This window comes from Setaria viridis, chromosome 7 (genome assembly GCF_005286985.2).
Source record: "Setaria viridis chromosome 7, Setaria_viridis_v4.0, whole genome shotgun sequence".
Taxonomy (NCBI): domain Eukaryota; kingdom Viridiplantae; phylum Streptophyta; class Magnoliopsida; order Poales; family Poaceae; genus Setaria; species Setaria viridis.
Genome location: NC_048269.2, coordinates 17,708,219 through 17,778,500, shown reverse-complemented (window position 1 = coordinate 17,778,500; position 70,282 = coordinate 17,708,219). Strand labels below are relative to the sequence as shown.

The window sequence follows — 70,282 nt, the reverse complement described above, 5'->3', positions numbered from 1 at the left end:
ATCCTGTAATAATGATGTTCCTGAATTCTAAACCAATTCTTTGGTAAAGCAGAGCGGCCACAAAATGAGGCTGTCCAACAGTCTACCGATTCAGAGCCCCAGAACAAAAGCATGCAGCAGGTTCGTTGACATTCTATTCGTGGGGACTAGTCAGTGCTCACTGGGCACTCTATAGTTAATTCCATCTTAGGGGAACCTTAAGCATGAGATGGAATCCAGAGTCTTCCTTCGATAAAGGCATGGAAATCCCTTTCGTCAAATTAGAGATAAGTGGGCGCTGATACGCGAGAATCCACCATTTCCAGTTAATTATGTGATCCACACAGACCATTATTTGCGTTGTTATCATGGAGATCGACTTCAGTAAGTGAGAAGTCAGCACAAGATCGAATGCCTATAAAAGCAGAGGCTAACCAAGTAACCATAATGCTCATCTTTACACCATCTGTTTTGTTTTGCTCTTTGCAGCAGCTGAAGCAGCGGCGCGAGATGAGGCGGCAGCGAGCTGAGGAGTACTACTCGCCCGTCCATTGGCGGCGCTGAGAGCGGCGCTGCCTGCACAGCTGCACTGCAGCGATGCAGGGGGAGAAGAAAGCAGGCAAGTCTATCGGCAAAGGGAAGGCTACGCCTTTCTTCCAGGTCTCCCTCTCCCCATCTAGAACACCTTGGCTCCTGTGGGGCTGGAGGTTGACAACGAAGGGTGGGGGAAGAAGCTTCCCTTCAGAATAGGATGCGTGCACTCCTGTTCTGGTTTTATTACTGCCAATAATTCAGACATCTGCACTGATCAGTGTCTGCATGTGTGATGGGCCCCGATTCAGATGCTATCCTTGTTACCATGTTTGTATGTGTTGCGTGACGCAAATTGCGTCTGTGGTTCGTCCGAGTGTGTCCCATAGAATCTGGATGTACGTGTTGCTCTGCTTGACGTCGTCATCTTCTTGATGTTGTTGACTTGTTGGAGCGCGAGAACGCACTTGTGCGACTTGACGTCTGCTGTTGTCTGCATGCAGTTTGTACGCACATGTGCGCTGATAACAGTTCCTTTTAGAGCCACTCCAAAAGTTTCTTAAAAATTCTCCTTCAAAATTATGTATTTCCTAATACTGACCTCCCTAATTTTTTAAAATAGATCACATCATCATGAATGGTCCAATCAATTGGGCCGGCCTCTCCTGTACCTCACGTGAACTCCCCCCTCATCACGATTTCCTCCCGTCGCCCTCCAAGCGCTGCCGCCGGTCCTTCATCCCGTCGCCCACTCTTCCTGGAGTTTGCCGCCCGGCAAAGCTGCTGCAGTTGAAAATAGGCAAGACGGATTCGTTACGAGCCGAGGAAGCTTATCCATAAAACTAGGAAAAATCAGTGGCAATGGATCTGCGTGTGGGAAAGGAGTACCTGGGGCTGATTGGGGGAGGTATGGAGACGTGGAAATTTATTTGCAGGAGGACAGAGCTGTTTTTTTACGGGTAGAATAGGGGAGCTCTGTTTTGGTATTTTTCTCCGCAAAAAAGGTTTTAGCGTAATTAAAGGGACCTTTTGGAGTTGCTCAATGGGAGTTAAATCTCTTGCAGGCTTTCCATACACTACATGATCCTATATCATCGCCGGTCCCTAACCCCCTTCACCACTGGCCTGGGTGCTCGTCGGATAAAGATCAACGGTGATAAATTCCCATCACCGCCGAACCACGTACTGGCGGTGATGACGTACTCCATCATCACCATTGATTTGTGTCCAGGACCGGTGGTGATGGGGACCATCATCACCGCCGATTTAGTTTACGAGCCGGGGCCGGTACTGAAGTCATCACCGCTGGTTTTTGTCCAGAGCCGGCAGTGTTATTCCACTTCCACGCCGGTTCAACCCGGCTGTGACGACCATTTTCAGAGCATTAAATATTTATTGTTGCATACATCATCTCTCAACCCTTGGGTCAAACAAAACATATACAGACTCCATGGTGCAAACGGAACGGTAGACAACTATAATGTGGTCAATTTTGATGGTAAATATCTATAGGTTGATCTTGAATCTTTTGATGGTACTACCTTTGTATCAAAATATTTGTCCCTATTAACTTTCAGGCACGACATTTGACCATTTGTCTTATTCAAAAAATCATAAAATTATCATTTATTTTATTTGTGATTTACTTTACACTAAAGGTATTTTAATAATGATTTAGTTTTTTCATATGTTTGCAATAATTTTTTGAATAAAACAAATGGTCAAATCTTACGAGAAAAAGTCAACAACGACAAATATTTTGATACGGAAGGAGTATATTGTTAACGGCTGTTAGCACGCCAATTGTGAACCGCAAGCGTACGGATCAGTTGCAGCTCTTTCCTCATAGTATTCCCCCAAGGTTTATGAATCCATAGAACTTATAGCACAAGATTTATTTCAACTAGCATTGTTAGTATTAACTTGGTGTTTATGAGAGATTCATATCCAATCTACTAAGCATTTATAGATAGATAACAGATAGAGTAGAGGTAAATAATCTAGAGCAATCTAGACTATGCATATGTTATAATTCTGAGCATGGATAGCAAAGCAACATAGATATGATTCTAGCAAAAAGCATCTTTAAATCTACACCTCCAGTCGAAACCCCCACCTTACACAAGAAAGATCCTGTCACGATTATCTCTATCAGTGCAAGCAGGTTAAGGGCACGATCGAGAGAACATGTCATACTCATCGGTAGATTAGGCATGCAAATCTGGTCACCATGACCACAAGAACACCCTAAGCAATCTATCATCGATTCATAGATTGAAAAGCAAGAAAACCCGATAAAGCATAAAATCATCAAAGGAGATATCTAGATCGCTAAGAACATGAACACATCTATTACCTCACCATTAATGATTGTACATCACAAGATCACCACCGGGATCCTACCTTGATCTTTATGACTCCTAGCTCTAGAACTCCAGCGGGATCTTCCTCGCAGGGTAATCACGCTGGCAGAGGTTTAGCTACGCTAACCTCCGACAACTGCACGGCCCTCGGCTCTCTGGAGAGGTATCCCTCAAGCTCCTTCTACTTCTCTGCTGCTTCATGTCGAGTACGTCATCTTGGATATGAGGCCCGATGGATTTTTGGGGTATTTATAGTCTAGAGAGCGCGTAACAAAGTTTGGAAGGCGAGGGGGTGAAGTAAACCCCTAGACCGATCGGCCTGAGCCTTCCTTTTACCCTCTCGCGTCCTGCTTCGTCCCCAAGTATTCATAGATGCTCAGGCTTGCATGTGAGCCTGGCACGTTGGTAGCTTCAGGATGAGATTGATCTTCAATAACTTTCCAAATCTCCGCTTGATCTTCTTTGATTCCTCTTTGATCTCGAAGTCATCCTTTCCATATCTTCATAAACTTAGCCCTTAAGTCATCTTGGAGGATTGCTTGCCAAATATGGGCGTCACGGGGCGCCAGAGGACCCTAGGCTGAACGGCCTAGGCCCTTCCTGGGCCCGTTGGCTTTTGTCTTCGACTAGTTCATTACTCGTTTAGTGCTTTATCCAAAAATATGCTTTTAGGTCTTATTGACGACTGCAAAAATAGAATATCCTCCAAAATATGTTGCACATGTGAAAATGACTAGTTTATTAGGTGTGATCAATAGTTTAGGTATTAAATTCATATGAATATTGAAGATAAACAGAGATAAAAGTGTGTCATTAATGAGCGTCAAATGTTGGTTTTTTGATGCTATGTATCCAATTTTCCCAAGAAATTATTGTTTCGAATTGGCTCAATCAGAAGAGAGAAGTTCTCCCCATGTTTTTAGAGTTTTAGAAATCATGCCTGGTCAAATAGAGCTACAATTTACATTATTCCCTCGAGAAGAAGATAAAATTTTGTTGCATGGCACTATGGAATAAAAGCCAGGAATCTACAGCAGTGCATAAGTGCTTACGGTCGTGGGATTTAAATTTAATTTGAAGTTTGACATTAAGCAGGAATTGACTAGTTGCCTTCCCACCCAGATGAATCCAATCCCCTATGGAATCTGATATGAAAATCTCCCTCAAAGGTTTAAATCTTTGCGTAGAAAGCTGCTAATAATGCTCTAGAAAAACAAAGATTATGAAGGCAGCAAAAAACCTAAAGATTACTGGTTTTTGTGCTGTGTGCGGAATGGAGGATGACTCAGCGTTCCACGCCCTTATTTTTTGACCACATGCAAGAGCTCTCAAAGCTATGCATCAAAGAGGATGTGTGATCTCCTCCGAAGCATAGAATTCTTGCGTGGCGATGTAACCTCGAAGGCGTAGGTGAAACTCTGCTAGGGTATGGTGAGTGTCGCTTCTACAATGTATCCACATAGGCAAGGATAGTTTGAGTGATGTTAAATTTTAGTTATGGTCTATCTAATCAAATTTTAAATTAAAGGTTGCCTCTATATTTGTAACATCCCTAAATTCAACAAATTAAATCTCTCGCTAAAAATCTTTTTCAAAATCTTTCCACCGCTTTCCCTCCATAATCCCGTCTTCCCGGCGATTCTGCCATCCTAGCACCAAAGCCGACCATCGTCCATTCTTTTCCTTTTCCTCTCCGCACATCACGCCGTGTGCCGGTCGGAAGACCACCACGCTTGTGCCCGCAACTGCTTCCGCAATCCCTGCCATCTCTCTCTTTTTAACTCTTCACACAATTTAATTCTATTTTTTCCTTTTTAATCCTATCCTTTTTCCTTTTTACCTCATCTCCTTTTTCTTCGTTTTCCTTTTCCTCCCATTCTCCTTCTCTCTCTCTTCCTTCTTCTTCCCCTCCCCCTTTTCCCTGGCTGCGCACGCCTCCCTCCCAGCACCACCAGCCCGACCCCCACCGCGCACGCCTGCCGCCCGTGCCAGGCCCGCCGCTGGCCGCTTGCCGCAGCGACCCCTCGTGCCTGCGCCCGGCCCTGCCACCGCGTCGCGCGCCAGCACCCCCACGCGCCCGTGCCCAACCCCTCCATTGGCCCCGTGCCCACCCCCCGCGCTGCGCCACGTGCTCCCGCGCCGCACCCCGTACCCCCGTGCACGCCCGTGCGTGCCGCCCCAGCCCTGCCTCGCGCCGCTCGCCACCCTGGCACCACCGCGCACATGCCACCTCCTCATCGCTCCGCACCGCGCCCAGGCCCCTACCGCTGCGGCCCTTGAGCTTGCCTATAAAGGGGAACTCCGCTCCCTCCCCGAGCTCGCCACCCCCCGCCTCTCCTCGCCACCAGGACGCTGCCACCGCCCAGTTCACCGCCGCCTCCCGCCAGCCACCATCGAGGCGCCCCTCCGTGCCTCCTTTGCCCAAGGTGAGCGGAGGAATGGATCCCCCTCACTTCCCTCTCCCTTTTCCCCCTCTACCCGGCCACCACCGCGCCTTGGAACGCCGGCGCCGCTAGCTGGCCGGCCACCCAGGCCCAGCTCCACTCCCTTGCCCCCTCTCTATTTTAGAGAAGGGAGTTTTTCCCTAAAGCCCCTCCCCCTTTTTCTTTTTAACTGAGACCCCCTTCCTCTCTCAAAATTCTTTTCAAAAAGGCCCCTAGTCCTCTGTTTTAGCCCCTAAACCACCTTTACCTTGTCATTTTATGCGCCAAATTTCCTCCGACGAACCCCAAATTTGACCATGACATTCTTAAACATATTCCCACCAAGTTATCTAACATTTCCCTGAAAACACTCTTCCTTCCTCTATATATGGTTCACTCTCTCTCCGAGCTCAATGGGTAAAATTATATTTTCTTTTATTTATTGTGTGCTCGCTCGTGTGTGCCTTAGATCGCGAAGTGACCGAGGAGGAGCCCAAAGAGAAGCTTGGAGGCCAGTACCACGAGCCGGAGCCTGAGGACCCATACCGCGAGTAGGAACTCCCGGAAGGCTTTGAGGACGGCAAGTCCAACCTCACCCTTTGATGCATATTTATCCCGGTTTTGCAGACACAACCCATTGGCTATTTTTATAAATTGCATATTGTTTAACTACTTAAAACCCAGTTGGATAGCCACCCTTGATTGCTATGATTATTCCTTGATGACCTAGAATTATCTCTAAATATGATATTCTCTGTTTAGAAGATAATTGCTGCTAGAATGCTTAGGACTTGGTTATTTTCTTTGAAACAACCCAATCATGAATACAATGTTTTGCCAAAGATAAATGCGTGAGTGTTTTGGTGAAAATAAATGGGGTTTTGATGAAAGAGGAGGTTTAGATGAGACAGATGGGTGTTTCTTGTGTGAAATGCTAAGTTGGGCTCGTACCTTAGTGGTTGAGCAAGTTGGAAGGTATCCGTTTTGTCTTGGTTAAGGATCGAGTTGATGTGTCATCTTGCCTAACCTAATTTATCGTGCAACCATTCGACCTTTGTATGCGGCAAAGGCTTAGCATAATTCCTACTAGCTAGTCTGTTAGCCATCAGGAGAGCTGGTGAGCGACAGAAGACCATGAAGTAGGAGTAAGCATGTGTGGCTCAGGTCCTGTTAAGACCTCGTTGGTAGGTCGTTAACCCCTTGGTTGCTTCCGTGTTGGCTAGTCAGGTCCTAGCTAAGGTGGGTAATAGCTTTGATAGGATCCGTACTGACATAGGTCTTAGCTAAGGTGGGTAATGGCTACTTTTGGACATTTTTGTATGATGCACATGAAGATAATTAGATTATGATTTAGGTTTTTACTTTAGGTTATTTTTAATAATGACATACATGGTAACTTAGATACAAATTTAGAATGCCATTTTAAGTTATACTTTATAATGATATGCATGAGTAAATTGGATGAAGATTATGATGTTACTTTAAATTATTTTTTATAATGAAAGAGCTCATTAATTTAGATATAGGTTTAGGGTTTGTTTTAGAATATTTGTATAATGATAGTGGTGGGTAATGTTTTAGAAAATATAATGGACCAACGAATATGATTATTAGAGTCTTCAGGATTGATGTTTGATGTTTCTGATTTTTGTGTGAATTTCTAGGATTTGTATTTTTTTCTAACGTGTATTGTGAGAACTAATGCGGAGTCTCCAATGAATAAAAAGTGAGGCCACATTGCTACAAAACTCTTACATTAAGCTACTTCTCATTCGTTAAATATTTCAACACAATATTTATATAGATATATACTTATTATTATCTTCATCCGATTGTGATAGATTTTGGTTAGTAATTACTCTATAACGTTTTTATCCACATCTATAATCTTTAACTTTCAATGTTGCATCGTAGGTATACGCTTGAATTTGTTTAATAGACCCTAATTTTGAGCTATAATTGTAACATAGAAATCTATATTCTCATCACTTCCTCTATATTTTTATAAATGGTGACACACATCATGCCTATATACCTTTATTATTATATCGTATATCAATGGTGTAATACATAGACGATTTACAATCATATATTGGTTTATAGTTTTAATTAAACTGATTTAGATTCAAATGTGGGTTACCTCATGTTATTTTTAGTAATGTCATACGTGGGTAATATAGATGCAAATTTAAGAGATTATTTAAGTTATTTTTCAAGTATTAGTGGTGGAAATTTAGTTGCAAATTTAGGGTGTTATTTTAAATATTGTTTATAATGGCATAAGTGGGTAATTTTGATTAAGATTATGGGGTTAGTTTAGTTTATTTTATATAATGGCGTGGGTGGGTAATTTAGATATAGATTTACAGGGTTACTTTATGATTTTATAATGGTGTAGGTGGGTAATTTTCTGGTGAGCTAGGCCATTGGATTGGTTGTACTAGCTCTTATTTATTAATTTAGACGTTGCTTCACGCTCCTTTTAGAGTGGAGGGCTGGAGGTCAGACGCAAATTAGTTAACACTGCAACTGTCCCACGCTTAACAAAACAAATTAGTTTCGACTTACGAGGAAAGCAGGCAGCGCTAGCTTTCCGTAGATAACAATAGGTACATCATCACCGTGGCATATGATTCTGCTGTTATCTAACAGAAAGGTAACAGAGGATTCATCAGCCTGGGTACCAATGTGCACGCGACAACGCACCAAACAGTAGTCTGGTTAGCTGACTCTACTACTAGCTGTATTCTATCTCTGAAAGATATTGGTACATGCATATCCTGTGCAAACGAAAAACTGAATCGTCGTTCAGAAAGCGAAAAAATGAAGGCAAAAGGTGCAAAGCTAAGTGATTCTTAATTTCCGGTCGGATAACTAAACCATAGTGCAATGCATGATGAGCTGCCTTTTGATGCAAGTTGTGCATGTGGAGCTAGCCAGCAACGTGACGTTTACAGTAATAGTATAACCCAGACGATACTCTGATGCAAGAGCTGCAGCATGTACAGCCAGCAGAGGATGCATCCGTTAGTTTACATCGAGATAAGAGTTTATATGGGTCGGTTAGGTGAGGTGTCCATATTCATGCTTTAGTTAACTTGTCACGAAATCATGATAGATGGTTGGGAAAATTAATCCGAATCAAGCTATGATCAGAACCGAATAGTCCCTCGACTCCGACGACAATTACTAATAACTCATTAGCACCCAACTCAGTAGAAACTTTTGCCTCAAATCATACGAAAAAGATACTCTCTCCATCCCGCAAAGAGTGTTCTTTTAGTTTTGTCCTAAGTCCAACCATCTTAAGTTTGACTAAGTTTATATAAAAAATATATCACTGCTTTTGATGTCTAAAAAGTTTCATTAGATTCGTTATGAAATATATTTTCATATCATACCTATCTAGTGTTATAAATATTGATACTCTTAATTGTAAACTTGTATATTGTATCCTCTTGCGACACAATTATATATTGCTCGAAGCTGACAGGTAAATAGAAGTTCAGAAGGTCCAAGTTATAAATAAAAGGAAGCATACAAAATTCAGAGATTACACCATTCAGTCTAACCTGTTGCGCAATGATCGAGATCTACATGCTCTATTCCAAAAGTATTATTACTAAATATGATGATTGGTCCTTGATGAAATCATCGGGAAGGATCATCTCAGATTAATGAAAGACAATGTGCTGACCGCACACGAATGTATATATATAGCCTATGAGATGAACGGCAAAGCTCTTGCCGGTTCCTTTTCAAAAATATATATCCTATGAGAAAGAGAATTGTTGTATGAAAGGTCTCTTACTTTAATTTGCAATGAAACTCAACATGACGGAATCTTGTGATTGGGTCGAGCGGGCATATGCATATCTTCAAGGTATCTTTTGAAACTTGGTTTCGAAGCAAACTTAGGTGATGATATGTGGGATTACGGGAATGGTGGGCATCCGAGTTGCATTCTGCACGCCTGCAGCATGGATAGAGAGAATGATAGGGTGCTATATTACAGCTAGGATTGAGAAAATCTAGGGTAATGGTGGCATTAACACAAATATAAACGAGGTCTCCCATCAAAAGGCACTGCTGTTACCGACGTCGACGGCTGCCTGACCAAGAAACCCCAATGGTCTCTCTCCATTACTAGTGCTGGAGCTTTCTCTCTTCAACCACCCCTCCAAAGTGCCACGCTCCTAAATACTATACTTGGAAAATTAACATACTCATGGTGGACACCGCACCTCCCATTAGGATCACCAAACAGTCTGCCTGCCTCTCTATCTAGTACAGCTAAAGCATATATAACCAAGAAAATGACCAAGACCTTGTAAAGTGTTCCCTTTTGCCGAGGATAATCGAAACATGAGCTGCCTTTTGGTGAAAGTTGAAGCACGCGACGTGAGCTTACAGTTCTCATGACCAGCTGCTGTACCAGCACAGCAGCAGGTGCCCCTTGCCCTAATTTACATCAAGATGGAGTGCATGGCTAAATGCACGGAACGGGTATACATGTGGCGGCTACTGATCGGACATGTATGCAATGGTCGATGAACATGAACCATGAACGGTTGTTTCATGGCAGCCAACGTACACATCGTTGGAGAAATTAAAGGTCAAATCGATCTTGCTTTATATTGCAACTCTCTCTGTTGCCACCTTTTAGTTAGCCGACTCAGGGTCTACATTTAGCGGTGCAAATTGATCCATCGGGTGCGCAATTGCAAGTTGATGATCGAGCTGTACTTTTTTAAAAAATAAAATGGTTGCTTAGAATGTAGCATTCCTATACATTATTGATAAATTTGCTCCGTGCAGGTGCTAAGAGCAAGGTAGATGTACGATTGAAGACTATGGTTCTGGAATCTTAGCTAGCCCGGTGCAGTGGTTACACGCACACTTTGCTGAATTAAATAGGAATAATGGTTTCCAACTCAACAGCGCTATTTCATGCCCATTTGAATATACCCATGTTTTAAACTAATAATTATTTGAGAAAGCAGAGTAGTACAATGATTCAAACTTTGAGCCCACGATCCAAGAGACTTCATCCAAATGCAACAAGAGAAGCATGGTGGCGAAACCATGGAACATCAAAAGGAAGATGCAATGCGCATGTGGATTGTGCATCAGCCCCCTACTGGGGCCTGGGGGTAGATTAAGATACTCATGGAATTATGGTGGACGACACAGCACCTCCCAGCAGGAGTACCAAGCAGTCTGGCTGCCTCTATCTAGTCCTGCTAAAGCATATGCAACCAAGGAAATGACGCAAGACCTTGTAACGTGATCCTTTTTGCCAAGGATAAACGAAACATATATAATGCAAATGATGAGCTGCATTTTGGTGAAAGTTGAAGCACCCAACGTGATTTACAATTCTCTTATGACCTGAAGCAGCAGCAGCAGGTATCACCCCTTCCTGTAATTTTTACATCGCGATGGAGTTGATGGCTAATTTCTATATGGAACAGCTATAAACATGGCGGCTACCAACTGGATGTGCATGCTGTATAATCGATGAACATGAGCCGTGAATGGTTGTCGTTTCGTGGCGGCCAACACATCGCTGAAGAAATTAAAGATCATATCAATCTTGATCTATATTGCAACTCTCTCCCTCTCTCTCATGCCTTTCAGTTAGCCGACTCAGAGTTTATATTGAGTGGTGCACATCTATCCATTGGGGGCGCCACTAGTCTTTTTTACGCTTAATTTGCATGTTGATGATCCAACTAATATTTTTTTAAAAAAAATGGTCGCTTAGACTGTAATATTCCTAAAGAATAATAAATTTAATTTGCCGCCAACAAGTGCTAAGAAGTACTAGGCGCATGATATCAAAGACTATGGATCTGGAATCCTAGCTAGGTGCAGTGGTTACACACACACACTTAGTTGGGATTATTAAATAGTGGGAATAATGGTTTCCAACTCGACAGCTGTATTTCATGCCCATTAGAAATGATATACTCAATACCCATGTTTCAAAATTATAATCTGTGAAATCAGAGCAGCACAACGATTGAAACCTTGAGCCCACGATCCAAGAAACTTCATCCAAATGCAACTAGAGAAGGTAAACATCAAGGAAGATGCAATGCGCATGTGGATTGTGCATCAGCAACGTACTATAGGGGTAGATTTTACAAGAGCAAAGGTGAGAAAAGTTGTACTAGTCTCCATCCATAGTAAGGGAAAGTTATTACTAAAAACAGTTTAATTATTCTTGAGAGGTACAAAGAGGTACTACTAATAATTATAACTAGTATCTCCACGTAGCATCAGCAACCTTTTGTGTGGGGCGAAGATGATGGATGGCATCATATCTCGCCCTACCTCCCGAAGGCTATATTACTATGTATATCATAGCCCTATCTAGAGATGCAATTGGAGGCCAGGCATGCATGTAACCCAGCTATTTTCATTTCCATAGCCAACCTTGAGAAGCTACCAAAATCCTCGGCCAAATCTTTGGCGTGGCACTACATATAGTAGCGCACCCACACGGTCACGGATACACCTCACTAGTCCTGTCCATCTCCTCCCCGATGAGACTGGCCCTTGCTTTTAATCTGCTCCACTAGGTTAGAGCTAGCAACCGGCATTTCTTGAATCTTGAGCACGAGTTAGTGTTAGTCTTTTGTTTCTCGAGTTGATTCTCTAAAACAGAAACAACACGGTTTATATCATGATCATGATCATGTGGTTAAGGATTTAGGGATTCTTTCTCTGTTTCGAGTTTTTGAGAATTAATCTTACCGGTCTCTCTTTGCAGAGAGAGATGCCGACGGTAGCCATCACGCTGGACCTGTCATGTGGCCGCTGCAGAAGCAAGATCGAGAAGATCCTCTGCAGCATTCAAGGTGCGTAGAAACTGCAGTAGCTAACATCCATATCATCCTACCAAACTGATCAGTATCTCACGCATATATGCAACTGTGTTGCGTACGCAGAGCGTGGCAAGTTCGTCTTCGATAAGGTGGTGTACGAGAAGGACAAGGTTCTCATCACCGGGTCCTTCGACGCCATCGAGCTCTGCTGCAAGCTCCGCTGCAAGGCCGGCTGTTTCGTGATAAAGATCGACATCGTGGAGGAGAAAAAGCCTCCTCCTCCTCCTCCCGAGTGTCCAAAGGTTCCCAAGTGCTGCGAAAAGGATCCCAAGAAGTGCTGCAAAAAGGATCCCAAGTGCTGCAAAGAAGAAGAACCCAAGTGCAAACCGGATCCCAAGTGCTGCAAAGAAGAAGAACCCAAGTGCAAGCCCGTTGTTGATTCGCCCAAGCCCGTCGTTGATCCCAAGAAGCCCGATCCTATCACATGCAACAAGATGATCCCTTTCTTCCCATATCCGTACCCATGCCCTTACCCGTACCCGCAGCCGGCGTGCCCGCCGCCCAGCTGCCCTACGCCGCCGCGCCCCTGTGAGTGCCACATCTGCAAGCCGCCGCCGCCGCCGCCGCCATGTCCCAAGCCTCCACCGGTGTGTCCGCCACCTCCACCGTGTCCGCTCCCACCGGTATGTCATCCCCAACCTCCATGTCCGCGGCCGCCGTGCCCGTGCCCGCCATGGACGCCGTGCCAGTGCCACTACCACTACCGGGACTACTGCTGCGAGGGGAGCGCACACGACGGCGGCTCCTGCGCTCTCATGTAACCGCTGCCAACTGCTATACTCCGCTGCTGGCTGGCGAGAGAGCGGCTTTTGCTTGCTGCAAGCTGACGAAAAAGCTTGCCTACGTACCCACGTGTGAAGCAAGTGTCCCTTCAATTCATAAGGCCGGCGGTGAATGTGTCCAATTTGTTGCTACAGTGTACTTGTTATGTGTACTCATGTGAGGCAGTACTGAGATGATTGTATATCTACCTGAACAGGAATAAGTCAAGCTTTTGTCATTAGGTTCTGCTGAGTCCTTATGTAAGTACCTGAACATGAATCCAAGTGTGTTATTGGTTTTCAGCTGTTGCGTTCCATCGATAGGATAGACACTTCGAATGTCGTTCGCCCACTCCCTGCTCCGTGAAGCAAAACTACTGCTCCCTTCGGTTAAAATTATAGATTATTTTAATTTTTTTAATTTATAGATTTAGCTATGTATCTGAATTTACGCTATGTCCAGATACATGATTTATTCGAAAATGATCAACAATTTGAAATGGAAGGAGTACAAAAGATGGCAGCATCTCGCCGCACTTGAGCACTTGGCCGAAAAACAGGAGGCTATGGTACGTACATGCCAGAGTCCGCTGAGGCTCACCGAAACGGTTTTTTGATAGCTTATGACGTGTACAATGGAACCATATCACTGTCTATAAGAGATGCATGCTTTGTTTTTATTGATTTCAGGCCCTTTGTGAGTTACGAAATGGATCTCGTTACTCGGCTGAATCCTGTTGTACAAGAGCCCAAGCCCATTGCTTGTGTCCAACTAGCAGTTTATGGGGTGCGGTTAGGTGTCACCGAAGGTGACAATTCTATACCTGTCGCCTTTTATCTAGCGGTAATTATTTTCGTCTGTGGTGGTGCATGCACCACGCACGCACGAATTAGTGGGCCGTTTTCACGTTTCTTTTTTCTTGATTGTTTGCCAGTGTATATATGCAAGAAGAGACAAAACTGATAATGCCATCCCACATGCAAAATCGTTTGGAACTTAAAAAAGTTATAAATCTTACACCAAGCATCAAAATTAAATTTTGATTGCATCATTGGGTTTGTTACAATAAAAACTTCACAACAAGATCCCACTTGACTCCATTTGGATGAATTTTTTATTCATATTTTTTAATCAAGGCTGCATATTTTCTGCGAGACACGAACGTGTGGAACAAATTTTACAAACTTATGGAATAAAACAATCATACGTATTGAACAAATTATACGGCCTCACAGAACAAAATGTACACTCTCAAAATAAATTATACAAATTCACGGAACAAATATATGTATACTTGAAATAAAATATAGCAACACATAAACTAGTTATTATTACTGATGAATAATTGAGTTTATATGGAGACCAAATATTACAACATCATGAACAAATTATTTTTACTATCGAACAATTCAGCATATAAAGAAAACAAATATTATAACATTAAGAACAAATAAGTCTATAAATGTGAACAAAATGCATACACACGTGAATAAATAATTTTATATGGCGAACAGATACATCAACATTACAAATAAATTATTTTGATACAAGAATAAAAATAAAATGAAATATAAAGGAAAATATAAATATAAATTAATAATAAATAAGAAATAAAAGGGTGAAAAATTAAACACAAAATAAATATAATTTTGTATGCCTTTATTGTTTGCATTATACTATTATTTGAACATATATTTTATTTGCATCATAAAACCTTCCTATTTGCAATAGTCACGTTTGTTCAATATTTTATTCGTTGTTTATAATCATCTCTTCACCATGTTATTATTTTTATTCGCATTAGACAACCATTTGTTCTAGGTATTAAGTATTTGTTCGCTGCAATCAAAATTAATATTGAGTATTATAAAAATATTTTTTAAAATATTTCATCCAAACATATTGAGGATCTTGATGTAAGAAATCCATTGGTTGAATCGGAATTTAATTTAGATGCATGGTTTAAGACAGGGGCGGATCCCGAGGGGCTAGGGGGGCTGCAGCCCCCCGAGAGCCTGATTTTACCTGTAAAATACTGTAGATAAAGCCTCAAATCACCATTAATTTCTAGCTATAACCCTTAATCTCTACTATTTAGCCCCCCGAGGTGTTCATCCTAGTTCCGCCGATCTATAATTTTTTTAGATTGAAACTTTCTTTACACGTGGGTATGTCAACAATTTCGTACTCTGTTGTGTACATGCACGGGTTATCTTCTTTTTCGACCAGAGCTAGTGCAACGCATAGAATAAATCTAAACTGGGGCTCCAAAAAGGTCAATCGCCAACTGCGACGCTACATGGGCCGTCCGGTGCATGTGGTGGACCCCACAGGTCACAACTGCTGTACACGCTGCACCACCCTCCTCTCAATCCCCGGCTTCCATTCTTTTCTTGTCCTTTCTCCTTCCCTCCAGTTTCTTCGCTAGATTCACAGCAAGGGCGCCGACGGCCCCCGGCGAGCGCAGCCACGAGGGGAGCGGAGGCGGCCCCCGGCGAGCGCCGCCCGCGTGGGAGCGGCGGCTTGCTCTGGCAAGCTCAACCGGATCGGCGCGACCGCGGCATAGGCCGAGCGGCGGCTTGCTTTGGCCAGCTCGGCCGGATCGGCGTGGCCGCGGCCTCATCCACACCTTTTTTTTTCTTTTTCTTTTTTCTCCTTTTACTGTAACATTTGTTGTTGATTTTTTTTCTATATCTTTTGTTCTGCAAAATTTTTGCTTGAATTTTTTTTCTGCTTTTGTTCATAATCCTTTCTTCCAAAATTTGTTTCAGAACTTTTCTCCTTTTCCAATTTTTTTTAAAAAATTTTATTCTCAGTTTTTCTCAATTTTTTTTGCATTATTAAATGTTTGTAAATATCTTTTTTTGAATTTTCTGTTCAAAATTTTTGTCACAAATGTTTGTTTCCAAATTTTTTGTTGTAAAATTTCCCCAGGTAGGATCAGGGTGGTGGGGCGTCGTGTTGTTTTCATGCGGGTGCGCCTGCATGACAGCGTGAGGAAAACTAGAAAAGGAAGGGTGGACCCGGTACGAAAGCAGAAAAATAACTGTATGACAGCGTGAGGAAAACTAGAAAAGAAAGGATGGACCTAGTACAGAAGCAGAAAAATAAAAAGTTGATACATGTCGGGATTGACCGGACGGAGGCTTTCCTCCGGTCGCTAGTAAATTTGACTCCCTTAAATAAGTGCACATCCTTCATAGGTTGCCGCATATAATTTCACCAAATATTTTTTAAGGCGTGATTGTGGGAGCGAGAGAAAGAAAAAAAGTTATTTCACAAAGCAAACCCTCCCATACTATAACAAGCATTTTTAGGGCCAGCAAAAATGGATTTCTAGGGCTGTTTTTTGCAACCAGCCCTAAGTGATCAGCTCTAGAAATAAGATTGATATTGTAGGGCCAGGCGCTAATGACACCCGGCTGTGCAAATGGATTTTTTTTAAAAAAATTCAATAAGCATCAGTCTTTCTATCACTGTTACCAACCACAATAAATGCCGCCCACATATAGCCACCACCACCCGCAGCACTTGCACGATACCACCAGCTGTGTCTGCCCACAAAGCTGCCGCCGCTGCCTACCTCCCCTTCTCTCTCGCGCGCTTCGCACGCTACGCCGTCACATGTCCTGTGTGACTACTAGGTGCTAGGTCACACAGGGCTACAATCTTCTTTTCTCTTCACCATATTGCACTAGCTACGGACACCAAGACTAAATAAAAAAGTGCATCACAGTAGCAGTGAACAATCGTTTATTCTCCACATCCACTCCACGGTCTCGCGTGGTAGGTGAAGGCGAGGGTGCTAAACTTGACTCCGGTGCTAGAGAATTGCTAGCTTAGCACATACCAATCCAACGTATTGCACCTCAGTTGTTGCTTTCTCTCTTTTCCTAGCACCGCTAAAAACTATCGCTGGAGCTGCCCTCAGCATAGAGGGAGAGAGAAGAGAGAGAGGAATTTAGGAGAAGGATGAGAAGAGATAAAGGGGGAAAGAGAGAAGAGAGATGGGAGATTCACACGAAAATTTCATTTGCATGCCTATCAAACATGGCCGCACATGTGGAAAAAGTTTAGACTGATTTCTAGGACCGGTTTGCTTAAGCGACCATGTATATAAATGCCTATTTTTAGAGATGGTCTTGTAAGCGGCCAGGCCTAGAATGAGGGCCATTTCTAGGGCCAATCACAATTTTATGACCGGTTGTGAAAAAGAGAGCTATCTCCAGAAATAACCTTTTTGTAGTAGTGGATCATAAGCTAGAACTACGGGACCACTTACCATCATTCACCAAGTTTGTTATATCACGCAGCTCAGAACATTACTTTTTTCTATTCATAAAATTAGGGATTGTGTGCTTGCTGAGAAAACTAAAAGACAACTTATTGTAGGGATTGTCTATTGAGTGGTCACAATATTACATAGCTATCTATAAGACAACACTAATGTACCTCGGGGAAAATACATTGGTTATGGCATGCAATTCATTGCAGAATTTTTTGTGATGGAGAGAGAGAGTGGTGGTTGTTTTACAAAGAAACCACCTCATAAGTCATGATAAGCTATGAGACAACTCTATCACCAATGCCAGAGTTGTTGTCATGCAACTCTCAATCTACTCTTTTTTCTATGCAATTACTACTAGATAGCCAACTTAAAGACAAAAATTGTCTCAAGATTTTATAATAATATATTAATTAGACTGCCTACTAGACTGCTACTTCCCCTTAGATTAGACTAGGGGAGAGAGCACTCTTTTCCTTACCAGCTTGGATAAGTACAGAGCAGTACACAAACAGCCCGGGCAACTTGATACAAGGTACGAAACGATAGGTGAACAGCATGCATGTTTAGTTTTTTTTTTATCTCCAGCCCTCTTGTCTTCAAACATATATATTGTTGCAGGCTCAGATATGGTTGGATTGGCACTTCACATCTTATATTCTAACACTTGAAATAATATGATTCGATCGGTCGGTTTGGTGATTAGTTTAGTCATACAGTAGATTTGTGAATGATATTGACACTTTGGTAGAGGGTATATGGTGGAATAATTGTGTCCTACTGAATTGATATTTTGATATGTAATTTGTGGGGGACACTCGAAGGAAGAGCCTAGCAAATTCAATGCAGTTTATACATATGGTTTGTGAGACCTGAGCTGAGATGAATGAGGGGACATAAAGGGGCTGCCTTGTCCTTTTGTTTGCTATATATCTTGAGTCTTGTTAGTTCTGCCAACAGCTTAATTTGTAACTAGCTAGATGAAGGTGTTTCTCTTGTTGTTATCTTATAGAGTATCCTATAGAAAAGAGAAACAATGGAGGTACGTAGTCCGTGTTTGCAGTGGACCGGCCATCGTTGCTACAATAGTCATTTACTCCTCACGGAAAGGAGGGTTCTTTTTCCAAGGGGGTGTTTGGATACGAGATGCTAAACTTTAGCAGGGTCACATCAAATGTTCGGATGCTAATTAGAAAGACTAAATATGAGCTAATTATAAAACTAATTGCATGGATGGAGTCTAATTCGCAAGATGAATCTATTAAGGTTAATTAATCAATCATTAGCAAATGGTTACTGTAGCACCACATTGTGAAATCATGGACTAATTAGGCATAATAGATTCGTCTCGTGAATTAGACTCCATCTGTGCAATTAGTTTTATAATTAGACTATGTTTAATACTCCTAATTAGTATCCAAACATCCGATGTGATAGGTGCGCACGATGTTCCCAAACACCCCCTAAATCACTCTTAATTATATGCAAATCTATGGCTATATATAGGATCACACACACCGTGCTTGGAACTGACAGGGCAGGCACCTTTACTGTACTCTGTACATCTAGATAGAGTTGGTGCTTCTTCATTCCCTGAATAGATTGGTCAGGCATGATCTATCATGGGTGAACCTGAACCGTGTGTTTGTGTGCATTCATGTTGAACATCACACCTAGCTCCAACCAGGGAGGCAGCTTCATTTCGGAGGAAGCTTCATTTCGAGGGAAGCAGGTGGTGGTTTGTCGATGCCAGTGAACAGTTCTTGTCATGTGAAATTAAACCGGATAATGTGTACTTCCCATAAGTCCAATTCACAATAATGGAGACTTCCTACCGCTAGTACACCTCTCGTTTCAGAGAAAAACCCATGAGTTGGAATCGAGACGGCACAAACTCTGGTGTAGACTGCAGTAGTGTTGTACCACACATGTATGATGTATGACCACCTACCGAATGTGCATGCTGTGTCCTGTAGCTGTGGGTGGGTGTTGTGTCATACTGTCATCTGTGTCTCAATCTATAGCACGCGCGAAAGAAAAATTATTGGACCAGCTGTGGTCCACCTGCAAACATATATCCTCGTGGGAAATCAAATTTTACAAAGTTTGTATCTTGCGAGTATATATTCACTGGACCCACGATGTATGTGTGCGAATGTAGATTGCTTGTTTGGCAACCTTAATTAGCTTAACCAGACAGTGTGGGGCATAACAAGAAGTAGTACACACCATCATGAGTAATCATACCATTTTTATATAGATCGAGTAGGATGGAGATGAATTTTGTATGAATTTGTAGCCCTCAACGAGATCTATGACTTTATAGTTGTGACTTTTTCATTTGAAATTGTTAAGATATCAAAATAATTGGTATAAGCAGGTTCCTATAGCATATCGGGCATATAAAATACTTCCGAATTGGCTTTGACCTGACTCTTTTAATTAACCATGCTTCCCCTATAAAAGTTCCATAGTCTTTATGGTGCTTTAAGAAAATCTAAAAGAACTAATCATAATATGTTGGAATGGAGAAAAAAACAATGATCAAGCATGAAATACGGATACTGAGTTCTACGTAATATTTACAAGAAAAGTAAAAATTTAAAGGATTCCATCCTGCTGGGATAATGAGCAACCATCAGGCTATTTTTATCTTTTCCTCACCCTTATGTATATTTACCATGTCATCAATCTATACAAAGTAAATGGAACAAAGAAAGTAATTCGAAATCTGTACTGCTTATTACATTTGACTTGGTGGTTTGTGGCTTCACATTGCATATTGGTTTTTGAGAAAAGATGAATCTTAAGGATTAGCACTTAGCTCTAGATCTAGCAGAATTTGCCTCTTTTCAGACATAACTGAAAACAACTTATTTTGGTGTTGCCAGCAAATGTTGCATATATAGCCATAAAAAAAGATCACATGATCTATTGCACTTGAATCTTGCCATTCACGACCTACTTGCCCAAGGGCAAGGAATTAAGTTCAGTCTATTAGATTTCACCTTAGTTACGTTGAATCCTATGCTTTGTTCAAGGACTAAGGTAATTTTGCAGATGATCAAGATCAAAATTACCCTGTAAAAGGGAGAAAGGTCATGTTTTCGTAGTACTAAACCATGTTGAACTATATACTAATTAATTGGATATATATCAAGAGCTGCAGTTTTCATATGAAAATAATCTCCTCCTACTTCATACAAAAAATACGATTTTCCGAAATTTTGTCACGCAAGCAGCCTAGAATATTAATGAATAAAACGGTTAATATAAATTTATGGTGATCTCTTTTTGTGCCCATGGATATTAAGTGCTAAATTACTATGCTTCCTGCTCTTCACCGGAGTTGCCTGCAACTGCAAGTTTGACCACATCAGTCATAATATGGATTCAGATAAAACCCCTGCAAGTTACGCCTCCCAGTTAGATGGCTCGTACCTCTTCTTTATGGAAGCAGCTGTTTTGCATCTTTTCGTCATAATTAATACCGTTTTAAAGCATGGGATATTTTCCAGTTTTGGACTTTGAGATTGTGAAACCCTGCCTGGTTCTTTGGACTGACAGATGAATCTGAATGAGTTTCAGCTTTACCACGAATGCACTTGGAACTGATTTTTTTTAATTTTTCCTGGTGTTGTTTCACTGTCAGACACTAGCTCGGTTATATGTTAACTTCTTATTAGAAAATATTAACAGACTTCTTTGTTGATTTTTATATCCACTTGAGAAGATTTGTTTGCCACTAGGTGGTAACCCTAGTCAACTTTGTATCCTCCAAGATACTAATTTGAGAACAGTTCAAATACCATTACGATCACTCTTTTTACGCTAATTTTAACTTTCAATTAGGTTTTCATGAAATAATTTTGTTGTTTTACCATCATACGGAGTATATGTTAACAGCTATAGACAATAGACTTTGTTCGTAACCTACTAACCTTAACACTTCTATCATCAGCCTTATCTGATGAGCATGAGGTAACCTTAACACTTCTATCATTAGCCTTAATGGAGGAAGCAGTCTCAACGTACTCTATGTTGCGCCACTCAACAGCCTGGGCATCGATCGGACACGCATCCGGACTGACCGGTGCTTCCTTCCACGGGGTCATCTCGTCCCTCCCAGGAGGATCGATATACCCATCATGTTCGGAGGCTGCTCCAACTTCCGAACCGACCCTCACGTTCGAGGTAGTAGAGTTTGGTGGTTTATACCACACCATCCCGAGGAGACCTTGCTAGACGAAGTTCATGGCCATGCCCAACTCAAGCTAAAGATGTCGGGGCTAAAAGATGTCATCACGGTGGGCTCTAGCTTCCAGCATGCGGCTAGTGCGATCGGGACATCTGCTAGCTCACCTCGAGGATCCTCGCAAAGAAAGATCTCACCGAGATTGAGCAGATGGTGACCCAGTGTCGGACCATGTGGGAAACGCCCCAAAAGGGAACCCTAGATGCTGCAATCGGCCAGTGGCGCAAAATTAAAGCATGATCCATGAGCGGGATTGAGGCCGCTTGGGATGCGATGGGTCGGCACACGAATACGCTCAAGGCTGCAAGGGGACATGCCCGAGCAAGAAGCAAAATCACAATAGGTTCACCAACGGTCCCGACGCTTATGAGCATCAAGGAAATATCGAATCACCCAACTTGTAGGACTTCTATAAAAGAAGACATCGCACCTTTAGCACCGATCGGACGACCTCAGGGCTGCAACAAAAAATATGGACGAGACGGTGCCATAGCTCCTAGGCGGGTAGAGACCTTAGCAAATCACATAAGTGTTCGGGGGCTAAGCTCAAGAAATGTATACACGCGAAGCAAGCGAACACAAAGGGCCAGATGAACACAACGGGACACCATTTCAAAACAAAACTCCAATCTCATACTGAAAGTTTACAAGATGAGGATTTCGGGGTAGGGGGTTTGGTCGACTACGGGGCACCGGAGAAGCACCATCGTGAAGGCGGTACCGATGATGATCCAAGGCGCGAGGAGAGAACCACGGGGCACCGGAGAAGCACCACCGCGATTTTTTTTCTACAGTGGCAACTTTTATTACGTTCCATAACTTTGTCACTAAATTTGATCGGATGTGAACTTTATGACGTTTTCAACCAGAAATGTCATAGATCTATGACGAGAACAAATGTGTCATAAAATTTTCATCATAGATTAACACATTTTTTGTAGTGCTTGTTTATAATAAGATTTGGACTTCTTCTATCTAAGCCGATTATGAATCTGTACAAACTGACCTGTAACTCTGCCCTAGGATATATAAGGAGAGGTAAGGACCCCTCCAAGCGTATACAACCCAACGCAATAGGATTTTCCAAATAGGGTGTAGGGTATTACGCTATTCAGCGGCCCCAACTTGTCTAAATCGTATTTTGCATTCACCGTTGAGTTCTTGATCTTGGTGAAACCTCTCCGAACAGTCTACTACCTCGGGATACTCCTATATAGGTTGTCGGTCTAAATACCAACGGATGCGCCACCCTCGACCTAGTGTGCTCTGTAACGCCGACTAGAGCACGAGAGAGGCCAACCCTTCGCTACGAATTTCACCGATTTGGAAAAAGCCTCAGTAAAGGAGGAGCTTGTGAAAACCCTCAAATAAGAGGTACTATTGATGTGTATTTCATAGGACATCTATATAGACACGTCCTAGTATTAAAATCCACCAATAAATCAAATGGTAGCCAAATGTGAAGAAACAATCCACTACAATTTCTCTAAAAATCGTAGAAAATACAATAGAAGGAGTGGGTGCAAATGCTAAAGGGATTTAACAAAATGAGGTTAGGGATTGACGAGGTCATGTACCATGGGTACAAAAATATGACTGGGCCTACTGAAATTAAAGTTTTTGGGCGTGACCGCATGAGACAACCGAGTCAGCCCAGATCATGAAGCTCCGACCGACTCGTGAAGAGCGAGGTCGGATCAATGAGTCGTTCTGGGATGAGGCCCACCATTAGTGGGTCTCTGTCATCACCCGGCCTGGCCCGGGCAACGCTATTCGACTCGGAGGGCGACCTGGCCCGAGGCCGTACCACCGATGGGATAGGCACGCTTGGGCCATCATGAGACGGTGCGGAGAAGTCAAAGAGCGGTGTTATGCCTTACCTGACACCGCGCCGCGCCTTGTGCTGACCCCAAGGGCTCTGCGCCACCGTACATGGCCCTTGTTTACTTAACTCCCAACTTTGATACTATGCAAAAAGAAGATTCCCCATCATATCAAACTTGCGGTACATGCATGGAGTACTAAATGTAGACGAAATCAAAAACTAATTGCACAGTTTTGTTGTACTTTGCGAGACGAATTTTTTGAGCCTAATTAGTCAATATTTGGACAATAATTCACAAATACAAACGAAACGCTACAGTGTCGCATTTATGGCAAAATGCCAATTTGGCACCTCCCAACTTAGTAAGTAAACAAGGGCATGATTGCACCGTTCCTCCAAACCTGCAACGTGGGGGTGAACACTGACAGAGGTTGAGAAGCAAAGGATGGAAAGGACAAGACGGACCCCGACTTAGGGGGATTTGGATGATTTGGATACAAGTGGTTAAACTTTAGCAGGTTCACATCGGATGTTCGGATGCTAATTAGGAGGATTAAACATGAGCTAATTATAAAATTAATTGCACAGATGGAGTCTAATTCGCGAGACGAATCTATTAAACCTAATTAGTCATGATTTTGACAATGTGATGTGCAATTAGTTTTATAATTAGACTATATTTAATACTTCTAATTAGTATTCAAACATCCAATGTGACATGTGCTAAAGTTTAGTAGGGGGTATCCAAACACCCCTTAGACGCTGACTTAAGGACCCTTCTCTTTTTTAACCCTGCCTCTCTTGGCATAAGGTGGCAGGAGCATTCATTTTCACGGGCTCAGGACACACTCTTGCACACACTCACCTTCTGAAAGTTACCCTCGTAAATTGCCATCTCCACAAACACGCGAGCGCGCGCACACTAAAATGCCCCTAGAATCTAATACATGATGCATACCCCTTAGCGGCAAAATGGTTCAACATTTTTTCGTACACGACAGACTCAATGCATTCACAACATTATTTCTTCTTTGACACAAGCTTTGTGATGCTGCCAGGTGCATCCTCTGAGATTTTGCGGTGAAATTAGAAAACCCTTGTTCTCCAACCATGACTTGACGTTGCTCACCTATATGCATGCCTTGCAAGCTCCTTGATGCTGATGCATCTCGCGTCGTCCTCGGCTCAAGACACCTTAACTGCTTCATGCTCCTACCATCTGGCTGTCTCTTTACTTGAACTCGACCTGGTCAATGCCATCTTCACCGTCTTCCTATTCTCAGGCCATCGCCCCATCCATGTGAGCTATCAGATTGCACGTTGTCTCACTTATTAGACTCGCTCAGTCCATTGGTCCAAACCTCTCCTCGCTCCTTCACGCATTTTTTTGGTTTTGGATATATAGTAACACTGAATAGTTATATCCGCTAGAAACTCTTGAAAGAGACCTCTCCACATTTGAAAGAAATTTCACAAGAATTTTACATGTATAATTTTATATGAGTCAGTTAAATTCCTAAAAAGATCTATTCTCAAGTTCTAAATGATGAGGTCTGAAAATTGAAGGTGTTTGGTTTTAATTAGTCCCGCAATAAATCAATAAGGCAAGTTGTGGTTGGATTTTAGTGCCAGTGATTTCGATGTTCCGTTATTGCATTCCCCCTGGTCCCTTCAATGTTGATGTTCAGGACAATTTATATTGATTCACAAATAATATGTAACGAGTACTTAGGCCAGTCTTCCATGGTCTGTACCTACTAGGTTTTATGGTGATGAAACTTCTCTCACAGATGATGAAACTTCCTCTCCTCTCTCCTCCTTATGACCTTACCACGTTAGCAAAATTATTGGCGTGGCATGCTATTTAATGGCCATGGAACTCTTGATGGAACCTCTACTAAGACTGACCTTATATCCATCCTTTTATGGTATCAGGCAGGATTAAAAGAGTTCCGTTGATTTGGACTTTGCTTTCAGTAAAATGTTGTGCGTCTGATTAGATGCTGAGATTTGGGTTCAGATTAATACCTTCAGGAATCTATAAAAGTTCTTGTGTTCTAAACGAGATTGTACTATACTCTAAAAGAGTGTTTGTTTAAATTTTAATCACCGTTTCCTAATGGAATAAGGTGCAAGAAATAAATACTGCAACTGGTGATTATTGGACTTCAATCATCAATGTGAGTGATCTTGACGTCGCGCGTGTTGTTGCATTCCTAGCTAGTCCCTACTGTACTATATATGAAAATGTTGTTTAGCGACACTCTATTAGGACATCCTGACACACCATTTCTATAAAATTAAGAAATAGTGATGATGAATGTGTACTTCAACACATCAACGATGATTTGGATAAGATAGTAGTTATCTCTACTTATCTCAGTTTCCCAATGTACTGAGGTACAAGTAATCAACAGTGCATCAATGATTGTGGTTATCGAGCTTCATTGTCAGTGACCTTGACGTTGTCTCGTTGTTTCATTCTCCCTTGATAGCCCCTACTGTACTATATGAAAATGTTGTCTAGGACTTTGACACGTCCATACTCCGCATTTATATATTGATTGGAAAAATAATGATGAATGTACACTTCAACACATCGACGACTATTTGGATAGTGATTTCAGTAAAAAGTTTGGGGTCGATCAATATATTCTAGCCAGATGGTGAGGTCCGCAAAATTATTTCGGAAGCGGTGCTCCTCTCCAAACCACACCTGAGATAGGTTCCATGTGGTTGCCATGAATTTTTCTTTTTATTCATTTGTTTATTACAAGGTTTATAGTGTCATCTAGACATTCTCGGAGCGTGATTAGAGCAATATTTTTGTTTTCCTGTGCCACACTACAAAATTCAGTAATTCCTACGTGGATCAGTTGGTTTTAAATGTTTCCTGGAGGGAGTAATATTGAGCAGCTATTACGATACCTTACTATGAGCTCTTGAAAGAGTTCGTTCCATATTCGAAATAAATTTTGGAACCAAGATAAATGAAGGTAGAAGGAGAAAAGGCAAAAACATGATGGGAGAGTACGTAGCTAGACAAGTCGTTGAGGACCAAACTGTCCTCTACAGCTCCTACTACTAGGACTTTTCCCATGCATCTCGTCATGTGGATTTTTCCTAGCCGAGTCTGAATTGCGAACACCATTGAGAAGTGATCCAACGGACGGAAGGCAATGCTAGCATTGGCTTTGGCAGCTTTCAGCATATCCAGGCTTATATAAGAACACACAAGGCTCATCTCTGCACCATTCCCTTGTTCGTCCTCCCACCCCTGCGGACTCCTCTCCCTTGCTTTCAGCAACGCTAGCTCATAGTTGAAAGGTGAGCTCAAATCCTTCTCTTTGCCTTTAACAGCTGCTGAATTCATCGCATAATCCTTGTTCGGATCAACACAGATGTATAGTTGCTCTACTTTCATAAAGACGTGTTTTTGTACTCGAGTTTGTCACACACAAAAACATTTGGTTATTACATCGTTACCAAACTTCTCAGAGTTTTCAAAAAGTAGGATGACTGACAAGAAGATATTTTATGGCACGCATGTTTCCTTTCGTCATGATCTCCCATCACTAGTTTCTTCATTCGACAGGATATGATGGCAGTAGCTAGCTCTGCCGATACTGATTTTTAATTATCTGGAAATATTATTTGGTTCACATTTTTGTTTGCAGATGGGTATATTGGTTATCACGGTGGACCTGGAATGCTGCCGGTGCAGAGCCAAGATCAGCAAGGTCCTGAACTGCCTCAAAGGTACATATATGATTCGAATGTTTTATACAACCAAAAAAACCGGAAGCTCCATACTGTCAATTTTGATCGACAACATATGTACCCTTGGTTTTCTGGCAAAGCTTGAATGGCACAAGATACTTTTTAGCCTAAAATTGACAAAGGATGATGATAAACCATTACCCATCAAGCCATGTTTATGGTATATAACTCTATATTCTTCTTTTAAGCACACAAATGTAGCCAAAATATAAAAAATTCTTGTGAAGTATTACCATGCATGACTGTTTATCTACCAAATATTTCAGCTTCTTCAGTATCCAAAGCATATTCAACACTAGTAGAAAGAAAAAATTACGAAAAGTTTTGACAAACACCGTGCAGGCGCATGCAAGTTAAAATTCACGGAGAATAACCTTGCAGTTAATTAAACAATTATAGAGTTTTGTTAACGATGATCAATTATCTATTTTTGTTAACGATGCAGAGGAGTTTTGCATCGAGAAGATAGAGTTCGAAGACAAGAACAAGAAGGTAGTGGTGCGCGGGAAATTCGACGCCGAGAAGCTCTGCAAGAAGGTCTGGTGCAAGGCCGGCAAGTTCGTCAAGGAGATCGTCATCGCCGAGGTCTGGCCGATGCCACCGCCGCCCAAGCCCTGCAAACCTTGCAAGGAGGAGCCAAAGTCTGACCCTGGCAAGGCCGCCAAGCCTGTGAAATGTGACTGTGACCATTGCTGCAAGGTGAAGGCTGAGAAATGTGAGCCTGAGTCTTGCAAGCCTAAGACTAAGCCTGAGAAAACCAAGCCTCCGACGGCGCCCAAGACAGAGTACAAGCTGGTGCCCTACCCGTACCCGTATCCGCTGTCGTATTACCCGGCGATGTGCCCGAGCTGGCCGCGGCAGTGCCCGCCTCAGCAGCAGTGCCAGGGCTGCCAGAAGCCGCCGCCACCGCCACCGCCGTGCAGCTGTTCCAACCACGGCAGCTGCGGCTGCCACGGGACACCGCCGGCTTGGCCAACGCAGCCGCCGGTCTGGCCGCCGCCGTGGGGCAGCTCCTGCAATATCGTCACCGAGGACAACTCGTGCTCCGTCATGTGATCCATTGCTGGCTGCTTATCATCTGTCGCTGATGTGCTGTATGCTATACAGTTGGTACTTTTCCCCCTGTGTTTTTACTCGGCAAATGAACCTCGGTGACCTGAATAATCCGACACTATAGTTCGGTGCTATTCATGTTCGATCTGTATGTAGGTGAAGTTATTGTGCTGGTTTGCCGCGCGCGCGATCGATTTGTTATGCGCAAGTGTCATCTTTAATTTTGATTTTGAAATGTGACGTTGATGTTTTTTATACCGTAATTGTGTAAGTCCCAGTGGGCAATGCAACAAGAATTTGCCGAGCTGTGGTGTAAAATTTCATAGATGTCCCTGCCAGTCATGGTGTATTAATGAATCATAGGTCAAGGTCAATGAGAAACTTGTGGATGTGTAATGACTCAGATCGGACTATAAAAATATCTTCAATTCCAGCAATAATCCTGCATGTAGATACAGGGTTGACCCTCCAGAAATGGAGAGGGAATTTAGAGACATCCTAAAATGGGAATGGAAAGTTTATTAAAGGGCCTACTAGAGTGTGTGTTTTTAACTTGGGTGGGAGTCTGTGTTTAAAGGGTATGCTGGAGTTGCTCTTAAAGCTAATTGTTAATTAGTAATGAGGAGTTAAGCATGGCCGCTAATTGTCTAGACCATTAACATGAGGCATGAAACAAGAAAGTAAGGGTGTGTTTGGTTGCATGCACCACACCACATGACGCATGCATGGATGATCCTGGATGGGGTGGTTCAACCAATTTGCTTGTATCATATGGTTCACTCTAATTAGTAGAATAATGTATTAAGTGGGATGGCCTCATCCTGGATGAGTTGGTCTAATTCACCCAACCAAACAAAAGGATCATTATTATTTTAAATCATTTCATACATGAATCAAATGATACAACCAACCAAACACACCCTAAATATTGTAAGATGCGAACTACAATCTGGTCTATAAATCTTTAAAAGAACGAATGGAATGACTGGTACCTGACCGGCTGACCCATTATAAGTACATTAAATTACTAATCATTCATTGTTTTCAATAATATACACCAGCAATACTATGGCCCGTTTGGTAGAGCTTCGGCTTCTTATAAAATGGCTTCGGCTTCTTCGGTGGAGTGGCTTTTTTAGTGAAGTTGAAGCCGTTTTGCAAAACGTTTGGTAAAACGGCTTTTCAATGGCAATATATGTAATTTTATGATCACTTAATGCTTGAGAGAGATGAGAAGCTGGTGAAGCCACTTTTTTCGGCTTCTCCTCTCTAGTGTAAGCCGTTTTGCGGCTTCTCCCTGGCTTTGGTGGTGAAGCCGTTTTGAAATTGACCCTTTGATAGAGCTTCACCAAAAATCGATGGAGAAGCACTTTGAGAAGTCCTACTAAACGGGGCCTATAGTCGCCCCTGCAAGCACAGCGGTGCTGAGCTGAGCAGCACCGCGTGTGGCCCTGCAGGGATGCCGCAGCAGGTCTCCCTCTGTCTCCATCCGAAACGCCACCTCATGGCTCCTGTGGGCTGAGGTTGACGACGACTCGATGAGGGGTGGGAGAAGTTTCCCTACAAAACAGGATGCACTTCTGTTTCCCAGCCGTACGGGCTCACCTTCCCTTTAGGTGTACGGGCTCGCGCCATCTTTGGTTTCGCCGCCCGCCATGGCATCTGGTTTGGCATTGAAGGCACCCGAGCCGTGCAAGACGTGTCTCCCTCACCAAATCCTGATGCGAGACAGCCCGCCTCTTCCCAATAATCGCAGGCGCATCTGTTATCATATAACAAGCACCAGCCTTTGATCTCCTACCGCGGTAGCTGCTACCTGCAGATCAGGATTGCAGTCACCTGCGTTCCTTCAGGCAAAGGTGAGCCCCAAGAGATGTCTACGCTTTTGTTCCTGATCGAGTTGCTTCTTCTTCATTAGCGCGATAGGCAAAGAAAGAAAAGGGCTGATTGCAACTGCAAATGTCTTGGTGCCTAGCCCTTTTCACCTCGATTGACTTCTGATACTACGTGGCACTGTAATTGTTGGGTTCATGCATGTTCATGAACACGCGTGTTTTTGTTGACATGTTGCAGAGATGCCGACGCTCATCATCACCGTGGACCTGGACTGCTGCCGCTGTAGCAGCAAGATCCAGAAGGTTCTCTGCTGCATCCAAGGTACTATCTTTCACAGCCACATGTATAGAGAGAGATCAACGCTCTGCTCGATCAGTTCTCTGATGAGGGAGTCATGGTTATGATCACTCAAGACTCATCACATATGCAAACTTGTGATGTCCACTGCACAGAGCGCGGGGAGTTCGTCATCGAGAAGATCGTGTACGAGAAGGACAAGGTCCTCGTGTCGGGGCCATTCGACGCCGACAAGCTCTCCTGCAAGCTCTGCTGCAAGGCTGGAAAGATCATCAAGAACATCGAGGTCGCCAAGCCGCCGCCGCCGCCGCCACCAAAAACTGAACCACCAAAGCCCAAGCCGCCGCCATGCAAGGTGATATGCCCGTATCCGTGCCCATATCCATGCCCGCAACCAGGGTGGCCGTGCAGCTGCCCCACGCCGCACTGTGGATGCCAACCCAAGCCGCCGCCGCCAGAAGAGAAACCCAAAACTCCCAAACCCAAGCCCGAGCAAAAGCCCAAGCCCGAGCCAGAGCCAGCCCCATGCAAGGTGATATACCCATATCCGTATCCGTACCCATACCCATGGCCCTGCAACTGCCCCACCCCGCACTGTGAGTGCCAATCCAAGCCGCCACCGACCACCCCCGCACCAGCACCGCCTCCACCTGAGCCGCCACAACCGCCGGCGTGCCGGTGCCCGACGTGGCCGTCGTGCTACTGCAGTGGCTACCCGCCGTACATGCCGCCGCCCATGCCGTACCCGTACCCGATGGTCGTCTGTGATGACAGCCCGCCCTACGGCGCCTGCTCCATCATGTAACTCCGGGCAGCGGCGTGATGCAAATTGATCGTGCATGTATAGGTACGTTTCCATGCGAGCTAGTGTGATCGACAGTGATACGATTCACACCTAAATAAAGTCACTTCAGTTTGTACAAATGTGAAGGTAGCAGAAGATGCCAATTAAGGATCAAAGAGTACTCCAGGACTGTAATAGGGATTAAAGATGCCAGTTTCTGTTCCCTTCGGTTGTAAGTTCTCAAAACGCTGGTTGCTGGGACCGGACTTATTTCATTAATCTAAAAAAGATTGTAACAGGGATTGTTTGCAACGAAGGATTTTCGTGAGAATTTAATTTTGCATGTATTTCTTAAATTCCTCAAGGAATCTTGAAAAAAATCTTGTATTTCAAACAGTGTTCGCTATACAAGTGTTGATTGGATTTCAATATCATGATCTGGATGTTCTTGCACTGTTCCATCTTCCTCCCTACTCCGATCCCTACTGTACTATGTATTATACTTTTGGAAATAGAAACTTTGAAAAATTTCTAGATTCCAAGAGGAATCTGGTAATTCCCGTGTTAACGGTTTTTACCAAATATAAAAGGAGTTTAGCCTCTATTTACGTAAGCAGTGAAGGTGACACAGGATGCCAATTAAGGATTACAGAGTACTACTCGAGGATTGTAATAGAGATTATTGTTGGACTGAAGGATTTTCATGAGGATTTTGCATGCCTTGAAGGAATCTGGAAAATTTCTTCTGTTTGAAACAGGGTTTGCTATACAGGTGGTGATTGGCTTTCAAATCAGGCCCGAGCCCCCTGGGAGTGCATCCCGTGCGACGGAACAGCGCCCCCAATTTTCAGGGGGCCATACATCACGCGGAGCATCATTACTTCTTCCGTCCACGGTCCATCCGTCCAGCGCCTGCCGCCAGAATTCAAGGGCCGCTCAAAGCTGTCATCATTACTCCTTTAGCCCACTAAGCAAGCAAATTGTCTTTCGTTTTCCACGTCAGATCCATCAGAAAACACAGAGAGAATCTGACAGCCTAGTCGCTTCAGCTTATCAGTCCCCGAACATTATTTTTCTCTCACAATAAATCAACCGTTTCAACTTTTCAGCCGGCTTATAAGTCCAGCCGGACAGGTCGTCAAGACACCTCACATTCCATCAAGAATCAATTGGCATCTAATCTATTATCTATGCAGTGAGGCGAGGTGCCCGTTGCTGTCCGGCGTGGCTGCACCGCTGCATCATTCTACAAACCGCTGCATCTCAAGTCTCCAGGCATCATCAAGTCTCCAAGCATATCTTATTGTGATATAAATCATATGTCTTAGTTATAGTCTTATTTTAAGGGAGGTAGATCTTATTTTAAAGTTTGTTACAGGGTCTTGATTTTTGCCAGCTCGACCTGCTTTCAATGTCATAATCTCGACGCTCTTGCAGTACTGTCCGATCCTCCCTACTTCTCCTACTATGTGTTATATTTTTTGGAAAAAAAAAACCTTTTGACATATTTCTAGATTCCTCTTCCTAGGTATCAAACACGTTTACCAAATATATGCTCTTTTAACCTTTGAAATAGCATGAAGTTCCTGCTATTCATTATATAAGAATATATAGGGGTGCTTATTCAGCTTTTCTATGAATCGCTTTTCTAAGAAGTTTGATGGCACGAGAATCAGCTGCCTGAAGAATCGCTGGTAGGAGAATCAGGGTGTTTGGTGTTTAGCTGCCTCAAGAATCAGCACGTTCTCTCTCCACATCGGTGGTGGCTCAGGTGCTGATTCTGTAAGGAATCGGTGCTCGTTGCCTAAAAGGGGAGGGGATGAATTAGGCAACTTAAAATCTTAATCTATAGCTTTCACTACTGTTGCATAAAACATAAACTAGATCATGCTATCAAGATGAGCAATTATGGGTGATCTAGTGTAAAATTCTCATCCCAAAATAAGTTTTGCAATCTAGAGCCAATCCTAGCAAGATACTACACTAAGAAAGTAAAGACACACAAGTTGTAAGTATGAAATGCGAAAACGTTAGAGGTGAGGATGAGGGGAAGCAAACTCTTGACACGATGATTTACCTCGTGATATCGGTAGGCACTAAGCCACCACTGGTCCATGTTGTTGAAGCACTCAAGAGTATTGCTTCCCGATCACCAACTTTCTTCCGGGATACCCCTTGACTTGCCATAAAGGCTTGGCCAGTAAGGCTCACGTCAAGTTCCCCGGTCACCTTGATGCCATCTTCACTAAAGAGCTTCTCCACTAAGGAAGGGGATCTTCACGTCCTCCGCACATAGGAAGGGGATCTCCACGTCCTCCGCACATGGTCCTCGACGACGCTCCATACCAAGCCGGAGGGACGAAGACTTGCTGACGAGCCACCAAGGCTCCAAGGCACCAGTACACCTTGTACAGCTATGGTTCACTCCTAGAACCGATCACAAGGCAAGCACACCTTGCACTCTCTCTTCTCTAGGCCTATCCTAACACTAATCACTTTTCTAAGCTTGTGCTAAGCCTTTGATTAATCACTTATGCACTTTTGGTGGTTTGGATGTGTTCTTGATGTGTCTTGCACTCCAATGGACTCCTGCACACTCCAGCAACTACAAATGGGCGAGTGGAGGGGGTATAAATAGCACAAGGACTCAAGGAGTCATTGCTCTAATGGCTAGTTAAAGTATACCATCGGATGTTCCGATGGTCTATTTTTGGGTAGTAAGGGAATATCTGGTGCAACTAGCCGTTGGCTCCCTGCGCCCAACTTCTTCAAGAATTCATCCCATCCAATGCCCCCATCGAATCATCTGGTGCTGATGGTTTTCTGGCCAAAATCTCTCTGCAACTTTGCAAAGTAAATATGCTTCATCCAGAGCCTCCATCTTCTAGACATTGGAACATCCGGTGCTATATAGTTTTCTCAGCCTCCTCTGTGAATTGCTCCGACGCTTGTAAAAGGACCCCCGTTGGATCATCCGGTGAAGTTTTTCATTATTTTCCTATTGTACCAATTAGTCCAATGCTTGCTCCGACGGTTGCTCCGATGGACCATCGGATCATCCGATGGTACTGAATTTTCTGAGTTGAATATCGTCACTTGCACAACCGTCACTTGGATTCTAACTCTGAATTTTCTCTGTTATTTGGATGCTTGAATACCATAGAATAATTATAGATACTATGGCTTAGTCAGTTGAATACCATAGCTTAGATGCTTGAATACCATGATTTGGATATAAGAATACCATAGCTTCGATACTTAAATACCATGATTTGGATCTTGCCATGATTTGGTTTACATACTTGGGACCTAGAAAACCTATAAGATACATACTTGATAAGCCATTAGTCCCAATTACTATTGTCACTCAATCACCAAAATCACAAACTATGGTTGAGGGATATGGATACCCTATGGGTCACCACCGACCAGGATACTGGCCGGTCCTGACAAGTGGGCCTGCCCGACCAAGGCGTGCGGGCCAAGGATATGAAGATACTTAGAGTACACACCAAGGAAGCCGGGCGATTCAAATCAATCCGGATATTGCGGGATACGTATTGTAATCCGACTTAGATTACCTTTCATGTAACAACCGAGTAGATTTGATTCAAACCGACTTGTAACCCTAGGTCGTCAGCTTATATGAGGTGGCCAAGGGCGCCTCCCGAGGGCAATCCAATCCCATCAAAGGCTAAACCACGCACCAGTATGAAGCAATATAATCTAGTAAAATACATGACGTAGGGTATTACTTTTCGATGGTCCAAACTTGTCTAAACCCTCGTGTTCTCGTTATCACCTTCGAGTTCTTGGTCTCGCAATCCTCTTTGCCTACAAATAAACCACTTGGATAACCTATTGGTGGACTGCCGGGCTACTAAATCCGATAGTTGGCACGCTAGGTAGGGGTGATTGTAAGATCCTCCCCAACGAGCTCGATGGCATCTCGCTCCGACGTCATCTTTCCCAAGAGCATGAAGGATTTCTTTGCAAGCGTCCACCCACCCGCGCCCTCCGATCTAATCGCGGGTCAGCAAAACGGGCACCAATGACGACTCCTGTAGAGCAAGGCCGCAATCGCGGGGTCAGCAAAACGGGCACCAATGACGACTCCTGTAGAGCAAGGCCGCAGCGCCGCAACCCGCAAATGGTGCATTGGGCATCGATCGCAAAGTCACGTCGATCTGTTCGCTCGGTATCTGCGCTGATTAAGCACCTCCCGGCGTCGGTGGATGTGCCTGCACCGCCGGCAGCCCCGGCCACAATACGTGCCCTAGGAAACATGGGCGCTGTGGTTTAATTCGTCGTTGGAGCAAGCGTGAAGTCAATGTGGATCTGCTGCATGTGTCGGATTAGCATGTAGCGCCCCATGTATACAGGACAATCCGCTTCATCGCTCGGATCGTGCGATGGCGTCGCACCGAGGGCCGGAAACGTCGCATACATAATACGTGTACAACAGGAAGCAAACAAGGAGGCCACATGCTACGGGGCTATGCAGGCAGCAAGCCAATAACATACGAGCAGTCTTGGAGGCTCACGAAGCTGTGCCTGCAGGATGACATGGGCTTTAAACACACATCGTTGACGCACCAAGGCTCCGTCAAGGATTAATACGAGAAGCATACTTTTCCCTTTTTCTATTTCAGTTTCCTTAATCAGATCAAGCTGTAAGCATGCGTGGATCTCAAGATCGGCACCAGCTACGTGCGTTGTTACAACTCGGCATCAAGCTTAACCACTCGGATGTAGCGCCCCGTCGCCTCAACCGCCGTAGCATGGACTGCTGTCCCAACGCACCGCTATGCCAACCCGATGTTCACGGCTTCGACTACTCAGACCTGACGTTTGCAGTCAGGGACAAATCCCACACGATCAAGAACCAATCCGGAACCAGTTCTGAGTGATTATCTTCGTTCTCCTCCGATTCAACTATGAATCAAGCTAAATTTTATTTACAATGAAATATTTTATGTTTCCGTATACCTACATACGCCTCGGCTCCTTCATGCCTTCGTGACTTTCGCCGACCACCCCGACTCCTCTGTGTCTCTGTGACTTTCGCCGACCACCTTGGTCGCACCCCGACTGCTTATATAGCTTGGTCCGCCCACTACACGGGCGGTTGGGGGCTACACCCCACGAGTGCCCAGCTTATGCTGGTGCTTTTTCGCACAGTTCTGACTGCTTTGCGGCTTGTCCGTCCCTCTTAACGGTTGCTAAAGTACTCGGATAGTACATGCCTTAATCCATGAAATCTTGACTCATCCTGCACGTCTCCTATATGTGAGCATCGGGTCAGCCCCAACGCTATAGCCTGAGATAAGCCGTCCTCTCCGTGAGCAGTGGTCAGCAGGGCTAGGTGCTTAAACGTAACAGGCTAACTACCCAGGAAATTACACGACCTACAAGAACAGGACGTGCAATAATTCAGGACGTGCAAGAATTTACTTCTATAGCAAATTAAACTTCCGAGTACACTATGCTACATAATGTTTGTATTGTCCTTTTACAACTCAAAAACTACTCAGCGCCCCTCCCGTCGCCCGGCCGACCTCTCTGGCTCGGGGCGGGATGTGACTCGGCGTGCCTCTCGTCGCCCGGCCGACCTCTCTAGCTCGGGGCGGGAGGTGACTCGACGTGCTTCCACGACTTGTCCGGCTCCCAGGCTTGGAGGCTGGGCGTCGTAGACAACTCGACGTGCCTTCCGTCACCCGGCCGACCATTTTGGCTTGGGGCGGGAGGCGACTTGGCGTGGTTCTGTGGCTCGGCCGGCTCCCAAGCTCCGGGGCTAGGCGCTGTAGACGACTCAGCGTGCCTCCTGTCGCCTGGCCGACCTCCCTAGCTCGGGGCAGGAGGTGACTCAACGTGTTTCCACGACTCGTCCGGCTCCCAAGCTCGGGGGCTGGGCACCGCAGACGACTCGGCGTGACTTCCATCGCCTGGCCGAGCATTTTGGCTTGGGGCGGGAGGTGACTTGGCGTGGTTCTGTGGCTCGGCTAGCTCCCAGGCTTGGGGGCTAGGCGCCGCAGACGACTCAGCGTGCCTCCCGTCACCCGGCTGACTTGTTTGACTCGGGGCAGGAGGCGACTCAACGTGCTTCCACGACTCGTCCGGCTCCAAGGCTTGGGGGCTGGGCGCCGTAGACGACTCGACGTGCCTTACGTCGCCCAGCCGACCATTTTAGCTCGGGGCGGGAGGCGACTTGGCATGGTTCTATGGCTCGGCCAGCTCCCAGGCTCGGGGGTTGGGCATCGCAGACGACTCAGCGTGCCTTCCGTCGCCCGGTTGACCTTTCTAGCTTGGGGCGGGAGGTACTCGACGTGCTTCCACGACTCGTCCGGCTCCCAGGCTTAGGGGCTGGGCACCGCAAACGACTCGGCGTGCCTCCCGTCGCCTTGCTAACTGGCTCAAGGCGGGATGCGTCACAGCGTGCCTCCGTGGCTCTGCCAGTCCTGGCGCTCACACTCAGGGGCTGGATGCCTACTTCAGGTCGGCGTGCCTCTGTGGCTCCGCTAGTCCTCGTGCTCACGCTCGGGGGCTGGACGCCTACTTCAGGTTGGCGTGCCTCCGTAGCTCCGCCAGTCCTCGCTTTCACGCTTGGGGGCTATGTGCCTACTTCAGGTCGGCGGGCCTCCGTGGCTCCGCCAGTCCTCGCGCTCACGCTCGGGGGCTAGGCACCTAGTTCTGGTTGGCGCGCCTCCGTGGTTTTGCCTATCCTTGTGCTTGGGCACTAGGACCTGCTTCTGGGATCAGTTTTTTTCTTCTTTTTTGACCTACTAATCGCTTCAATGCTTAGGGGCTACTCCTATGGAGCGTGTCTTGCGACGCCCTCCATGTCATTCGCTTTGACCTGCTGGATGCCCGACATCCATCAACTCGGCACTCGACTTCGCTCTATGTGTATGGCTCTGTGTTCGCTCGTATTTTCTTCTTTTTGAGTACTACGCAACCTCTCCATCACTATGACGCCATCACAGCTTCAGCTGACCATATTCCAAGCTTCACTGTGATGACCTTAAATTCCTGTTCGCCTACACATCGCTCGGGGGCTTGGGGATATGGGTACCCCATGGGTCTCCACCGACCAGGATACCGGCCGGTCCTGACAAGTAGGCCCGCCCGACCAGGGCGTACGGGCCAAGGACATGAAGATACTTGGAGTACATGCCATGGAAGAGGGGCGATTCAAATCAGTCTGGATATTGCGGGATACTTATTGTAATCCAACTCAGATCACCTTCTGTGTAACAACCGAGTAGGTTAGATTCACACCAACTTGTGACTCTTGGTCGTTAGCCTATATGAGGCGGCCAAGGGCATCTCCCGAGGGCAATCCAATCCCATCAAAGGCTAAACCACGCACCAGAACAAAGCAATACAATCCAGCAAAATACAGGACGTAGGGTATTACTCTCTAAAGGCTCGAACCTATCTAAACCCTCGTGTTCTCGTGATCACCTTCGAGTTCTTGGTCTCGCAATCTTCTCTGCCTACAAATCAACCACTTGGGTAACCCCCTGGTGGACTGCCAGGCTACACTATACCACAGCCCCAATGTAGCGACTTCATTGTGGTCGGTATAGGTCGTTGTAATGATGAATATCGGTCGGTATAGAGTTATACCGACCACAGCTATTAGTCGTTATAAGTGGCGTCAGTATAAGTCTATACTGACCAATAGTCGGTATGGACTCTTCGCATTTATACCGACCAATAGTTCGACGCTCTTAGGAGTTTATAGCAACCAATAGTTCAATGGGGTCATTTGGGTATATCAAAGAAAAATCCAAAACAAAGATTAATCCTGGAAGCATATTTTGCATTGATTTTATACCACCAATTCATTCAGTCATCACAAGATACATCAATAGCGAGAACATATTACATTGATTCATTGAAAAGCATATAGCATTGATATTAAGTCATCAATACACATGAGCAAGTAGTCCAACGTAATCCTCACAACCAAGAATACACATCAAAATGTAATAAAAAATAGTTACAAGTCCTCTAATGTATTGTCAACTAGTACAATGAACAAAACTAGTCACTGGTAATAGTAGCATCACAGCTCCAGCTGCACACTAAAGTTTGATGAAAAGTAAATAAAGTGTACAAGGTAATGCTATCTCAGATTCACCGTTAATATTACAACTACTAAAATGCACTTATCTGAAGATAAATATACAAGGCCTGTCAGGTGCCTAACAGATCAAACAGTCATGCTAATATATACCAAATTCTTTGCCTTGCAATTTTACTAGGATGTAAAAGCTGCTATGATAATAAGAAATTTTCTTTGCTAACAATGATCAGCTGAAAGGATTTACCATTGGTGCAGCCAATGCTAGGCTTGCGCCAATATCTCTCTGTAGTCTACAAGTTTCGCAGAACAGAACAGTTTCGCACTTTAACTACAAGAAACATACAAGGACTCAAACAATGCTTTAACTACAAGAAACATACAAGGACTCAAACAATGAAAAGGACAGCAGATCAGAACTTGAGCATTGGCATGCTAACTCAAGATTTCAGGATGCAAGTATCAGAATGGACCTTGCTACCAACCATCTTAAGAACAAATGTTAACAAAATAATTTATCAGATTGAGAGGATCCGCTCATCCCAGTCTTTATCTTTTTTCTTTCTTTCATGAACATCATTCGACCAGGCTAGATAACAAATATGCTCTACAGGTGCCAGAAATGCCAGAAATCCATGATAGGTACCTATTCAAACTATCAGCGCTTCCTTTCAGCATCATTTTGGCAGTTGAACACTGTAACACCAAGTTTTAATATTAGCAAGAAAAAAAAGTCACAACACACATCATAGTCTTACAAAGGAAACATTATAAATATGCTCAGCGGGAGCACACCATCATTACCGAGAAGAAGAATAAAAGAACATGACTCAAAGAAGAATTATTCCAACATCATAGTCCCAACCCTGATCTATCCATTTTACGTGGTACTCAAAGAAGAATTATTCCAACCTCATTATGGAATTAGAACACAATAGCAACTAGCAGAATCTATTCTCTGCTAGGAATCAACAGCTATCACCTCAGTTTTTGAAGCATGAAATTCTTGCTTGAAGAAAAAAAGAAAAGTACAACATGTATATAGAAACATCTACACTTAACTATCATTGCTCCAAATAAAAAAGTAGCTGGCTGAGTGTTGATATACCACCAGCAATGTGGTACTTTTGAGGCTCAGCAATAACAGCAATTCAAGACACCATAAGATTCATAAAATTTGCCAACCTTGATGAGGCCCTCCTGGAAGAGAATCTCAATAACTTCCTTCAAGATGGGCAACAGACCAGAATGATGCACGCCAATGCCACGTTTCAGCAAGGGGAGCATGTTTGAAACCTGAGAAAGCTCCAATGGCTCAGTTTTAAAATGAATTATCAATTCACAGCATTGCCTACCATTCTAAAGTACTGGTTCATGTATTACTAATAGAAAAAAAATTAAATGGGTTATTTGCAAGGCTCCAAGAAATGCTGAACACCTAGGATGCATTTCTATCCAAGAATAGAGTGGCCTTCAGTATTTCTATCCAAAGTGATCAAGTAAATGGTTCTTTCATTCTAATAGGAAGGTAAGCAATAGAAAAACATACAGGTTGTATGAAGAGCCTAATAGTAGTGGTTAACTGCTGATAAACATCGTCTAATCTATATCATGCAAAACTGAAACCGTATATGCCATCTCTCCTACAACAGCAAGGACATGCGATTGGAGGGGCTTACCTTGGCGGGGCGCCTCAATCTGCACGGAGGAGGAAGGAGTGAGTGGAGGCAGAGGCGTGGCCGTTTGGGGCCGCTGTCGCCTCCCAGGAGCTCCCACCACCGGCTTCGGGCCCTGCACGGCTAGCCTGTGTCGCGGCCGCGGGGGGCAGCGCACCCCACATGGCCAGGCTACCGCACGGCTAGGCGGAGGACGGGTGCCACCGGCTTGAGAGGGAGGCGGAGTAGGGGCGCCATCAACTTGAGGGGCGCCGCCGGCTCGAGGGGGAGGTGGAGGAGGGGCGTCGTCGGCTCGTGGGGGAGGCAGAGTAGGGGTGCCGCTGGCTCGAGGGGAGGTGGAGGAGGGGCGCCGCCGACTCGATTTCATGGCTGCCGGCTCGAGGGAAGACGGAGGAGGGGCACCGCCAGCAATGAGGCGGAGGAAGACATAGGAAGATTGGGGATGCTAGGATTTTTGCCTTGCTGTGTTGACAATAAGGCTGACAGGTGGGCCGGCCCGCTAAATTTCATGTGAGATGGGCTGTTCTGAGCGCAAGTGAGGCCCAATCTAGTTGTGCCAACGGATCGTTTGACCAAACTATTCAGTAATCCCGACCAATGATTCAACGGAATACATAATTTTGTATACCGACCGATCTCTAGTTGCTACAACATGTAATACCGACTAATGATCCAACGTAGAGTTATAACGACTAACTATTCAACGGTGTTTTTGTACTTATACTGTCGGATATCTGACGGTAATTTTGGGTTGTGGTATAGTGGCTACTAATCCGACAATGGCCTCATGGGGCCATATTCACTACAGATTTGACGACTATAGTGCGAGGAAATGGGGAAACAAGGGCTAGCCCATCCATGGCTCACTAGGGTTCCGTTTTGGCGGTCGATGGTGGAAGAGGTGGCCAGGATAGGGAGCTCGACAACGGGGTGGTGCTCGGCGGCTGGCGGCACTGACGGGCGGGGATTCTTAAATCCCCGGCCAGAGGAGCTATGGCCGGCGCCAATAGGAGGTGGAGGGGGTAGAGGAAAGTGTGTGTGAGGTTCGGCCGACGGCGATGTGGAAAAGATGGCCGGAGCTAGGAGGGATAGGCCGATGGGTGGAGCTCTGTTTAGCGTCGACCTCCGGGGGCGCTGCCACTGGTCGATGCAGAGATGCCGGCGAGTTTCAAGTCCCGGCAGCCAGGAGAGCGGCAAGGTGTGGAGGGGCCGGCGGCGGGCCGCGGACTAGCCGGGAGGGGCCAGGGGCGGGTGGCGGAGGGGCCAGCGGTGGCGCGCTTACTGGCTGGGAGGGCCCGGCGGTGGCGCGCTGATGGGCCGGTGGCGGGGCGCGGATTGGCTGGGAGGGGTCGGTGGCGGGGCATGGAGGGGCCAGCGGTGGGGCACGTATCGGCTGGGCGGCAGGTCGCGGAGGGGCGCTGAGCTGAGACGTGCTGAGGGATGAGCTGGAGGGTGCGAAGGGGAGAGGGGGTGCTAGAATCGGCAGGATTTTCCCACAAGCGGCACCCCGCCCGATTCTCAGGCCACGTTATTCGTTTGCTTGGGAGAAAATCAATTGCTGTGGAATCGAACGAGAATCGCAGCGTTTGGGAGGTTTTGTTCGATTTTTTTCCATTAGAATCCGGCTAGAATTGGAATCAAACACCCCATAAGGAGATGGTGCATGGACTTGTTTATGAATTATGAGAGAGATCCGGCCAAAAAATCTTGCACTTGCATGGTTAATTAAGGGAATCAGTTGAAACACCCCCCCCGACAAAAACAGAATGGCTAAGTAACACAAACAATGGAGTGCACCATAAGTCATATTTGCCAAGCTCGTCACTGTGACGACACAGCATTTCCAACTTCTTATGACATAGCTCAATTGCCTCAATGTCGCCACGTCATGTACGCCGCAGCTATACCACCCACACTGCTAGCTTGTCATCACTGCCAAACTATATACATCATAACCCAATAAATCATAAGCACCAATCAGACTGCCATCGTGAAGCACATGAGGTAGTCCAAGGCCCCATCACTTCGTCAATCATCCCGATCGAGTCTAAGGCTCATCAACCACGAATTCCCCCTGCTGATCAACAGACATGCACAACACAGGCAGTGCACGGCCTCCGAAAGCAACTCCTCTAGGTAGAGAGAAACAAATGCCCGAAGGTGCCGCGCGCCATCAACAACCATTGCCCCACCTATGTGTGCCCTCTAGCCCCTGCAATCATCGTTGTGGTCGTTGGCACCTAGCAATCACCTATGTGGGTAGTCTTCACAATTTTGAGTGTTCTCTAGATTGTGATGGTGTGAGCCCTGTGGATGGAGTAGACACGAAGAAGTAGCTAGGAGAGTGCCAACCAAAGTTAGGGCTCTGTGAGTTCCAATCACCTTTGTAGTAGAGTTATGATACTTCTCTGTGCTTCTACTATACCTACCACTTTTGACTTTTGAGATATAAAGGCTGACGTTTGCCTTTGAGATGAGGAGGGGAGGGAGCTGCTATATATCCTCGTCAACTAGACTTGGGTTCTAGGATCTGGGATGGAAGATAGATCCAGGTTACGCATGCATGATTATTCCATGGCTTCTGGTGGGGTGACACCATGTTATTGGATACTTGTACAGTCCTCTACTCCTTGATGCTAGCTGCTGCTACTTAGGAAGCTCCACAGCTAGAGATAGGTTTTCCCTTTGCATGTACAATATTTTCCTTAGCTTGCAACAGAAGAGAGGATGGTGATATAGCCTGCCCACACTTCTCATCAGGTACGGTGGGTTTTCAGATTAGGATTGAGCTCGACGAATGGGCTGATCCACATGCAGGCCTGCTACGAGGTGGTACTGTGACGAATGGCTGTGAAGGCCATCCACCTCGTACTGTGACGAATGGCTGTGAAGGCCATCCACCTCGTAGCAGCTAGGAGGCCATTGAGCACAACAACCGAGCAGCAAACTGCTCAAGTCTAGAAGACTGGAACACAGCAACGCACTCACGTCGTGGTACCAGCCAATCTCTATCCGTCCTCGGGGCGGCCTTCTTGCAGCATCATTGCTGAGTACAGGACGACGAGAGATGGAGAGGCCGGGGAGCGGGGATGGATGAAACCGATAGGGTCCGTCGTCGTCTTCAGCCATCGGATCGATCATCACCTACCTACGAACGAAATCCCAACCCTCAAGACGTACGTGAACGAACTCCCCACACACCAGATGCCATCACGCCTGGGGTTTTTCTTTGCCATTGCGTCTGGGGTTTGGAACGGCGGCATTGAAGACCCGAGCCGTGCAGACGTGATCCCCACACCAGATGCTGCGCGACTGCCGCCTCGCCTCGGTCGCAGGCGCATCTCTCTGCTATACCTAGCACGTACAGGCACAGAGCGGCTGATCGGTCACAGATGCGAGCGTCACTTGCTTTTAGTCGTCTCCTTCCCTAGCTAGCTACCCTGCATTTCTTCAGAAGGTGAGCTCGTCCAATCTCTGCGAAAGCGCGGCAAAGAAAAACGCAGAGGGCACCTATACCACCTTTTGTTTTCTTTCTACTAATGAAAAGTTTATAATTGTTAGGGTTCATGTTGCAGAGAGACGATGGCGACGTTGATCATCACGGTGGACCCGGAGTGCTGCCGCTGCAGCAGCAAGATCCAGAAGGTCCTCTGCTATATCCAAGGTTATTCATGATCACTGCGTGGATGACAGAACAAGTCTCATCGTTGATGTATGACTCATTATAGCGAGGTTATACATATATGCAACTCCACTGCGCAGAGCGATGCGAGTTCGTCATCGAGAAGGTGGTGTACGAGAAGGACAAGGTGATCGTCTCCGGGCCCTTCGACGCCAACAAGCTCAGCTGCTACCTCTGGTGCAAGGCCGGCAGGATCATCAAGAACATCGAGATCCCCGAGCCACCGCCGCCGCCTCCTCCTCCTCCTCCTCCTCCTCCTCCGGAGCCCAAGTGCAAGCTGATATGCCCGTATCCTTACCCGTACCCGTGCCCGAAGCCCGGCGCCTGGTCGCCGCCATGCAGCTGCCCCCCGCCGCACTGCGGGTGCCAGTACAAGCCGCCGTCTCCGCCGCCTCCTCCGCCTCCGCTGCCGAAACAGCCGCCGTGCAAGTACCCGACGTGGTCGTCGTCGTGCTACTGCGGCGGCTACCCACCGTGCGTGCCGCCGACCATGCCGTGCCCGATGGTCGTCTGCGATGACAGCCCGCCCTACGGGACCTGCACCGTCATGTAACTGCGAACTGCTGGTGATGCTGCTGCGTGCTGCCTGATGCAAATTCAAGCTGATGACGTATGTGCCTACGTCCGTGTGCGTGCCTAATAACTGTGCTGATGGTGTGCTATTAACTTGCAAAGTTGCCTGCGCGACTGCTGTCAAAATCCAAGTGTGTTTTGTATTATCCCGACTTTATCGTAAATTTGAACTTTACCTTACCTTCGCTCTTTTTATTGAGGCTTTATTTGATCACGTATAGCTTTTACTTATATATCTAGACATAGTATATATCTAGATGAATAGTAAAAATGAAATATGAAAATAACCTATAATTTAGGACGGAGAGTACTCTATGTATGTTTGACTTGTGTTTTAATTAATTGAAACCTTAGCTTGAGCTAGCTATGAGTTTGACATGGAAATTAATACAATCATGACCTCCTACATACATCTAATCCGATAAAATGACACATTCATGCCCAAAGCCAATTGACGGTAGTTTCTGTAGTCGGCTGGACTTATAAGCCGGCTGAAAAGCTGAAACGACTGATTTGTTGTGAGAGAAAAATATTGTTCGGTGGCTGATAAGCCGGCTGAATAAGCTGAAGCGAACATGCTATGGATCCACCAGCTAAATTTATAAAATTTAGCCGATATGGATCAAACAGAACCCAACTAATTTTAGCTGGCTAAAAATTCTTTTAGTTAGTTGAACCCAGTTAAACTGGTAAAAGACCGAATTGCCTTCCACCTTTCTTGGAAAAAATAAGAAGATTGATGAGAGGTGAGAGGGAGGGGTACGATAGATAAATATCTCTTCGACAATTATTTAGCTGGTGGATCCAAACACTACTAAAATTTAGCTAGCTAAAAAAGAGATACTAAAGTTTAACCAGCTAAATTTTAGATGGGTGGATCCAAACAAGACTTAAATGTTTTGAACCTCGTATAAGAATTTTACCGATGGTATTTCATGAATCAGATCAATTCCTGCAGGAATCAGGATCAGTATTCTAAACGAGGTTGTACTAAAAGAAGTGTTTGTTCTAATTTTAGTCGCTGTATCGTGATGTAAGGTTCAAAGAAACCAAGAATAATGCAAAGTGGTGGTGACTGGGAGCATCTCGACATTCTCGCTTTGTTCCATCCTTCCTAGTCCCCTACTGTACTATATGAAAATAATGTTGTGTAAGACTTTGGCACAACAGAACGCACTGTTCATATCTTGTTGTGTCAGGCAGGATCTAAAAAGTTTCTTTGATTTGGAGAGCGCTAGCTTTCAGTGAAAAATGAGGGTCACTCTGGATGGGGATGGTGAGGTTTGTTGAAATCCTTGTCCCCAAAACGATTTCCGAAGCAGTTCACACCACCTGAGATAGTGCTATGTATGTAGTTGCCTAGAGTTTTTCTTCTTTTTGTGAAAAGCCTGGAGTTTTTTCTTTTCATTCTTATGCTTACAAGTTTACAGTCCAAGAAGTATAAAGTACATACACTTCTAAACTCTGGAAAGAGACCTTCCGCATTTATTCTAAATTGAAATCCTACAACCATGGTATGTAAAATCATGTGAACGAAAAAGCAAGAAAACGAGGGGTGCCTAGCTAGACAAAGTCCCTGAGAAGGACCAACCTGTCCTATACAGCTCTAGTCCTTTTCCCATCCCTTCACGTAGATTTCACAACCCATCCCCAAGTATCAACACCGTTGAGATGTGATCCAATGGACCAAACTCAATGCCAGCATTGTTGCTTTTCAGCAGCCTACAGCATATCCAGCCATAAGAATACACAAGGCTCAGATTTGCTCCGTTCTATCCTTCCTCTTCCTTCCCCTGCAAACTCCTCTCTTGCCCATTGGCAACACTGAGGTTTGAAAGGTGAGCTTGATGCTTCTCTCTCCCTTCAATTGTTTCCGAACTCGTTGTACTAATCATCGCATAGACCGGCATTGGCTTTAGTTTCGATATATAGTTTTGTAAGCGTTTGGGGAGATTGTTTGTTTGATGTAACTAGCCTTAGTCACGTTTATCTTCCTCACGGTCACGGATGTATGTTGCCAAACTCTCATCAGTTTAATGGCAAAGTTCAGGTGTCAAGCCTTGTCCTACTGCTGAGTTTCTTTGCAAAAAGTTTCGTAAGCAATTATTAGTATGTTATCAGTTAATCACCTTCAACTTTTAGAAATTAAGGCAATCACAAAAGATCCTAATTTGGTTATAGGACTGGTAAAGTGGCCATGCATGATTGATAAGATATTCATATTTGCACATGTTCTCACAGCGTAGTCAAGATTGTTACCCTATGCATGTTTGTTTAATTTGCAGATGGCTATCTTGGTTATCTCGGTGGACCTGGAATGCTGCCGCTGCAGAGCCAAGATCACCAAGGTCCTGGACTGCCTCAAAGGTACACTTACTATGCACAAGGGTAGTTAATTGGTGGTCCAATAAATTTTGTTTAAAAAATAAACAAAAAACATCAGGGCTCAATTTCACGCTCGAAAATTAGGTGGAATTGTGGCAACACAAAATCGATGCTGAAACTCCAGCAACCTGAAATCGGAACAAGTTTTGACGAGCAGCATATGTGCAGGTAGTAGAAAGTAGATTATAAAGCTGGATTATGTTCTGGTGTGAGCGTGCATCAATAAACCAGAGTTGTCGCAGAGGCCGGAAACTTATTTTCATTTTCTAAAAAGAAATCAATAAACCAGAGTCAGTCATCTAATTCAATTCTGTGATGCTGCTGCAGAGGAGTTCTGCATCGAGAAGGTGGAGTTCGAGGAGAAGCTCAACAAGGTGATTGTGCGCGGCAAGTTCAGCGGCGAGCAGCTCTCCAAGAAGATCTGGTGCAAGGCCGGCAGGATCATCAAGGAGATCAAAATCGTCGAGGTCTGGCCGCCGCCGCCGCCCAAGCCGGACCCCCCTAAGGAAGATCCAAAGCCAGAGCCACCCAAGGAAGAACCCAAGCCACCCAAGGAAGAACCCAAGCCGGACGCCCCTAAGGAAGATCCCAAGCCCCCCAAGGAAGATCCCAAGCCGCCCAAGGAAGAACCTAAGCCGCCGCCGCCGCCCAAACCAGAGGTGAAGTGGGTGCCATACCCGTACCCTCTGCCGTACCCGTGGTCGCCGTCGCAGAGCTGGCCGTGCTCGTGCCCGCCGCAGCGGCCGTGCCAGTGCCCGCCGCCGCGGCCGCTGCCGTGGCCTCCTCTGCCGCCGCACTGCACGTGCTCCAAGAATGACGACAAGCACGACAGGTGCAGCGCCTGTGGCGGCGAAAGGCCCGACCCGCCGGCAAAGCCGCCGTGCCAGTGCGGCGGGAGGCCGCCGTGGCCGCCGTGCAGCTGCGGTCCCAACAAACAGCCGTTCTGGTGGCCGCCGCCGCCGCCGCCGCCGCCGGGGGTCGTCTACCCGCCGCCGTGGTGCAATATCGTCACCGAGGACAACCCGGGATGCTCCATCATGTGACAACTGCTGCATGCTAATGGCATCAGCACTGTGCTCTAGCCGGGTTTCGATTTCCTCTGCTAATGGGCCTCGGAGATCGCAATAATCCGACACTAGTCGGTGCCGTTCGTGTACACTCTGAAGCTTTTTGTGGTTGGTCCTTGCGTCGTGTTGCCATTTGGGTTGTGCAGTGTGTGCGTTGTACGTTCAACCTTATTTACTTTCTTCAAAAATAAATACATGTAACACCAATGTATTTAATTATTCGATGTTATGTTGGTAACTGTATGAGTTGTTCAATCTAGTCTTTTGTTTGCTTTGCTTTGAAGAGATGCAACTGGAACTACTGCATCAACCATCATTGCAACAATCTCATAGATGATGAACTCTGAAAGTTCCTGGCTACACCACTGAATGCAGTTTTAACCGCAATGAGCAACGTGTGGGATTAAGGAGGCTTTGGGTGCATGGTATTGGTACATGTGGACACATGTGGTATCTGATCGGATGGATGGATAGGGGTTTAGGTGGTTTAGGCCGCTTGCGCCGTGGGCGGCAACAGGCCAACGTAAAGAAGGCCCGCAGAAGATACCCAAATGTTGAGGGTGGTCCTATACAAGGGCTACTGCTGGGACGTCCCTCCGTCACAATAATACAACGAAAAATTAGGAATCTAGGCCTTTTCTTTAGAACATGTGAATTTAATTGACCGCATATAAGTTCGGTAAAAAGATTCTATTGAAGTTCTCTGGTTCATATGCATAGTGAATTAATGATTCAGTTTCTTGGGAAAAAGTCCTCTGTTTATTTTTTTTTTTAAAAGGGAAGTTTTATTAATTTTCAAGGTATTGAGATAACACGAGACATTGAAAAGCATTCCTGGGCATTGCATAATCAGGATATACATAGCCAAAAAAGAAACAAACAAGTACAAGAGCTCTAATGAAAATCCATACAAATACTAGACCCCTATCCAGGTGCCGGAGTAAAAAGTTCCTTGGCCGCACATGCCAAGTGCTAAGATGCCACTTGCAACCAAAAACCTGCAAATCTGACTTCATTTCTTTAGGATAGTTCAAGTACGAACCCAGTAGATAACCTGCAAGGGAGAAAATTTATGTTTATTCACGCACAGCCATATTGACCAACAACAGTGGCCGCGCCTAGCAGGAGGCAGTTTCAAATTGTTCCAAATGTCCTTGAGCCAAGTATACCAAACAGGTGAGGCACGATACGAGGTTAATAAAGGCATGAAGCCACCTGTGTAATGGATCAAAAAATGCCAGTAAGCAGCATTGGAAAACCCGGTGTTCGATTATTTCGCCATCGACAAAAGCAGTACTGCGTGTTAATTGTGCTCTGCTAGGTTCTATTTTGTCAATACTACCCCTTTACGTAAAGAGCATAGGAAAATCTTCCCATTTACTTTCATGAAAATGTGCAAAGACCTCAAGTTTAATTTGTTCCCTCCAGAATGTGCGAAGGCAAGAGGTGTCTCCTACCAACTTAATTTAATTAAGTGATCCAAAACATCTTCACAGGAGATTTTGTTTTGTACTGAAATAATGGTACAAGATTCCACACCACACTATGCTTTGAAATGTTCCCCTAGGACCACCCTATCTAAAATCCATGTGTTTTACACGAAAGTATATATAGTATCTCAAATTCAAAGGAATTTCGAGAAGGAAAAGAAAAAAGCTCCAATCCCAAACGAGGCCATACTTATTATTAGATTGGACCAGCTACTCCACCCACACAGTGTGGAGCAACGAATTGAAGAAGGCCACCAGCTGCGAGCCGGCGACTGCATGCCACTCAAAAATACTGCAAACAAGGATTATCGAAGAGCCTGAAACCCTTGCTAATCGAGCGTTGATGTCGTTCGTAGCTTATAGCTAGCGTAGCCGCCGGCGAGCCGGCCGGTCTCATCATCGTTAGTTTCTGGACGGATCGATGCATATGCGGTCGTTTTCCTTCTCGTTTTTGGCTGGATGCAGTGGATGGGACGCATGCTGGGATCGACGTGGACCGGCTCACAGGTCGCGCCAAGCTAGGCAGCACGCCTCGATCTGTATCAGTATCGATCGACCAGCGCGACGCCAACTTGACGTCCCGTGCTTCGTGTGCGCAAGTAGGGCATATCGTACGTGTTTGTCGTGCTTACACATTGACCATTGAAACTTAACCATGTTTGGAAAGTAAGCAAAGAAAATTAAATTTAATCTACGGTGTTCAATTTAGGAGCGAGGTACGGCGTTTATATTCGAATTATTGCCTACTGATCTTTCACTTAGCTCGGCTCGCCCGATTTCTGAAACAAGCTAACCTTCAGGTGAGCTCGCTATCTCAACGCGCGGAAACTTGTTCTGTCCTTAACTAATCACTATCAGACTGGTCACCAGAATTGGCTACTGTAAAAAAGCGAACGAGGCCCCCGCATTGCCTCCTGCTGGGGGCGACTCGGGCGGCGACAGCAAACCCTTGCCACCGTCGTCGCCACCTACTTCCTTCCTCCCCTCACTGCTGCCGGAGGACACTGCCGGAAGCTCGAGTGGCCCCTAGGAGGGCAGCGGCAGGGTTCTTTGCACCCGATCTTGGCCGCAGGCGCTAGTCCTGGGCGGGGGACGGCGGCCGCACCCCGCGGCAGCGAAGGCCGAGTGGCCACGGATCTAGTGGCTGCATGGTGGGGGGGGGGGGGGGGCACCGAGGCGACGGGAGTGTCGGTACATGGAGATGGCGAGCATGAGTGCCTGCGCGGCCGAGGAGGGTCGCGTCGGGTGCGACCGCCGCGGCACAGGCATGGGTGTTGGCACTGGCGCCGCAGTGAGGCAGAGCAGCAACGAGTCGAGCGGATGGCGACGGCGGTGGGGGCACCGCTGGGAGAAGTGGGCTGCACATCGGTGGCCGGGAGTTGAAGTGGACTTGGCCAGATCTGGGGCTGGCGACGCGATGGTGCGGTGCAGGTTTGATGGGGCGGCGCGTATGCCAGTCGGCGGGCGCGATGGCGGGCGCGATGATGGAGCGGCTGGGTCCGGCCGGATCTGGGCCAGCTAGGTGTCGCGTTGCAGTGGCCTCGTGTGGCACAATGCATGCACGAGGCTTCGGCTCGGCACGGCAGTCAGCGGTGGAGGGGTGAGGAGGTGCCCCCATGTCGGATCCGCTGATAGGAGACGGCCGACGATGGAGGAGGCGAGGTGGGTGATGGCGGCTATGACGCTCACAAAGGGCAGCGACGGAGAGGTGGTGCTCCTTGTTGTGAATGCAAGTCTGCAGTTTTGCGGTGCTATCGTCGTGGTGGGGGCGGAGGGTGCATGTACGCTCGTGGCACCATAGTGGTGATGCGTGATGTGTCGGGTCACCCTTCTGGCGCAGATGTCGTGGAGGCGACGGGGAGCGAGAAACTACTGTAGGCGATGCCCGAGCAAGTCGTGGGACATCAGGAGGCGCGCCGCCGCTGGGAGGAACGCGGCTGGGGGAGCACGCAGCCGGGAGAGAGCGCAGTGGCCGGAAGGAGTGCGGTGGCTGGGAGGAGTACAACCAATGGACGTGTGGCGTCAGCAGGAGGTGTGAGCGGTGGAACAGCTACAGGAGGGGAGGCGGAGGAGGCGCTAGAGGAGGAGTTGGGGAGAGGCGCGACAGATGGCCTGTGGAGTGCGGAGGTGGAGGTATGGCGGTGGGCCGTGTGGAGGCGCGGCGGCGGTGCTACCCTGGCTAAGCGGTCGTGGTTGTGGTCTGCGAGTGCCAAGCTGAGAGCATGCAATAACGGATTGGGATGCTCCGGGCGAAAGCCCTCACCGGCCTTCGTGCTGACGGCGGCATCCTAGGGCGTTGTCTTCCCTATTGGAGGCATCATGTTGGAGCTACAATCCTCCTACATGGGGTTCCTTCAGGTGAAAACCCTGTCCAGATCCTGGACGAGCGACGGCAGCACCACTGGCATTGTGCCCTCCTTGGAGGCGTCATCTCTAGAGACCCAACTCAGCTTGGCATCGTGGATCCACTGGTCATAGGCGGCAATAGCTGGTGGCGACAATCCTGCGGTGTGGCAAGCTCAAAGGGGGCTACTGAGCTCACGTGGTGGCAATCACAGTCATGGTGGCGGCTAGGGGTTGTTGTATGGTTGTCGGTTGGCTGCTTGCAGCGGATCACGGCGGCTGGCGTTGCTTGGCAAAGGTCAGTGCGGTATGGGACTACATCATAGGACAACGCTTGCAGCAACGGCATCATGGGATGACTTGACTTGCAGCGGACCGCGGCGGATTTCTCAGCTCGGCTTGGCCATCTGATGCGGTACATTGTCAGAAGATGGCACAAGCAACAGACTTGGCTCGCTGAAGTGGCGGTGAAGGCTATGCGCGTGGATGAAGCAATGAGGAGAGGCCGACCTGCGGCGGCGGCTCGGCTGTTCGATGGTGATTTGGGGAAGCGGGGCAACATTGCTCACTACACCGACAGCGACAAAAGAAATGGATCCGTGACGTGGAGTACCGGAGCGGGCGTGGCGAGGCCCCCACGCGTTGTGTACCGTGGTGGCGGCTGCGAGGCAGTTTGTGAGAGGTGTGGATTCGGTGATATCACTCTGTCAGGTGAAGTGTGGTGTCTACAGTGGTATTTCGGCAGAGGGTCCCGCACGGCAGTTTGTGCGTCGTTCTTTGAAAAAACTAATCACTGAATATGTAATTAGTGAATTTAACACTTATCGTGTTGCAATGTTTCAAAAATTCCTCCAAAAGTCATGATATATGTAGTACACATAAACTTAAGTGTATATAAGCAAATCCATCCAAAATGTCAAGAAACAGATGAGACAGTGAGAGGGTCGTGGTTAGACTGTTAACAGCAAAACTTGTGTTTTTTAAATCTTAACATCAATGATGAATTTGCGATCGATTTTTTACAGGTTTATTTAACTTTGTGTCTCTACACTACATACATGATTTTTTTTATGATTTTCTGAAACATTGCAACATGTTTGATTAACTATGTTCTGGCTAAAGGGGCATCCGAACCCCAGGACATCAATGAATTGCTGTATTTCAGTCTTGATGTGCATATGTTTTTACCATTTGACTTGTGAGTTGAGAACTGAAGAACCATTATCTGTTCAATTGTTCACTCAATTTGGCCAGTCATTGCAGCTGCCTAGTACCCCCCTACTCGCCACTCATCGTTGAGCTATATATAATGCTCTATTGCTGCTCGACACACCTTAGTCGGCCTCAGGGGAAGAATTAGTGTCGGTTAGTCCTTTTGTTAGCTTAAGCTGTCGACAAGATGTATATGTTTTGGTGTCATCCCCTCTTTTTCTATGTTGTAAGGTAGGAAGTTGGTTCAGCTTTGGGTATTTGCTTTGTGTAAAGCGAGGCCTTTAGGCCTTTGGATCTGATTCTCTTGAATCGATTGACAGTATTTGATTATATTTTGATACCCCTTCCTAACTAGCAAGCCATAAGAAATTAACTAAGTTGCGTTTTGGTATTTGGAATGTCATTTTTAAATCCATTTTACCAATTTGTCCTCACGTATTAATATCATACATGTCAAACACGGAATGTGCCCATAGCGGTCATGAAAATTAAGTGTTCAAGTTAAACAGCAGTAGGATTCGATCAGTTGTCAAAGTTGTTTCTTTTTAAAGTTTGGTCTTGACACGGTAGAATTTGTCCTCGACAAAAGCCCTCAAAAGTGTTGTCCTTAATTAAAAAAACTACACGGATAATTTAGGATATCATGGACCTTGCATTTTCCACAAGCTATAAAGTGATTTTGTATACTTTAAACTGATATGGTGGAATATGCTCATGCAACAAAGGGATTTAAAGCACGTGCACGAAGGACTGTTCTCGGGCACCCCGCCCGATTCTCAGGCCATGTTATTCGTTGCTCGGGAGAAAATCGATTGCTGTGGAATCAAACGAGAATCGCAGCGTTTGAGAGGTTTTGTTTGATTTTTTTCACTAGAATCCGGCTAGAATCGGAATCAAACACCCCCATAAGGAGATGGTGCATGGACTTGTTTATGAATTATGAGAGAGACCCGGCCAAAAAATCTTGCACTTGCATGGTTAATTAAGGGAATCAGTTGAACACCCCCCCGCCCCCTCCCCCCCGGCCCAAACAAACACAGAATGGCTAAGTAACATAAGTCATCTTTGCCAAGCTCGTCACTGTGACGACACAGCATTTCCAACTTCTTATGACATAGCTCAATTGCCTCAATGTCGCCACGTCATGTACGCCGCAGTTATACCACCCACACTGCTAGCTTGTCATCATTGCCAAACTATATACATCATAACCCAATAAATCATAAGCACCAATCAGACTGCCATCATGAAGCACATGAGGTAGTCCAAGGCCCCGTCACTTCGTCAATCATCCAAGATGCTGTTTGGCTCTCTAAAATATATCTCTAAAATATAATGTAACGAAGGGCAAGTCTTATCGTTACATCCGTTTGTTTGCAACAGCCTCTAATTCGTTAACGCGTAATCAGATCCCTGAGCCAGTACGTGCCCGATACCGCTCCTCAACCACCGTAATCAAAAAACGATACAACGGCGCGCTGTCACAGATCATGACTCCAGCATGGCGACACCCTCCAAACACTGCCCTGTGCTTGTGCCTGCGCCTCCGGTCCTCTACCTCCTGGTGACCGTGCGTGATGAGGAAGGAGACAACGGCGAGTAGCTCCGCCAGGAACCGGCACGCCACTCGGCCAGCGGCCACCACTAAGGCCCAAGCTATTCACCTGCTACTACTGCTAGCTGACTGGTTTAGGAAGGCTCCTCCAGCGGCTGTTTTTGCCAAGAGAGAGCAAGGCTCTTGTTTCGATCAGAGAATCAGGCTTCTGCTACCTCTGCGGCTGTCCAAGATTACAAGCCAGAGCACAGCGGGTAATTGTTGGTGAAGAGGCGGCCGGCATGGCCGTCGTGTTGCTAATCGGTTTCAGTGAAGATGTGTCTCGCTGCTGCGTAGCTGGCTTATGGTTGTGTCAAAGGATGCGATAGCGTTACATTAATAAACCAAACAAAGACAGTAATCATGCATCCCACCTCTGATTGCAGTGCAATTTGATTCCATTTCCATTTACATTATCATTCGCCGAACCAAACACTGCCTAAGGCTCATCAACCACGAATTCCCCCTGCTGATCGACAGACATGCACAACACAGGCAGTGCACGGCCTCTGAAAGCAACTCCTCCAGGTAGAGAGAGACAAATGCCCGAAGGTGCCGCGCGCCATCAACAACCATTGTCCCACCTATGTGTGCCCTCTAGCCCCTACAATCATCGTTGTGGTCGTTGGCACCTATCCTATATGTGCAGGAGTTTTGAGGTGGTGACTACTAGCCACGAGCGATTTTGAGTTCTCTAGATTGTGATGGTGTGAGCTCTGTGGATGGAGTAGACACGAAGAAGTAGCTAGGAGAGTGCCAACCAAAGTTAGGTGGTAAGCTAACCATTTCAAACTTTGCTCATAAATTACCTTTTATTTACTGACTTTGGGTATTTGTCAATGGTACAAGTAAATTTGTCTGCAAATGTAGCTGCATAAAAAATATACTTTTTCTCCTATGTTTAATAAATATTGTATAGAAAATAAAGGCATTGATCAAGTTGTGCATTGGATGGTTTGTTTTAGTTATATCAAGTGAACATCAACCAGCTTTTTTGCTGGATTAGATTACCAAGGGGCGTACAGCATGTTTAGGGAGTTCAAACATTCTCGGTGGTTGCGACAGTTGTGTAGAATCAGATTCCCCTACTGGGTGTGAGTGGGGCCCACATCATATGGTAAGAAAACGGAAAGGAGAAATTATTAAAAAATAAAAAAAATGTGCATCTATTTCTCCTAATCTCACCGGCTCACCTCCCGTGCCCGTCTCCCTCCCCATTCTCTTCTTCCTCCCTCGCCTCCGATCCGCTCCTCCTCGCGCCTGCTTCCGCCGCCTGCTCCTCATCCTCCACCGCCGGCGCCGCGAAGTGGGTGGAGAAGTTCGGTTCTTGGGGTTGGGGGCCGAACCGGCGGAGGCGACGACTTCGGCAGCCGGTCTTCCCTGCAACCGCCCATCCCTATGTGAAATGCTGCTCTTGTCTCACAGGAATCCCAACCAATGCACTACCTCTGTCAATTCTAGTTACCAACTGATTGTCTCCAAGCTCTTCTGTTTGTCCATGCCACTGCCTTCCGCAGAGAAGATGCTGTCAGTCTATCTTTACATTCCTAACATCATTGGTAAGCCTCTGGATGGTTGTCTGCTTACGTATCGCCTTATTGTTTCGAGCTAACTGGATAATTCAGTATGTGTGCCCAAGAGTAGCCATTTTGTACTTCGTTCATTATGGTTCCAGTATCTGAATTAGACGTTTCAACTGAATTGTTGTTTTGCTGCTGGGAGCAATGGGTGCCCAAGAGTAGCAACAAAAAAGAGGCACCAGAAATCTAATGGAGCACATAGTTTGACCAACAATGCAATATGTTTATTTACATTCTGACTTTAGGTCTTTATCGTGTGGATGATAATCTGAAAGCCAGTAACATAATAGATTTCATATTTTGACTAACAAGACGTTTATTAAACAATCTGCTTTTGGCATATGGTGAAAGATGGAGATATATTGGACAACATTCTAGAATTGTTATCATGCAGGGTATTTCAGGATTATCATAAATTTCATTGCATTTGCTGTTTGCTATTCGAACAAGCCCCTCTTTGCTATCCTGTACTTCTTCAGGTGAGTATCATAAACTTATCTCAGACCACTCTTGTCCATTATAATATGCAAACAGTTTATGTAGGTTCATATCATGTATATGGTTCTAGCATCGTTGCAAAATTTCAGCTTTGTACTGGACGGTGTCGATGGTTGGTTCGCACGGAAGTTTAATCAAGGTAATAAACACTTCTAAGAATTTTAAAAAGGTTATATAGGCTGAGATGTTTGTCAGAAAATAAGATATATGGTAATTTTTTAAATTATCTGATCAGTTTATCCCATTCTATGAATCAGCATCAACATTTGGAGCTGTGCTGGACATGGTTACAGATAGGTACTCTTTGAATAAATCTTTGGACTCTGGATATGCAGAGTGAATACATTCTGCAGCCTGAATTAATTTCAAAGCTCTGTGACATTGCTCTTCTTCAGGGTTAGCACTGCTTGTTTGTTGGCCCTTCTCTCACAGTGTTACAGGTAATGATGCAAAACTGCTGATATTTGTTTGTTCTGAATCTTAATATTCTGTACAAATTCTAATTGAAATTGTTTTTACAGACCTGGCTTAATTTTCTTGATGCTGCTTGGGTTGGATATCACGAGCCACTGGTTTCAAATGTATAGGTTAGCTTTTTCTGCTATTTTTTTCAATTCCTGATGGTTCCCAGTTTGTTCTTTTCTAGTCAGTAAGTAATCCTGCTCTCAAGGGTGGAATCTGAATACCAATTGCATTTTAAGAATAGTCTGATGGCTTCACGGTGCATATGTTGTATGTTTGCTATGCACGAGTTTTTTAAGTTAAGAATCTCTAATTCGTTATCGTTTGCTGGCCAACTAATGAGACATTTTTGTACTAGTTCTTTGTTGTCAGGTAAGACTAGCCACAAGGATGTAAAGCACACAAACAATTGGCTACTAAAATTATATTATGGGTATAGGCCATTCATGGCCTTCTGTTGTGTTTCTTGTGAGGTATGTGATCACTCATACTTCCGCACTTTCCTTTATTATTAAATTGCATCCAGCAAGCTTTTACACAACTAACAAATATCAGCTGTATGTTTCACCCGCTAATATGTTTCTTTAATTTCTCCAATAGGTTTTATATATTATCCTCTTTCTCTTTGCTGATGAGAAATCGACAAGCTTGCTTTGTGTAAGATGGCATCAGTTCTGTAGTTGCTTTTATGTAATTGACAAGTGAGTTGCTTAGCATCTGCATTTCTGTATTAAAATTGTAACAGGTATGTAGAGTTGTTATGAAGCAAAGTCCCCTCATTGTCTTGGTGTTCATCTCAACTCTAGTGGGCTGGGCAGTGAAACAAGTTAGCAACATCACCCAGGTATGCACACTTGAATTTTTCCTGAAACTTAATTGCTACACACATTTGCATGTAGCTGGAATCATGGCATTAAAAGAGTACATATAGATATAGATAAAAAAGGGAACAAAAAAGTTTTGGTCGTTAACTGAATTTTTTATGAAGTTTATGGTGCTATAGCAGTTGCATATTTACATGGCTAGTAAGTGCAAGTGCATTGTGTAATTCAATAAGAAGATCGGCTGATGTTTTTTTTTACATCTTGTAATTTCCTGAGTACAGATGAAAACTGCTGCGGACACATGCGTCGAGTTTGATCCGAAGCACAGCAAGTGATGCAGAAAAGGCACCGGCTTCATTCGGTTTTGTATTTGAGGAAACCCTCCTTGGGGGGCTTGTACACAAAGTTTACATACAGTGGCTACTTATGTGCAGGAGATGAATGTGTTGAGGACAAAGCGGAGATCGTTATATTGTTTCAGTTTGTGTTCACGATCGTTGTTATCCCTACTAGGCTTTTGAGCTTAGCTGAATAATGTTTACATGTTACATGTTTCAAATCATGCTCTTCTCGGGGATCAAGTTTTCTAGAATTATTAAAATTGATGTTCCCCATTGAGATAGTTGCATAGTCTCTCGTGTTACTCTGTTCAAAAAGACACTTCTTTTCGGATTATCTCTTCTGTTAATTAGATCAGGAAGCGGCGTTCCTTTCACCAAACAACACAAGTAAACCAATTGGGCTGTAGAATTAGATTCAGGCCTGGGTTTAGTCCATGGGCCTTTCAGCCCAGTTGGATAGCCACGAGAACAAACAAAAGAGATTTTTTTATTTTTATATTTTTTTACGATTTTGCAGAAATAATAGTTAAATTAAAAATTTGCAAAAATAGACGTATGCCGCCGGATCAAACGGCGGTATAGCCCTTTCCGCCGTATGAAACGGCGGAAGGGTGTTGACGCCACGTGCAGGCCTGCCCCGCCGGCTGAAACGGTGGGTGGGGCCTTACCGCTGGCGGTAAGCGCTCTTCTGCCGTTTGAGCTGGCAATAAGGTCCCCCGGGGGGTTAGCGACACTATAGCCAGTTGCAACGGCCATAAGCACCCTTCCAACTATTTTCCCTTCATTTTTTTGATTTTTATCAATTATTTTTCCTTCATAATTTCGTAATACGAGACTATACTTTAATTTTTTATGATATTTTTGAGAAAGGTAGAGTGATTGCACGAAATCATTGAAAATCATTAAACTCCCGGTCTAGATAGAGTAGTCTGCGGATGATCACACATCGTACGTTATACAATCGTACACATGATAGCCTGCACCGGTGTACAAAAGAAAAAAGAGGTCCTGCACACTAAATGCATCCTCGCTTGAAACGAGGCTGGTCACCCCGACCACGACCACACCTTACTGCCCGCTGCGCTGCTCTAGTCTGCTACTGGTCGTACGTCAAGGGTTCCCGTGGGGCAACGTCACGAGGCGGACGTCCTGCTGCGGCCTCAGGTAGTGTCACGAGCTCCTGGGTCATGCCCTGTGTAGGAGCTTTCGGGCGTCACGCAACTGCGAGGCACCGATCACTTCAGGCTCAGTTCTAAAAGGATCGTCCACCCATGCATGGACACTAGACCTCTGTCCCTCCTCCTCGACAGAGTCCTCCGAAGCCCCTCCGCGGTCTGCGAACCCTATTATGCAACCAAGGTAAAGGTATTATTAGTTTTCGTTACGTATTTAAAATGGAATAGAAAACATATATTCATCATGCACAGTAGTGGCGTAGCTCTGTGCTTGGTGCAGCAAAAGATGGCCCCGCTCCACTGTAAGCTCCATACATTTGCGGGGCTGTGTTAATAAAGTATTACATCTGCGGGGCTATGTTAATAAATTATTAGTTAGTAAGGTGAATTGGACAACATTTCATCAATAGTGTACGACTAAATAACGTTCACGTACCTATCGGGGTCATGTACTGCGGAAGAGTGGACGGGCCGGCGACGGCATGCCAAAACGGTGGTGGTGGCGGTGTGGCCCAGGACGTCCCAGCCGCTGGCGCATGTGCCTGTGGTGCAGTACATGGGCTCGGGTACGACGAACGAACGGGTGGTTGACAGGACGTACCGGCCTGGTGGGTAGGAGTTGGAGAGGACGAACGGGGGTAGGCAGCCCGTGGTGGAAGCACGACGTCCCCGCGACTGCCACAACAGCTGACGACCCTCAGGAACCTACTGCAGGCGCCCAAAACCCTCCTATACAACATCTCGTGCTGCTCCATAGACAGCTACTGGAAGTGGTCAACGCCGTACCTGAGCTCAGTGGCGACCTCTGCAATAACGTCGTACTTTTGGCAAGAGGATAGGGTTGAAGTTAGCCACACCACATGATGCAGTTTGAGTAACAAATGATGCAGAAACTTACCGCGACATCGAAGTTGACGTCCCTCGAGCGCGGGTATGTCTACGTGACAGGCACGATCTCCATCGGTGGCTGACTCGGAATGTACATGACCCGCATCCTGATCCTAGGCAAGAACCACCGAAGGTACGTTGCGAAAGCGTCATCGTCGTGCGCACGGTCCTCCTGCACCACCTCGTCTAAAGCGGTCGTCCACATATCGACCCACTAAACCATCCTCGGAGCCCACTGGACCCCAGGCCCACCACCACCACCACCCTGATGGCTAGCCCTAACATAACCATCGTGTAGCGAGTTAGGTAAACTAAAAATCCTTATTGGAAGGAGAATCAAAGGGTGGGGTGTACCTATGAACGGTGGCCGGGACTGCAGACGTAACAGGAAGTGGGGACTGCTGGTACAGGCCGAATCGCCTCATCACATGGTGAACCGCGTAGTCCTCGACGTGGATGTCGTATACTAGTGGCCTCATCATCCTCCAGTACTCCATGTCCCGATGGCATAGCGAAGAGAGGCCATCTAGGGCATGAGCCTGCACCTCGTCGATGGTGTAGGGTCTCCACCTCACGTCGGTGTCAACAAGAGCGTCGAACTGACCGACGAAGTTCAGGTACGACTTCTTCGTCTGCACCCCAACCTCCGATCCCTACAACAAATAAAGGTGATTGCTAACAACCATAGGCAATGTACATTTTCCATAGGAAGTTCATGAATTTATTCCATCGTAAACAATAAATTTGGAAAGATCATCAATCCAAAGTGAAATGGTGAAATACAACATAAATAATGATTGATGACAGAATTTATAACATGTTGATTTAGTTGAAAAAATTAAGCATTAGAATTTGGCAGCTGTGACTATAACGTATTTCTTGGTTATTCTGTATTTATTTTAACAATCTTGTATGAAAATTGTAGTTGAAGCACCGTACCTTCCTCAAGCACCACAACGACCCCGTCGTGGGCTTGTCGACGTCGTCGTGCTCCAAAGGCAGCTCCTGGTAGGGGGACATGTCAATCCGTGGTCGCCCGATCGGGAACTGCTCATACGACCACAGCTGAAGCAGCAATGGGTAGCCAAGGAATATTGGCTCCGTTGAGGTTACCTTGCAGCAGCCTGTGCAAAGACCCCTGTAGGTGGCCACCAATACAGTTGAAACCCAACTGTACTGTGGAACGTCGTCGAGTGGGGCCTCCACAACAGCCCTCGCGTAAGGAAGTAGGTGCTTAGGCACCGAGTTCCCCTGCGACGTGCACAACATGATCCACCCGAACAGCCAGAGCAGGTACGCCTCTAAGTGTCGCGCTACTGTGGTGTCGGCGGCGTTGTCTCTCGTGTATATGTCCTGCACCAAATAAAAATAATTAGATGAGAAATTAACAATAGTTAAACAAAACAATTTGGACACAAAGGGTAACTAAGTACTCACACTGAACTGCAACAGCCACGCCTTCGTGGGCCCGATTGTGGAGCTGAAGGTCACGTACGGTGGAGCACCATCTTTGCGCTGAACGTCGGCAAACCAGCCCAACAACTCGTCACGCCAGGTAGGTGGGAGGTCCACCGCAGCAATGGCACGCCCCGCACAAGGAAGGCCAAGTAGTAGCGAGACGTCCTCAAGTGTGGGGGCCATCTCTGTGGCGGAACCGCCCAAATTAACCTGGCTAAAATGCATTGAAGTCGCCTGACATGCGATTATGCACTTTAAGCAAGTCAACTTGGTCGACCGTCGGATTTCCTCCGATAAACCACGTAAACAGGATCGAGAAGCATCGCTCACGCGAAGGTGAGTAGCACAGAGATTACAACATTCCATCATGACACAAGTGCCACATTTTATTGCATCAGAGTTTTTGGAAATTCACACCGAAATTTCTGCATGGTTCGAAGTCAAAATAAAACTAGCGGAAGCTAAACGTCGATACAAGACATCATGACGGAGCCGATCATGACATCAAAAATTCCTTACTTCGCCGTCCGAGGAAGGATCCCACTCGACGGTCCAGCCTGGAGGAAGCTGGGTCGGCCAAGTGGTACCAACACCCAAGCTACTGACATTACCTGAAAAAGATTAGCCACAACAAGGCTGAGCAACTAATACTCAGCAAGACTGACCCGTCGGGAGGACGTGACCGAGACTTAAACATGCAAGGCTTTCTGGCTCTGGGGTTTTCTTGCCAAGAGCGTCTAAAGTTAGTCCTTACTTTCAACCTTTTAGCTCATGTTCTATGTTCTTTATCCATTCTAGATTAGCAACTTATACTAAACAAACATGGTTTCCAAGCAATTATTTAACAAACATCAAGATTAAAAATCATCATCATGTTCCATCTTTACTCAGTGCAGAATAGCGATCAAGTAGTCCCAATCTGTGAGAGGCAGACGAATCGATTCGAATTTATTAACCATGCATGGCAAACCTAATCTCACGACATTCGCGCACCACGAAGGGTCGCTTCATTTGTCAGTCGTCCCCATCGATCCCTTAGGCACGTGTCAGGGCCAACCTCCTTTGGCATGCAATGCTCCACAGTCCCGGCCTAATGCTGCACTGTGACCGCACTTGCACCCACATGATGCACCATGGGAACGACGTTCCAAGGACAGCTAGAAGGTATGCCACGCCCAAGTTCAATCAGGTACTAGGTATGAGATTAGTACTTTCAATCACTTGATCACGAACGCCGACACGTTTCGACCTTAGTTCATTTTTATTTAGACAGACGGGGCAATCCACCATGTACCAAACACAAGCCTGACCCCGTCCGTCATCCTTATAGTTTCGGCAAAACTGAAACATTCAACTCCTATAACTTGCGAGTGACCGGAAATCACTCGACTTTTACCGAAACCTATTAAGCAATGCAACTACACGGCCTTAGCAACTAGTATTCAAAACAAGGTACTAAGTTATGCATCTAAGGTTCCATTACAACTCCTCGAAACGTAAATGCGCAATCAAGTAATCCATAAGTGACATGAAAGTAAAACAGGGGATTCATGCACCGGGGCTTGCCTTCAGAAAAAGCTTGGGGGTCCTCGGGGTCTTGCGCTGGCTCGGGCTCTCCTTCAAAGGGATGCAGCTGGTCCTCGGCGGGATCTTCTTCTGGTGCTGGATGAAACTCGTACGTCCCGTCGGCGAGATTCAACTCTACACGGAAATACAATGCAGGGATTAAACATTTTAGATGGTTATTTTAACACACTCATGTTTTAACACGGACATTGGTAGCAAGGCTACAGCAAAAGGTGGGGGAGTTCAACTTCTGTTGGTGGAGAGCAGGATGGGAGGGTCGGATTTGGGGAAAACTCAGGGTCTGACCCTCAGGTTTAAGGAAAACCGTACCGAGGTCTTCAGACTCAACACAGAGGGATCCGCGAAAATATTTCACCGATACCCTCGGGTCAAAGAAAAAGTTTACAACCAAGCCCTCGGGTGAGGCGGAGAAAGGGTCGGCGAACTTGGCAGGGTCGGGCGAGGCGAAAAGAAAAGGGGTCGGGCGAGACGAAAAGGAAAGGGGTCGGGCGAGGCGAAAAGGAAAGGGGTCGGGCGAGACGAAAAGAAAAGGGGTCGGGCGAGACGAAAAGAAAAGGGGTCGGGCAAGACGAAAAGACAGGGGTCGGACGAGGCGAAAGACAGGGAGGTTAAGTAGCTTACCTCCAGGTCTACCGAGGCGAAGCCTTAGGGTCGAAAGGAGCAGGCTGGGGCGGGAAGGTTGTACGCACGAAGGCTTGGGCGGCGGCGAGACTTTGACGGTGGCCCGGCGGCGGCGGCGCTTCTAGTAGACACAAGCAAGCTCTAGTACCGCGCGGGGGAGCGGGCGGCTGGTGTGTTGGAAGAAGCGGCTTGCAGGTGGCGGCGAGGTCGCCGGAGTGCGGGGGTGGCGCAAGGGGGTGAGCTCCACGGAAGCTTAGCGGCGGCACGGGGAGAAAGCAGCGGCGCAGGTGCGGGCGGTGGCAAGGGGTGGCATTGCCGGTGAGGGGGGTTCCATTATATAGGGCCGGGGTGGCGCGGAGGGTCGAGGCGGGGCTCCGGTGGTGAAGGGATAAGGCCGGGAGCGGCGAGTGCTCGGGCGAGGCGGCCATTGGCCGACGCCGCCATTGGGCAGAGGGGGCGGAGCTCCGGATGGTCTTCGGCGGCGATTGGCCTTGGGCGGCGCGCGTCTGAGTCTTCCGGTTTGTCGGGCGGGCGAGGCGGAAAGGCTATCGTGGGGGTTGGCCGAGCGGGCGGAGGCGCGGGACGTCGGGGGCATCTCAGCTTCCTCGGCGAACAGGCAGAACAGGGTTGGCGGAGCAGAGCCGTGGCAGGCGGAAGGCGACCTGCGCGCGGCCGGCGATTGGCTCGCCCTGCGCTCGCTCCGTCCTGTCGCGGGCGCGGGTTGGGCGCCGTGGCTCTCGTCCGGTCGCTGTCGCGCTGGGGATAGGGCGCCGGCGAGCTGCTGGTGGCCGGCGGCCACGCGGCGCGCGGCGCGCGAGCGAACATGCTTGGGCGCGCGGGCGTCGAGGCTCCCTTCGGGCTGCAAGCCAGACCAGCTTTGGAGCGATCCTTCTTCGAATCTTTCAACACAACACCCGAAACTCCCTTAAACAAACTTGTTCAACTCTGGTAGTTCTTCAAACTTTGTTTAAGGTGTCGGTTTTGATTGTGAGAGGATTCAAAGACATTTCCGGCCAAAGTTAGCCAAAAATCTGGGATTCCAGACTTAGGATTTTTAAGCATCCGGGGTGAGTTGACTGGTTTACCTCACTTTGACTGGGATTTTGAACAAGTTCGGGCCCGATTTGGATCTGAGTCAGCGTAACAAAGTTGGAACACTCTTGAGGTACTACAACTTCTATTAAGGCTCTAACTCGAGTTTAGATAGGAAAACGGGAGATGAAAGCTTTGCAAAGATGGAGGAAACTCGAATTCCAGGACTTAAGAAATTTTCACGGTCCTTTAGGAAAGCCGGCTTTGGTTGCTGTTTTTGACTCCTTTCCACTCTGAATTAGACAAGGTGCCTTTAACAAAAGTTGTTAGAAATTAAAAGTTTTGAAACTCTTATTTGGGCAGAAACTTAAGTTTGTACACAGAATTTCAAGCTTTAAAACAAACTCCAAAAGAGAGCTTCTTAGGTTTATACGGGTCATTTCACTTCTTAACTTGGGGATTTGATTTGACACTGGTTTAGGATTAAAGCACTTAACTTAGGTAGAGTTGTTACAATCTCACCCACTAGGAGGTGGAGAGTGTGCGTCTCCGACCGCCACCGGTCCAGCAGAGCTACTAGCAATGACATGTCGAAGTGGAACCATGTAGACTTCTCCCCGGGCCGCGCAGCGGCGTCGACCATGTCCCCCTCAACCAACCTGGCTAAAGGGAGAAGGCCCGTAGCGCGTAACTTGTACCATGCATAAAATTAATTAGTTCAAACAACATAATGTTACAACTTACCATATAAATTTAACTTAGTACGACGTACCTCGGAATCCAACGGACGTCGATCGGCATCGTCAAAAGCGGGTTACGTGCCCAAAATGTGCCTAGCCTCAAACCCCGAACAACTGACATGAACGACCTGTGAAGGCCATCCAAGGTAAGATCAACCAACTCAGGGGTCTGGTACCCCTCTGTAACTGGCTACGCCATACCTGCAACACGAAACAAATAAGTACGTGCCTGAAATAATAATGACTTGAAAATGTAAAAAAATAAAACAAAACTGCAAATGAAGTACTCCACGATATGCAAATTTTACATGGTCATAGTACTACAAATTATGTTACATATTACATGACATTTCGGAAGGTTCGCCTGAATTACGAGTACACAAACATGTATCACAACTACTTGACAAACTGAAGATACAATGACTTCAGAAACATACAGCACATGAGTCACAACTTGAAACGACTTCACAAACTTAAAACATAACGAGTTCAGAAACATACAGCACATGAGTCACCACTTAAAATGACTACACAAACTTAAAACACAACTAGTTCACAAACATATAGCACATGAATCACAGAAGCCCATTATTGTTGCTACGTGCACGACGACCCCACCACGCACTGCAGCAATTCTATCACCGTTTAATGGACCAGCTTGGGTACTCGCACTTCCATATGTCGTCGCAGGGTAGTTCTTGTAGGTGTGACCGGCTTCATGGCACTTGGAGCAGAGGCGGACATCAGGACCAGCTTCAGATTGATCCATGTCATTCTGGATACATCTGTTCTTGCGTCACCCGACCTTTGGGAACATTTCTGGATCAAGGTTAGGAATGTAGCGTGCTGCATTACTAGGATTGTTTACGAAGTCTCCTAGTAAACGATATCCATAAATCTCGTTCCTCCAAGTGTGCCATATGGTTTCCTTTAGGAAGTAGTGTGACACGAATCGACGAGGCTGAAGTCCCCCTGCCTCGATGCATGCAGCAATGGCATGGGTGCAAGGCCTGTGCAGCAACCTTGGCTTGTGACAAGAGCAAACACACCCTTTATTACTGATGATGCACTCCTGTGTGTGCTTCTCGCGCCTCCCGCCCATTCAAGCTTTGTCCATGCAAACAACCTCGAACCGGCATTCCATGGCTTCCACTTCATTCACACAATGCAAATGAGCCTTCTTAATCACCTCCTCCATGTACTCTGTCATCTTGTACCCATATATTCTGTGATTGTCGTGCACTGAATTATCAACCATCTGGTACCTTTCCTTGAAGTACTTCATGGTGCGGTACAGTAAGAATTCCATGATACCAACAAGCAGTAGTCCCTGAACACCGTGCAAGACCCAGTTGTAAACCTCAGCCAGGTTTGTAGTCATTATACCTCACCGAGCACCTCCCTCATCAAAGAGTAATGCCCACTTTTCCTTCGGCTCATGTTCAATCCACTATGAAAAGCTTTTGATGGATCTTCCCCATCTTCACCCGACACTAGGAGCATCAAGCCCAACGTTCTCCAGAGACACAGGGTGGTCGGCCTCGCTGTTGACCGGCCTCTTGGCTAGGTCTTCGCATTGTTTCTTTGTAAGGTCATCAAGTTTCTTCCACAGGAGGTTGAATTTCCTCTCATGATTCTGGCTGCATGGACGCTTGAACAATGTCCTACGTGTCTTGTTCTTGAATTGTTTATGAAAGTTTGCACTCATATGCCTCATGCACCACCTACTCTTCAAGTCCGGCCATATCGCCACCCTAAAACGCTCCTGACTTCCATTCTGTAGGTCTTCGATTGCTTGTAGAATACCTTTGTACCGATCATGAATGAGACAGACCCCCTGCACGTCCTTCACATCATGTTCTTCACCCTCTCCAGGAACCAATACCAGCTATCTCCATACTCCTTCTCCACAAATGCGATCGCAAGCGGCAACACCTGAGTGTTGCCGTCGGACCCAATAGTTGTCAATATTGTTCCTTTATACCTTCCAGTCAGAAATGTGCCATCAATGCAAATGACTGGTCGACATTGCTAGAAAGCCTCAATGCAAGGACCTAACGCTAGGAATGACCGCTGCATGACCAGTTGGCCTGGAAACTGAGCACATGGATAGGTTTCCACAACGTAGAAGCTTCATGGGTTCCTCTGGCATTTGGTGTGCAACAGGACAGGGAGGTTATCATAAGATTCTTCGAACATACCCCACTTCATCTCCAATGCCTTTTGCTTTGCTCGGTAAGCTTTGCTGTAGCTAATCTTGTACTTGAACTTCTCCTCTATGGCACAAACAATGGACTTGGGCTTGAAGCTAGGATTCTGCACTATCTGAGGATACATGTATTGAGCAACAAAATCAGCAGTGAAGTTGTTGTATGTTCCTTCCAATTCAGCTAGCAAGCATTGATGCTCAACCACTCTAGTCACCTCTCAGTAATCCTTCCATTTTCCCTTGTATGCGTGCACCCTGAACGGGCAATCATTTCTCACACAGCGGACATCATACACCGACGGGTTGCTCTTCTACACCCTGAACTGACGCTGCAAAGATAAAATGGACCATCTCTTCACAGCTACCTTCACCTCATCCCCACTTGGGTACAAAGCACCCACGCATGCCTCATTCTCCCTATACTCCTAAGGGATATTTTCCCCTACATTGACCTGTAGGGCGGAATGGTCATAATTTGATCAGTTCTGCGGGACATGGTAAGTATCTTCCTCATCGGACGAGTCATCATCCATGGCACCATTGGCCTCCTCTCCTTCCCTCTCCACTTGCTCAACTAACTCAGCAATTTCTTCCCCCTCATCAACCTCCCCATTTGGCTCACGGGCTGCAACATCATTCTCTGTATCTCCCCCTTCTTCCCCATCATTATCAAGTTCTTCGTTTGACCCCTCAGTACTCTCCACATCTTCCTCCGCTTCAACTTCAGCACCTCCTACTTCTTCTTCCACCTGACTGCTAGACCCAACCTTCGTGAATAATTGAACATACCATATGATCACTAAACTTTGCCTCGTGCAACCCTTTATAAGCCCGGTAGCTCGGGGTTCCTTCAAGCGGGAGAAGCTCCCAAAAGTTTATGTCGGGCTGTCTCTTCACTACAACCTTCACAGGCACATCTACTTGATCTCTATCAGCACTGAAATCCTTACAAAGCCACCTGCATATGCCCCCCAAGTTCTCTCTCTTGCCTATGGTAAGTACTTGCAGAAATACGGAAATTCATTCAAATATACCCCTTCTGGATTATATCTAACCTCCCCCGGACCATAGAACACTTGGACATATAAACAATCTGACATTCCTACCAAAATACACGAAACGAGCAGTCCAAATTACTATTAATAACTTAAATCAGTTAACTAGAACGACACCTTCATTTCAACCACACTAACTACTATGTAAGACTAAACCAACCTTACGAACTAAATTTATCATGGGCATCTACCCGGGACAATATACGCGGTAAGCATAAAGGTTCTCACTAAATCTAATAATTCCAACTACCCCTATAACAACTACATTGTCAATACCTAAACAACATGTGACCCTAACAATGCAAATAATATTCATATAAATTTAATGTACATAAATAAACAAATAAAATTTACTGTGAACTAAATAGCTAAGCTAAATCCACTATACTGACTAAGCTACATTTTTCTATGTATAAAATCCGCTAAATTTCTCTAAGTCTCAGATCCACTAAACTAACTACTAGATCTATGTACTACTACATCCATCCACTACACTAACTAAACTACGAGATTTAAAAAAATACCTGAAATAAAACAACCACCGAAACTTCAATCCCTTCCCCTCCCTCCCTCGCTCCCTCCCTTCTTCTTCTTCCTCCTCCTCCTCCCCTCCCCTCTCCTCTCCTCTCCCCTTC

At 46.0% G+C, this 70,282-nt stretch overlaps 6 protein-coding genes and 1 long non-coding RNA gene across 9 annotated transcripts; 6 read left to right on the top strand and 1 right to left on the bottom strand.

Annotated features, from left to right (window-relative positions):
• Positions 1-11,675: 11,675 nt before the first annotated feature.
• Positions 11,676-13,253, top strand: LOC117865283 (uncharacterized). The gene is made up of 3 exons (XM_034749440.2): positions 11,676-11,883; positions 12,075-12,162; positions 12,253-13,253. The coding sequence occupies exons 2-3, from the start codon at positions 12,081-12,083 to the stop codon at positions 12,948-12,950; spliced, it is 780 nt and encodes a 259-aa protein (XP_034605331.1). The 5' UTR covers positions 11,676-11,883; positions 12,075-12,080; the 3' UTR covers positions 12,951-13,253.
• Positions 13,254-26,486: 13,233 nt separating this feature from the next.
• On the top strand, positions 26,487-28,552 carry LOC117862726 (uncharacterized). The gene is made up of 3 exons (XM_034746225.2): positions 26,487-26,643; positions 26,994-27,075; positions 27,542-28,552. The coding sequence occupies exons 2-3, from the start codon at positions 26,994-26,996 to the stop codon at positions 28,150-28,152; spliced, it is 693 nt and encodes a 230-aa protein (XP_034602116.1). The 5' UTR covers positions 26,487-26,643; the 3' UTR covers positions 28,153-28,552.
• A 1,183-nt stretch (positions 28,553-29,735) lies between these two features.
• On the top strand, positions 29,736-31,402 carry LOC117864475 (uncharacterized). 2 transcript variants are annotated; one of them, XM_034748593.2, is made up of 3 exons: positions 29,736-30,116; positions 30,223-30,306; positions 30,438-31,402. In XM_034748593.2, the coding sequence occupies exons 2-3, from the start codon at positions 30,225-30,227 to the stop codon at positions 31,085-31,087; spliced, it is 732 nt and encodes a 243-aa protein (XP_034604484.1). In that variant the 5' UTR covers positions 29,736-30,116; positions 30,223-30,224; the 3' UTR covers positions 31,088-31,402. The 2 variants fall into 2 exon arrangements, with proteins under 2 accessions (XP_034604484.1, XP_034604482.1); XM_034748591.2 differs by having other exon boundaries at positions 29,739-30,008.
• Positions 31,403-39,981: 8,579 nt separating this feature from the next.
• On the bottom strand, positions 39,982-41,484 carry LOC117864477 (uncharacterized). The gene is made up of 2 exons (XR_004642397.2): positions 40,835-41,484; positions 39,982-40,451 (listed from the first exon to the last, which is right to left on the bottom strand). It is a non-coding gene; the product is annotated as an uncharacterized lncRNA (long non-coding RNA).
• A 2,507-nt stretch (positions 41,485-43,991) lies between these two features.
• On the top strand, positions 43,992-45,281 carry LOC117864476 (uncharacterized). The gene is made up of 3 exons (XM_034748594.2): positions 43,992-44,288; positions 44,407-44,495; positions 44,594-45,281. The coding sequence occupies exons 2-3, from the start codon at positions 44,414-44,416 to the stop codon at positions 45,064-45,066; spliced, it is 555 nt and encodes a 184-aa protein (XP_034604485.1). The 5' UTR covers positions 43,992-44,288; positions 44,407-44,413; the 3' UTR covers positions 45,067-45,281.
• A 1,486-nt stretch (positions 45,282-46,767) lies between these two features.
• LOC117864474 (uncharacterized) lies at positions 46,768-48,776 on the top strand. The gene is made up of 3 exons (XM_034748590.2): positions 46,768-46,924; positions 47,372-47,453; positions 47,799-48,776. Exons 2-3 carry the CDS (start codon positions 47,372-47,374, stop codon positions 48,512-48,514), a joined length of 798 nt encoding a protein of 265 aa, XP_034604481.1. The 5' UTR covers positions 46,768-46,924; the 3' UTR covers positions 48,515-48,776.
• A 7,566-nt stretch (positions 48,777-56,342) lies between these two features.
• Positions 56,343-59,032, top strand: LOC117862505 (probable CDP-diacylglycerol--inositol 3-phosphatidyltransferase 2). Of its 2 annotated transcripts, XM_034745996.2 has the most exons (10): positions 56,343-56,736; positions 57,152-57,236; positions 57,345-57,394; positions 57,513-57,552; positions 57,651-57,695; positions 57,777-57,842; positions 58,076-58,190; positions 58,318-58,374; positions 58,463-58,561; positions 58,823-59,032. In XM_034745996.2, exons 1-10 carry the CDS (start codon positions 56,583-56,585, stop codon positions 58,874-58,876), a joined length of 765 nt encoding a protein of 254 aa, XP_034601887.1. In that variant the 5' UTR covers positions 56,343-56,582; the 3' UTR covers positions 58,877-59,032. The 2 variants fall into 2 exon arrangements, with proteins under 2 accessions (XP_034601887.1, XP_072151254.1); XM_072295153.1 differs by having other exon boundaries at positions 56,343-57,236; positions 57,301-57,394.
• Positions 59,033-70,282: the final 11,250 nt, after the last annotated feature.

Excerpts from the sequence above, each read along its gene's own strand:
- LOC117864476 (XM_034748594.2), top strand. The coding sequence starts at position 44,414 with ATGGCGACGTTGATCATCACGGTGGACCCGGAGTGCTGCCGCTGCAGC. Across the intron at positions 44,496-44,593 it reads GGTCCTCTGCTATATCCAAG|AGCGATGCGAGTTCGTCATC; the intron begins GTTATTCATGAT and ends TCCACTGCGCAG.
- LOC117865283 (XM_034749440.2), top strand. The coding sequence starts at position 12,081 with ATGCCGACGGTAGCCATCACGCTGGACCTGTCATGTGGCCGCTGCAGA. Across the intron at positions 12,163-12,252 it reads GATCCTCTGCAGCATTCAAG|AGCGTGGCAAGTTCGTCTTC; the intron begins GTGCGTAGAAAC and ends TTGCGTACGCAG.
- LOC117864475 (XM_034748593.2), top strand. The coding sequence starts at position 30,225 with ATGCCGACGCTCATCATCACCGTGGACCTGGACTGCTGCCGCTGTAGC. Across the intron at positions 30,307-30,437 it reads GGTTCTCTGCTGCATCCAAG|AGCGCGGGGAGTTCGTCATC; the intron begins GTACTATCTTTC and ends TCCACTGCACAG.
- LOC117862726 (XM_034746225.2), top strand. The coding sequence starts at position 26,994 with ATGGGTATATTGGTTATCACGGTGGACCTGGAATGCTGCCGGTGCAGA. Across the intron at positions 27,076-27,541 it reads GGTCCTGAACTGCCTCAAAG|AGGAGTTTTGCATCGAGAAG; the intron begins GTACATATATGA and ends TTAACGATGCAG.
- LOC117864474 (XM_034748590.2), top strand. The coding sequence starts at position 47,372 with ATGGCTATCTTGGTTATCTCGGTGGACCTGGAATGCTGCCGCTGCAGA. Across the intron at positions 47,454-47,798 it reads GGTCCTGGACTGCCTCAAAG|AGGAGTTCTGCATCGAGAAG; the intron begins GTACACTTACTA and ends ATGCTGCTGCAG.
- LOC117862505 (XM_034745996.2), top strand. The coding sequence starts at position 56,583 with ATGCTGCTCTTGTCTCACAGGAATCCCAACCAATGCACTACCTCTGTC. Across the intron at positions 57,553-57,650 it reads CTGGACATGGTTACAGATAG|GGTTAGCACTGCTTGTTTGT; the intron begins GTACTCTTTGAA and ends GCTCTTCTTCAG. Across the intron at positions 57,843-58,075 it reads CACTGGTTTCAAATGTATAG|TTCTTTGTTGTCAGGTAAGA; the intron begins GTTAGCTTTTTC and ends TTTTTGTACTAG.